At 42.9% G+C, this 72089-nt stretch overlaps 1 protein-coding gene across 1 annotated transcript; it reads left to right on the forward strand.

The window, feature by feature from the left end:
- The first annotated feature begins 19302 nt into the window (after positions 1–19302).
- TRIB2 (tribbles pseudokinase 2) lies at positions 19303–48855 on the forward strand. The gene is made up of 3 exons (XM_004609352.2): positions 19303–20984; positions 26051–26343; positions 46401–48855. The coding sequence occupies exons 1-3, from the start codon at positions 20715–20717 to the stop codon at positions 46867–46869; spliced, it is 1032 nt and encodes a 343-aa protein (XP_004609409.1). The 5' UTR covers positions 19303–20714; the 3' UTR covers positions 46870–48855.
- The last annotated feature ends 23234 nt before the right edge of the window (positions 48856–72089 follow it).

The following is a 72089-nucleotide window of genomic DNA, read 5'->3' on the forward strand; positions in this document are numbered from 1 at the left end:
CCATCAATGGCTAAGATCCAAGAGACTAAGATCCAAAGCTTTCAGAAGCACAAGACCTCTTATAGCCTAGTTCTCCCTCTCGGAGTACCTGGCAAGGTACTGAGAGCATCCTGCCTACACGGCAGAGCCTGGAAAGCTCTCCGTGGCATATTTGATATGCCAAATACAGTAACAATTATGGGTTTCATTAACCTGACCCTGAAAGAGCCTCCAATGTGGCACCTATGGGAAGAACGAGTAAAGAGATGCTGCTAAAATTTCAGAGCTAGGATAAATGGAGATGTTATTGTCACCTGCTCGAGCAAATCGATGATCAATGGAATGACAGTGATACGGTGATAGTTATTCAATGAAGAAAATATACAGGAACTCAACTACCCTTCACAAAGGGATCTGAAGTACCAGGTATCCTGCATATGCCAAGTCGGTGGCCACCCTAAACAGAAATATATATCTTCCAGCACCCATCTGAATTGTTTATAAGCATCTTCCAACATCCTTTGTAACACAGTAATCTAGTAAGTAAGGTTTCCTGAGTTCTGTGAGTCAGTCTAGCAAATTAATAGAATCTTAGAGGGGGTCTTGGGAGGCTGATTTTGAGTCATTCAGTCAGAAGCACAGGTGATAACTTGTGTTTTTCCATCAGATTTTTTTTGGCTGCACATAATAGAATGCACAACTGAAAAAAGTAGCATAAGCAATTAAGTATTTGTAAATGAATCTCTAAGCACATGAATTCTCAGATAGGAGTTTGGCTATTTTCACAGCTCAATTACACTAGGCCTTTGGGCAAGTTCTCTCAATACTCTTGTGTAATGGAAAACACCCTTCTGGTGTGTGCTTCCCTTACTTTCACACAACTCTTCCACACACTGTTTCTCTCTGTCTCCAGGTGTTACAGAGATTTTCCACACATGAAGTAATTATGTGACACCTCAGGGTGTTCTACTATTTTGTTAAGTTTTGTCATTACCTCAAGAAAACATCAGAATCTACAGGGTAAGTCCTTAGTACCCGGAAACTGGTCCTCTTTCCGATGCTCATCACAAATCTCATATTCACTGTGCCTCTGACTGAATGATTGTTAAGTCAGAGTTCCAAGACCCAACGCAAGTTCCAACCCAAGTTCCTTGGGTTCAGTGGATCTGTTAGATGAACTCTCAGAATTTGGTAAATCTACTTACTAGATTGCTGTTCTACTAGAAGGGTATTAAATGATTCCAGAAGGATACTGAGCAGAGTGTCCTTCCAGAGTTTCAGATGGCCACCTTCCTGGGGTGTGGATATTTTCCTGTTCACCAACTGGAAGCTCTTTAAACCCAAATTTACAATTTTTATGGTTTTTATGAATATTTTATTACACATTCATGACTGACCATCATTAACCATTGGTGATTGAACTCAATTTCCAGCCCCTTACCCCCTTAGGACAAGTGAAGATTTTGAAAGCTTTAATCCTCTATTCAAAGTTGATTCTCCTCCCAAACAACCCCATTTCTTTGAGGACTTTCTAAAACTCACCTCAGCATAAGCTCAGGTATAACTGAAAGAGAATTTTTTGGATAACAAACTACATCCATTCTACCTTCACAAATTTAGAGCTATTTCAGGAACTAAAAGTCTAACTAACACAGGATTTTCTCATAATAAAAACAACTTTTAAAAGACATGTACTGTTTATATAATGTGAGAAATGTTTTCCCTTGGTATTACAACCCATGATTCTACCAGAAAGATAGAACAGAGAAGAGGTGAATGTCTAAGTTTCTCCAGATTTTTCCGTAGGGAACTTGATGCTCAATTTCTCATTTAGTGGGTGTTCCGGTCTGTGACCAGACATTAAAAGGAAACTGAGGCTACTGGGTCAAATATTTGTGTCAAGAAGGAGATTTGATAGATGGTATAATTGGGCATACTTCCTTGACCTGTTTGATTCTACGAATCATCTCCTATTAGAATGTCTACATGTCAAGAGGTTATTCCACGCATTTTTGTATATGCCAAACATTCTACATTTATTGGTCATCTTTATGGTAAAACTTTACTCTCACAGTATAATATATCCCATTTAAGAAATCCTTTGCTTCGTAATATATTACATCACTGGTCTCACACTGGAAAGCCCATTTTCATAGTCATGGAAGTCTGAACAGATAGTACAATGACAACCATAAATCATAATCAAAACAACTCAGAACAAAAATACCAAAAGCTGCCTAAGGTTTGCAGAACCTTTCATCTGAAAGATTATGTAATTTGTTTCGAACTTACACATTCATTATTCATTCAACAGATTTTAACAGAGCAGCCACTATTCATCATGGTTGGTACACTTGTAAATGCTTATAAATGTAAAAATTGTGATGAGCCTTTATTTTTTTTTAAATCTTGATTATATTCTATGTGCCAGACATTGTGGTAGATTCTGTCCTGTTAAAGAAAGAAGTAAAACCTGGTCTCAGCCCTCAGGGGCTCTGTCACCTGAGAATTGTTCTACAGTTCCTCAATTAAAAAAAAATCTCTCCCTTTTGTCTAGTGTATATGTATAATAAAATATATGAAGTTTTAGGGAGGAAATAAAAAAATATTCCCCTACACACTAGGCTCTTCTTAGTCTGGGCCAATTAGTCCAATTAACTTTAAGAAGTTTCATAGAGAAATAATAATACATACATAAGGGAAATAGACAACAGATAAATATATTCCAGTGCCAATGGGACAAAATAAGAGTGCATATACAGAGCTAAGGAATAGGGTAGTGGCTGGTGGTTTCAAGAACTGAGTAGGGGGCACATGATAAGAAGGGAGTGACTCCTGTGACAAAGGCCAGTGGCTCTGCAATGAGATATGTTCCCTGCTTGATAGACAGGTCTTCCCAATGTCAGTATTATTTCTAGTAAAAACCCTAATTCTGGATTGCATCTCGATTTTCATTCTTCCCACTAAAGGAATGGTCTATTAGTTCCTTAGGAAATTGCAAGGTCTGAAATGATCTCCGCTCAAAATAATCAACCTGTAAAAGTAGAAGTTTCTGTAAAAGTAGAAGTGTTCCTTCTAAACACCTGTGAGAGGGCTGTCCTTCAAAGTCATCAGCTACTTGCTTTGATGCCTGATTTTACCCACTCTGTGGCCATCCAAAATTCTGTGCACTGCTCTGTGCCTGGAGAGGATATTCCCTTTGTCCTGCAAAATCTGTGTTTTCTTGCATCAAGGTTTCCAGTAAGGTTTGGTCAATGAGAAATAGTATTCAAAAAGTAAAAGGAAAGAAAGTTTTGGTTATGTTGTCCCAGTTTCAACACTGGCTAGGTCTAGGTGGGGCTGCATCCTCCTAAAACTATGACTCCACCCATGTGGCATCGCTGGCCTTCTGGGTGGCTCTTGAGTTTCAGCAACATTGCTCTCCTTCTCTAATATTGCACTGCTGGTGTTAATGTCTCCCTAACTTAACTCGCGGTGGGATCTTGGCTTCCCCCCTTATTTGTTATCTTAACTTGGCACACAAACCTACAAGGAGTCCCTTCAGTGAAATGGTTTTCATTTACAAACAACATTTCTATTTTTAAAAATACCCTTCAGCCAGAATAATACTACAAGGGTAAAGGTGCTTGATTTGTGTTAGCAACCTCTATCTGATTTGCGTGTGGTCCTTCAAGCACCACCGAGAATGATCCCTGGGCACAGAACGAGTAAGCCCTTAGACTACCCAGGCATTGTCCAAACCACTTCTGCCACTCAAAGTAAAGGAAATATTATATGAACGATCTGCATCACAACCTATTTTTTTGGGGGGGTGTTTACTGCTTACTCTTGGCTCCGTGCTCAAGGATGATCCATGAGCACAGAGCCAAGGGGCCTTATGGGGTGCCAAGATCAAACTGGTGTTGGCTACACCCTACTCACTATACAATGTATCTGGTCCCTGACAATGTCCAACTTTCAGTGGGCCATTATACAATCAAAACATTAAAAATCTGGTGAAAACTTATAAATCACCTGATCTCTTAATCACACAGGGACAGAGCACAAGTGCTACATTGCTTCCCCTTCCTGTAGTGCCCTCATTGTGTGGAAACACAGAATCTTCCGGACATCTCCCTTTCTAGTTCAGACTCTTGTGATATGTACCCCAGGCCACTTTCCATTGTGAGGACCCTCGCAGTGGGGTCTGATCTTTCAAATTTTGAACAATGTTCCTTTTTTGCAAGCCTTTATAGCTGCAAAAGTCTGCAAACTAAGAACATGAATGAACTGAGTCATCCCCACAGAGTTTCATTAATTTTAAGGCAATTTAAGACTTCTGAGTCATAGATTTCAGTCATTTAGACTCTCCCAGCTGGTACAGTGCTTGCCTGCACACATTTTTCTGAAAGATTGCATCTCTGTTTAGGTGTGTGACTCTGCCCACTCTTCGTTTCTAAGAGAAATCAACCTTGCAGAGTGATAGCTGCAGATTTATGCTATTCCCATTCTCCGTGTGCATGACAGTTTTTGCATGAAAACCTGACAGAACTGGTGGTCCAGAAATATGTACAATTCCAAGTTCTATATCCAACACAATATTTTGCCCAGTCTTCAAGGAGAAATTCAAGCTAAACCATATGGTAACCACTCACTGAATAATATTTAGCAACTTGATGAACAAGGACTGAATCACATCTCAACCATCTTGGCCAAATATTGTTTTATATAGAAACAGTATTAGTAATATATATGTTTTATTTTTTCACCCAAGTACTTCCTGTTACGCCTACTGAAAATTAAGAGCTAGACCTCACTGGAAGTAGACGGCTCAATAAAAGTGTTCTCGCTCATTAGTAATCTTCAATTCAAGATTGCATTGTATGTATGATATATTCAGAATGTCTGCTTTTTCTTTTCCTCCAGCACAGCTGCTGGGATTGAGCAATAGTCTCCCAGGGTAACGCAGCAGGGAATCCTGGGGCATTTCCCAGACATTGAAAACAAAGGGTATATATCCATCAGGAGGGTAGGGTTTGAGCACTCTCCCTCCCACTCGGGAGAAGTCCCATATTCTTACATCCTGAGGGAGAATATTAGCAAGCCTCTGTGTGGGGGGCCCTGTGGTTGGGTGATCATAAGAAAATCACTTTCCTCTCTAAACCACAATTCAATTGTTCAACAAGGATAAAAATGAGCACCCTTTATAAATGATAATACAATATCTAAGTGCTAGTTCCATCATTTATAATGTGCAGGCGCTGTTTAAATTTTATGCATGCAACCACAAGTAAAATGAAATCTACACTTTCAATGAGCTAACAAATTGAAAATACAGCTATGTATAGACCCTTTCAATAAAATGTGGCTTGACTATGATTGAGCTACGTGCAATGGAGAGACTCTTAGCTCAACCCAAGAGTTCCTAAAAGAGCTGATGTTCAAAATGAATCTCAGCAGGATTTCTGGAGATGAGAAAGTCATTCCAGACAGTTAAAAGCATGAATATCAGTTACTGGAGATTATAATGTATTATAGAGAACAAAATGAAGGAAAACGATAGTTAGATCAATTAAAGAAATTTCAGGTATGATTACTAGAGCATCATCATTTTCTGAAAATCAAAAAAAAAAAAAGAATCCTTATGTTATGGCAGCAACAAATTACCTCTCACCAACTCTGTGGCAACTATTGTGCTCGCTTCCATAGAAATTGCTTAGTGTAAAATGCTGACCATATGAGAAGTAGAGAAAGGGCTCATCGTACTTTATATAAATGTTCCTTAGCATATACACTGAAAGAAGGAACATGTGATCCTTATTCCCAGATTCCCTTGCGTTATCTTCTATAATCTAGTGAAGCTTTCTATGATAGTTGGGCTACCAAGGTTTGAAAAAGAAATGAACAATCATGCTTCTCACTGAAATACTGAATATTTGAAATGGAAGAACTCGAATTTACTTTAACATACTTGTTTACAGAAGTGGGGTATGGTTTCCACCAGTAGGTCAACCTGTACCTGAGGGGTGAGTGCATCAACAACCTGATGGTGCCTTCAGACTCCCAGGTACCTCCAAATTGCTGCTGTGCCTTTGGCTAGGCCCCAAACAACGTGGGGCAAAGTTTACCAAGAAATTAAATGGCCCAAAGTTAGGTATTTGTGATACACACCCACAATCTACCTCTGGCTCATATATATAAGCTCAAACCCTCCACCCCTCTCAGAGAGCCTGGCAAGCTACCAAGGATATCTTGCCCATACAGCAGAGCCTGGCAAGCTACCTGAGACACATTCAACATGCCAAAAACAGTAACAACAATGTGCTCTTCATGTTCCTGGAGCGAGCAGAAGCTATTGGGCTACACTAGCACATGACAGGGACAAATGGAGACGTTACTGGCAACCTCTTGAGCAACCGATGAGCAACAGGATGACAGTGATACAGTGATACAGTGTTTACAGAAAAGACTATTGAATTGTAGTGAGAGAAATTAGCTTGATCATAGACATCTGATAAAAATTGTGGGAAACAGAAGAAGACAATGATAGTTAAGGTTATTCTAAGGTTTGGATAAATTCTAAAGCTTCTAGGCCAAATTGTTATTGTCATAATGGAGCTGCATTCTCTCAGCATGTGTATGTACTCAATATTGTGACAAATGCAATGTCAGATAAAGGAGAAGATGCAATTCTGGTCCTCAGGGAATTTATGATCCACTGAGAAAGTAATTTTCAGAATATAGTAATGACAAAGTGATAAAATTTATTGTAAAATTTTTGTCAACTGATGCTGTGCATATCAGGAATGAAGATATCTCTCAGATATACATTAAAAGAAAAAGAGGGTTTGAGAGTCATAGACCCCATCCTCACTAACTATACTATTATAAAACTTTTACTTTTGTGGTTAAGATTTCTTAGGGGAGCAATCTTGAAGACCAAATAAGATGACAAAATGTTGTCCCAGTTTTCTTGAGCTTTAATGTGTTTAACGATACAATTTTATTATGACAGGAATTGGGGTCTATGGCTAAAATGAAATCATTCACAGTATTCTCTTGACTGCTGATGAGAAATGAAGATTACTTTATTCACATGTGTGAAGTTCTCTCAAGTTATGGTTGGAGGACTCCATCCATCCATTCTTCACCATCTCCATATAGGCTAAGGCCCTTCTCTATGTTTTTCTTAGAAGAGTAGTGATTAGTTTAATTAAATGACAAGCTCATTTCTCCAAGAGACTTAGGCAGAAACTTCCAGTCCTATCAATGGCAAGGCCTAGAGCTCACAAGGGCCATATTAGTGATTGTATTTGGTCCAACAAATATCAAACCAGTCCAGATTTAAGAGAAAATATATAAATTTAGCCTGTGAATGAAGACAAGTGACAAAACTCTGTGATAATCTCTACCCTGGCACATTTATTTCTTTACTTCTGCCTCTTAATATGTCTAAGAAAATATTGGTCATTTATAGCCTTAGTGAGAATGGAAAGAAAGAGAGAGAGTGGGTGTGGGAGGAAAGAAGGAAGAGAGAGACAGAGAAAGAGGGGGGGAAGAAAGAAAAGAGAATCTCATGTGAGAAAGCAGAAGAGTATATGAGATCTTCGCTAGTATCTCATGAGTTACTATATAATCTACCATGCTTTGCCCAGGATCTAACAAGGTAATTGGCACATAGAAAATGATCCATCAAAGGAACTGAACTAATTGACAGGCGTTTGTTACTATATTTGTTATTATGTAAGTGAATTTCTCATAAGAAACCTCCCTGGAAAGGTGCCAAGGGAATCATATTGCAAAACTAGCAGTTTATTGGGTTGACAAAGAGAACATTCAATTAAGGAGATTTTCAGAACACAATGGAACCATTTAGTTGTGAAATGTGGGTTTAAAAAGTAATCCCATAGAAATATCCAAGCATTTAAAGACTGGATGACAAAATGTAGCCCTGTTCTCTCAAGCACATTCTGAGGGTCTACACAGAGCAGAGTTGGGTTAACTCTAGACCTTGCTGCATAACTCTGAAGTACAGACTCCTACAACGTTAGTCCTGTGGAAGAATACCATGCAGCTCCTACAGTGATGTATGCAGAAAGCAATGATGATGACCACCATGTGTCCATGAGCCCTTAGACAGTGAAGAAATTAGCATGAACACGGAGTTGAGTCCTACAGGATATCCATGTTTCCAGAGTAAAGACATTCTATACACTAGTTCTTATAATTGAGAAACTTCTTGGGTGTTTAGAGTTAACTCGGAATGGTGGTAGTGAGCAGGCTAGAAAGGTTGAATAATCATTGCAGTGCCATGGAACTGCTATACCAGAGTGACAAATCCTCAAAGAATTGAGATGGGTAAAAACTCTCTTGATGGAAATCAATAGATTATAGCAGATGCCCCTTCCTGTTAAACATAATCTCCCCTCCAAGATTCTAGATGCCACCCAATTGAATGTAAGTTTAGGCATTTTTTAAAATGCCTCCAAAGATCCCTGTTTCCTTTTATTTATTCCACACCTGTGTGTGATCTTCTCATTATGTTTGGGGTGGCTTGTATCTAATTAGCAGAATACGGTAAAGTGACATCATGTTTCACTACCAAGATTCAGTTCTGAGATCTGACTTGTATATGTCTTGTACTTTCTCTGGCACTTTCTGTTGTTTACTGTAAGGAAGCAAGTTAAGTAGATCACTCTGCTAAACAGAGTGATCCATGTTCCTGGAAACTGACAGTGACCTTCTGTCTGCATCCAGGGAGGAAACGAAATCCTCAGGCAATATATTCAAAGATCTGAATTCTGCCAATAACTGATGTTGGCAATAGAAGCTATAAAGGGAATTGTAATTAAATATGCAGCAATATATAACTAATACAAGTGTATCAAAGAAGAAAATGCTAGGGCCGGAGCGATAGCACAACGGGTAGGGCGTTTGCCTTGCACGCGGCCAACCCGGGTTCGATCCTCGGCATCCCATATGGTCCCCCAAGCACCGCCAGGAGTAATTCCTGAGTGCAAAGCCAGGAGTAACCCCTGAGCATCGCTGGGTGTGACCCAAAAAGCAAAAAAAAAAAAAAAAGAAGAAGAAAATGCTAGCCATTCAGTTCTTGATGCCGTGCACTTTCACTATATATGCTATATGATTTGGGGCCAATAAGAATTTTTCACTCAGAGGCCAGGCAACATCTGGTCAAGAGAATGATGTCGTAGCCTTTTAGTTTGGCATTCAGCTTTCCACATGGTCTCAAAGCAGTCTTGTCTTCCCCTCCCTGCAGTAGCTGCCTCTGACCCAGGGAAGACTTATTAGTCCTTATCTCAGAATCTCTGTGGACCCCTAGCTCAAAAAAATTGGTAAGGCATCCTTTCTTAGAAACACCCTTGGATCTTAACTTACTATTAGTTTGTTAGACTTCAAAACCAACTCACATGCTTTTTTCACTTTAGCTCCTGACTGGAAATATTCTTTTTCTTAATTTTTATTCTACATAGCTTTCAAACATATTTTTGGCTTATAAATGATGTACTATTGATATATAATAATATATCTATTTATATACTCTAAAGAATTACTCTAAAGAATATAGTCACAGGGGCTGGAGCGATAGCACAGCAGGTAGGGCGTTTGCCTTGGGTTCGAATCCCAGCATACCATATGGTCCCCTGAACACTGCCAGGAGTAATTCCTGAGTGCAGAGCCAGGAGTAACTCTTGTGCATGGCCGGGTGTGACCCAAAAAAGAAATATATATATATAGTGACAAACAAAATTCCCCTGCTTTTATTAATTTTATATTTTCTAACTGTGGTCTTTGTGGTTGATTTTATGGTCATATTACTTTCTATAAAGCTTGTGTGCCTCAATTCAATTATAAATTATGAGAGCAGAGATGTGATTTTGTAATTTGTGTGATGTGTGTAATCACAAAACCCCAAAGCACAGTAACTGTGTTATGGATTGAACTGTGTTCCCACTAATTTATGTCTCTAAGTCCTGACCCCTGCCCCCCATGTGAACTTATTTAAGGATAGGATCTTGGAGAAGGTAACTATGTTAAAAAAAAAAAAGGTCATGAGATTAGGGGCTTCAGTCTGCTATGACGACTGCCTTTTTTTTTTTTTTTTTTGCTTTTTGGGTCACATCCGGCAATGCACAGGGGTCATTTCTGGCTCACGCACTCAGGAATTATCCCTGGCGGTGCTCAGGGGACCATATGGGATGCTGGGATTCGAACCCGGGTTGGCCGCGTGCAAGGCAAACGCCCTACCCGCTGTGCTATCACTCCAGAACGACTGCCTTTTTAAGTGTTCAGTCACTAAAAAACATTTACATGATGGCAATGAGAAACTGGAGACCTGCTAGGCAAGGAGAGAGGCCTTGGGAGAGAGCAAGCCTTAGACCTCTTCACCTCCAATTTCTAAAAAAAAATGGAAAAGTGAATTGATGTTTAAGTCAATCAGTCAGTGGCATTTTGATTGGATCATCTTCCCAAGCTTCTTCACACTATCATCTGCCAAGGCCTCAGCCAAGTAGCATGGCAGACTGGGTAAATTCAGACTGATGTAAAGGAGGCAAAGGCAGTTGGGTTCAGACTTCTGAGTCTAAATTCCCTTTAACTCCTTGTACAAGTCATCCAGAGTAACTCTCTGCTACTCCACTTTGGTTTGTCTTCCTAGAAAATCAGGCTAATTGTGCTTTTATCTCATGGTGGTCATAGAGAAAATGTAAAGCAATGTTGACTAAGTGCTTTTCATGAGCAAAATGCAGAAGAACAATATATAATTTATTTTATTTTATCTCCTCTTTCCTCTCCTAGGCAAGAACAGATCAGAAACAGGTAGGCCAACTCTTTGCAGTCTGAGGCAAAAAGGAAAAAACAGTGATATTTTCACCAGGTAAAATCTATATTTTTGTTTTAATTTTTTCATTTACATTAAATATTTAGTTCTTTATTATTGGGTTTTTTGGTACTTTTGTTATTTTTTGGGACTGAGGGAAGGAAATGGTTCTCATTACCCTAATTTGGGCCCTCACTAACTCGTTGGTCTGAATTGAAAGAAAATCAAGATTCTTATTTGTCTTTTTATTTTTTAAATTTCAGCTTAGGTAACATGTTTGCCATAGTATTAGCACTGTGGTTTTTATGTACATTCAGTTGCATCTCACCGCCAGCAAAGTATCCAAAATGAACACATACTTCCATGAAGAGGCCATGTGGACAGCCAGTAGACATATAAAAATGTGTTCATCATTACCTATTTTTTAAAAAAATTTATTGAATCACCGTGGAGATAGTTACAAGCATTCATGTATGGTTACAATCTCACAATCATCAAACACCCATCTCTCCACCAGTGCACATTCCCCACCACCAATATCCCGGGTATACCCCCTTTCCCACCCTCCCCCTGCCTCCATGGCAGACAATATTCCCCATACTCTCTCTAATTTGGGCAGAACGCTCCATGACATTGAAGCTAAAGTCATCGTTACCTATTAAAGGGAAATAGAAATCAAAAAAAGCAATAGGATATCATTTTTCACAGGTGAGAACAGCATATCACAAAAAGCCTAAAATACCTGAGCTAGTGGAGATGCACTGAAAGAGGGACCCTCTTCCACTGTAGGTGGACGATTCTTTTTAAGTATCTGAATCTCTGAAATGTCCCTTCATGCCAGACTCAGGCAAAGCTGTGGTATGTAATATGGGGTGATTCCTCAAGAGTTGGGGACTTTGGGGCTGGAGCGATAGCACAGCGGGTAGGGCATTTGCCTTGCACGAGGCTGACCCAGGTTTGATTCCCAGCATCCCATATGGTCCCCTGAGAACTGCCAGGAGTGATTCCTGAGTGCAAAGCCAGGAGTAACCCCTGTGCATTGCCGGGTGTGACCCAAAAGAGAAAAAAAAAGTTGGGGACTTAGGGATTATTTTTATTGGTTTCAGAGTAATGCATTTTCCCCCTGAGTTTGCCAAGACCAAGCCCCATTGTGGTCACTAAGAAACCTTGCGATGGACAGTCACTCACTTGGCTCTTCACACTAAAACCTCATATCTGTCAGCAGATTTCCTTTTTATGCAAGTAAAGAGCACACATCTGGGGCTCTGCGGTAGTCTTCATATTTAGAAGAGGGCTTTTATTTCATCAACCAATTGACACCTACTAGGATCACATACTATTTTTCATCTCTGAACCATTTTTCTAAATATCTGGGTTAATTGCAAGGAACAATATCTATAGACTGGAAATAAGACTCAGTTTTTCTGAATATTGGTACCAGAGATAAATGCTGCAAAATTTATATTATATATAGAAATAATGGAGGTACTTAAGTGTATATTCAATTGCTTAACTAGGAAGAGAATAAAATAATATCAGTTCCTTGCATTCTTATAATTTATCATTCATAAAAGCATGAATGCATAATTGAACGTGAATTTATTTGCTATGAGTGGGATTATTTGCCTTATGCAAAGCTGAGTTATCTTGCTCATCACACACTGTGTTATACAAACCTGGGGATCCAAAGCTTGCAAGTTGGAAGCTATTACAGATACAACCTTCTTGGCCAGACAAACTTTCCTGGTTCACAACCATTACTTTTTTCCAAATGAAATTCCCTGCAAAGAGCCCCAAATCACTACCCAAAATTATTTTCAATTTGTAATATTTGAACACAGAAGGCAATAGAGAGAAGGTGGTGACAGCAGTGAGGACAATGGGCTGGTAGGCAGCTCATCCCTGGCTTTATACTCGATTATCAAATGGGCACAGGATTGCTAACATAAGTACTGAGCCTATGAACTAATAATTTAGCTTCCTTGAGACTCAGTTTTTCTACGGAAAGAAATGATAAAACTTGCTTTATGGAGTTAATAGGAGAGTTAAAGGGGACAAAGTACACATATTAATTCTTATACACATATTAATTCTTATAAATCTTAATCTGAACACTCAGCCCTGAAGTAGCTGAGGTTGCTAATTGGCTGTGTTGGGGACCTAAATGGAGTGAAAACTCAGTGCATTATTGTTCAGATATTGGTCTACTTGTGACAAACCTGCATTCCTCACATTGAAGGCTCAAGTTTAAAAGCCAGAGAGGGGTTTAAATTATCATTTTATTTAACTATATTCTATTTATAAGAAAGCTATTGTCTCCTGTCCATGAAGGGCAGGGAAGCTAAGTACCATTTGGACACTAAATCTCTTGTAAGAGATGGGCGGGAGACACGAGCTCTGATCTGTCTTCTGTCTCCAGGTCTGCCTGAGTACCAAATACAGAAAAACACACTAGGTTTACCAGAAAAACCCTTCAAATTGAGTCACTTTTACAGTAACCTAGCACTTTAGATAATATGCAAATTTGCAGCACTTCCTGAACTAGCTGCTTCATTATACCTGTTTTCACTTTTTTCTTTTAGCTGTTCAGCAATACTTAACAGCATAGTTGACAATTTGCAATACCCAGAATATTCCCATAAGCTGTTTTCCCAACATCCTCTAATATAAGTCAACAACAAAAATCCCCCCTGTATTCGTTTACTTGTGAACATTCAACAACTACAGAGACACAAAGCCAAGGTGTGAGGGGAAAGAAATCGTTGCAGAGTGATAATTTCTTCTGTATTTAAACATTGAACTTTCTCGGTGGATCAGTTTTGCAAGAAAAATGTGTACCCTAACTACCCATGGTAAAACAAACACACAGAAGTTCATCTTTTAATGATACTATTAGAAATCTTAACTGGTATCTGAATGCACCTTTTTAAAACAAACAAAAAATCAGCAGGAAGGGAGGATTTTAAGTGAGTCATAAAAGCCAAAGACTTAAACCTCTTTCAGAAGATAAAGCCATATGATGTAGTAAATATCACATGGCTTCAGAATACTTTCTTCCCCTTGCTTCTGCACACACGGACACACTCACACACAGACACATTGCACATGGTAATCACTGATTAGTGAAGCTATCGTGGAATAATGAGATAGTCACTGAGTTTTGGCTCCTTCATCTGTAAAGTAAGGGGGGATTAAAATATTTTTCAGTTTCTATAAAAATATCAGAGAGATATGACAGAGACTTAAACTTGAAAGCTTTGTAACTGTTCTCACGGTAATTCAATAAAATGATAAAAAAAATATCAAAGAGATATCTGATCTACCACTCAAAGAAATAGTTAATGTGCAAATATTAAACATTTATCAATGGAATAGATCCTCAGGTAACAGAACAATCTGTTATGCAGCTTAGGCACATTAAGATCTCAGTGACACTGGAAATGCATCTCCCCATCTTTCTTACTGATATGTCAATCATGTGAGCTTGAGCAAAAACATCACTGATGGTTGGAATAATAGTGGTCACCCTTTTTCATAAATGTATTTGTTCCTTCTTTAACATTATGATGGCACAAACCCTTTCTGTAGTTAGCAGAACATTCATGAAAGGTAATAAGGAGATGAAAAAGTTGAAGGAAAGTAATGTCATATAAATGCTGGAATCCAAGACCACAATAAAAGTCTCAGTTTAAGAGAAGAGATCTCCTAGAACTACTATAAAGCAGGAACTTGGAATGATACCCTAATTTAGGTTAGTATACATTATCTAGTTATTTCTCCAATGGAGGAGGAGTTAAGTCCCCTCTCCCACTTCTTGGATATTTTTATTGATTTTGATGCTAAGCAACATATGGATTCTGTCATCAGACAAATCTAGAGGGCAAACATGAATTTAACACTACAAATCTCTCCATATTTGCTAACAGCACCCAGTCTTCCTGGGTTTGGGATAAGCTTTCTAAATTTTCAACATACTGTTTAAAATTGAAAACATTATCAAAAAAATTGAAAACATTAACACTGACCAATCATCCAGCAAGGTAGAGGGGAAAACCTATTAAGGGATAACTGGAAAAGCATGAAGGCATCATCCGTAGAAGAGAATGCACAGAAGTGGGAATCTAGCATGGTAAGTCAATAGTGGGAATGTATTTGAGAAGAATGAGGGGGTGAGTGGGTGGGATTTTCTTGAACACAAACCAAACATGTACTTGGTTAAAATTCCATGCATGACTCATAAGATGTTTTGTACAACTCCATGGATGCCATTCTCAGAGACCTCAATAAGAATGAACTAGTCTAGAGTTATGCAGATTTAGCTTGCACATCAGCACATAAGGATGCATTCTCTACAACTTGTATTTTTATTTTTATTTGGGACTAGGGTATGCTCTTTTTTATTTTTGGGTCACACCGGGTGATGCACAGGGGTCATTCCTGGCTCTGCACCCAAGAATTACCCATGGCGGTGCTCAGGGGACCATATGGGATGCTGGGAATCGAACCCGGATTGGCCTCGTGCAAGGCAAATGCCCTACCCGCTGTGCTATTGCTCCAGCCCACCATAGGGTATGCTCTTGTAGGGGGCATTTGCATCAGAGCCTGTGGACCATGTGTTGCTGAGATTAAACCCAGGGCTTCTGCATTCAAATCATGTGCTCCAGCCATTGTAGCCATCTCCCCAACCCTGCCTCGGAAGTGTGTCACAATTTTTGAGCCCACATATGACTAACTGTAAGAAAGAAAAATATCATCACCAATTGTAGATTGTAGGTAACAGTCTTAAACTGATTAGAAGCCATTCTCAAAAATGATTTATTTGATTAGCAAACACAGCACTTAGCTAGGGTTTCATACATAGCAACTACTCACTGTATATTTGCTATGTGATTGAACTAATGAGCAAGAAAGTAAATGGAAGAGAAGTTAACTATATATTTCAGGATAGAGAATGTTCTGGAAAGCATGCACAGTAGTTTATGACCTAATTCAACTAGTCTGACTGGCCTACAATTGTAGCAGTGCCTCCCCATAATTATCTAACCCTTATTTTAATTGCTAATATTTTATCATTGCTATGTATTTAACAATTACTATAAATTATTATCCAATATATCAACACATATTAAATAATATAAGCTTTTAATCTATTATTTTATTTTTACTCTTATATATTATAGTTCTTCCTGTGGATACATTACCATTATAAAAATAAAAGTGAAAATATATAGTAAATTAAAGACATCACACTAATTGCTTTACACAAAACTTCCATAATTTTAACATGTCGGGAAAATTCTAAATAATAATTCTACCTTATAATTAAGATATTCAAAATTCATCTAATGTCATATGGCTAAGCAATGAATGAGTGAAACTTAATTACCATTTAAATCTTTCTAGTACATTTAAAAACATTTATAGTCTAAATAGAATTACTCTCAATAAATATAGAACTATTTAAGGTGCTTGGATCTATTACCTAATTTGTCCTGCAATTCAATGCCATTAATTTGGTCATCGAGAATGGGCAGGATAGTGGACACTGTCTAATTTCATTGGAAGTGATACAGTATCAATCACACATAGCATCCATTATGTCATTATAAATTTGAATTTTTTAATCTCTCCTGACTATAGTTTCTCTTCCTTTTACCCCATATGATAATCAGTATAATATTTCCAAAACCTCATGTTAGCTGTCACTTGCTCCTTTGACACACTACCCTCCAATGCTGACTCTATATCTTCTTGACAAGGTTTCTCATTGATCGGTTAGTTCCCATTCTAATTCCTATAAACGTTGTTTGTACATACCTGGTCACTGCCCTCAAACTGCCAACACAGGAGCCCTGATGAGTTACCAAACATTTCAGATTATTCTACCTATTTGCATCTTCACATTCCTTCTTTCTAAATGAGAATGCTAATAAAATGCTGTCACTGTCACTGTCATCCCATTGATCAACGATTTGCTCCTGCGGGCCCAGTAATGTCTCCATTCATCCTAGCCCTGAGATTTTAGCAGACTCTTTTTACTCATCCTTCCCAACAGGTTCCGCAGTAGAGGCTCTTCAAGGTCAGGGGAAATGAGACCCATCATTCTTACTCTATCTGGCATATGAATACGCCACAGGGAGCTTGCCAGGCTCCCCCGGGTGGGCAGTAAACTCTGGGTAGCTTGCCAGGTTCTCCAAGAGGGAGAACTAGGCTATCAGATGTATAACTATAAGCTATAAGTTTCTGGGAACTTGGTTTTATAGTCTCTGGATGTTGGCCATTGGTGGAATTACATGGCGCTGGGGACAGTTTCTGTGTGTGACCGCCTAGCTACTGGAAAATGGGGAATCTGGCTGGAAGAGGTGGAGTCCCGATCCGAGCAGCCTTGGAGCTCTCAGCCCCGGGTTCCACACACCTGGGTTCCTCTGCCGGTTCCTTCATGCGTGAGGCTCCTTCGAACATGTGGAGAGTGGCCTTGAGCACTAAATAAATGTTTGTTTATAATAAAATGTTAGAAGTTTAAAATAATAATACTTATTTGTGTCTGCATGACAGAGCCTGGCAAGCTACCCGTGCTGATTTGATATGCCAAAAACAGTAACAACAAGTCTCACAGTGTAGATGTTACTGGTGCCTGCTGGAACAAATTGATGAACAATGGGACTATAGTGTTACAGTGCTATTTGTGTTATTTTTATGACGCAAAGACATTTTAAAGGTTCAAGAAAGCAGGAAACACTTATTTTAAATCACAGGTATGAATCTCCACCTCGTGTCTGACACATAGTAGGTTTCAATAAATATCTGGATTAATTCAAAGGAAAAATGGTCACATTTTCTGGGAAAACTCCCTGAAGTCCAGGAATAGTTGTTTCCTTTTCTATGCTCCTCTGCTGTCTGGATATTATAATTGCCACATTGTTACACAATGAAATTGTTTCCATGTCTTTCTCTGGGGGCCAGACTTTGAGATCCTGGTTGACAGAGATTAAATCCGTGGGTCTTTAATATCCAGCACAGGACCCATCTTATAGTAAGCTTCCATAATTTTCCTGGAATGAAAATACAATTCTAAAGGGGGTATTACACATTTTACAGTTGAAAAACTGGGGTCTGGCAAGGAAAATTAAAAACAAACAAAAACACAACCTTGGCTCAATTTTCATTTGAACTCAGAAGCTCAGCCACCGTTGCAACAAGCACCCTTCCCCCATGTCTAGCTATCATTACTTCTTGGTATTCATTAAAGGGAGGACAGCGAACTTTATTTCTCACTCAGGTCTGTCCTTAAGATAGAGCACAGCTGCTCAAGAGCTAAAGTGATAGCCTGGGAACCACATAGCCTAGGCCAGTGCAGAGAGGTACCAATAGGTGGGCGCCACCTCTGTGGATCATTCCTGGTAAAGCTCAGAAGATCAGACAGGTGCCAGCCATGTGCAAGGAAACATGTGAACAACCTCACGTGATTTTCCTGAGCTAACCGCATCTCATCTGATTTTCAACAGCAAATGCATGTGAGACCCCTGTGGAATGGAGAAGTTAGGTGCGTGAAGAGCCGATTACAGCACACCAGGGCACAAAGGAAGGGTGGGTGGAAAGGTTTGTTTCACTGGGCTTTCAAGGCTTTGCCCTGGCACAGGAAAAATGTGATTACGTTCTACTGAGTCAAGGGGTGCTTTCAACCGGTCCGCTGAAAAATACTCAAAATTAAGTGGGGGGGTAGGGGATGGAGGAGAGAAAAGTCGGTAGTAGAGAACTGGGGGCGGGGCGGGTGGACTGGGGACGCCTACTAAAAATAAGCAATTGGTTTCCTTTTAAATGGGGAGGACGCTGTTGGAGAGAGCGAAACGAATATTTTGAAACTTCGTGCAGCAAGGGGGTTCAAGCAAGAGTGTTCTTTGGAACTGGAGGAGAGCTCCTAGCTCAGTGGAGTAGGAGTCCCGGTGACTGATGCTCAGCGGATGCCAGACTTCCGGGGGGGGCGGGGATAATGTAGGGAAGATGAACTGGATACAAAGTAGTACATGAGTCGCTGCTGAAGCCGCTGGGGAGGATCACTAATCAGTTGCTGCTACCTGACTCCTGTCGGAGCAAGCAGCTTGCAGCCGTGCTCGCCGTCCGAAGAGATCCCGCGGCGGCTCTCAGACTCCCTCCCGGTGGTCCCCTGTGCTCTCCTCGCTCTCCCCGGGGCGCGGAAGCTTATAATACTATCTTTACCTCTCGCCAAGGCTAAGCCAGGCAGCGGCCCGGGTAGCCCTCGCGCCCCGAACCCGGAGCTGCAACTGCTGAGGCAGCCGCCCGCTCAGCCGCCCGGCTCTGGGAGCCGCCCGCCGACTGGCAACAGCGAGAATGATTGATGGGTGACCGGCTCAATGAGGGGGGCCTGGGCAGGGGGGTGGGGCGGGCCGGCTCGGGGCTGAGCCAGTCGCGGGCGCCGCGGGGGGCCGGGGGGCGGAGACTCCGTGGAATTGTGTCGGTGACATTGAATGGGGAGACCAAGCGCGAGCGAGGCGCGCGCGCGCACACACGCGCACACATCAGCCCGGCGCGCTCCGAGATCCCCGGCCACGTAAGTAACTATTAATACCGCCTCGCCGGGAGATGCGGGCTTGCTGAGCACTGGGATTGGCCTCGGACACTGTCGGCCACCCCCCCCCCCCCCTTGCAACCCCCACCTTCCATTCTAAATACTCAGTCCTCTTACCTCTGTGTAGAGGAAGGAAAAAAAAGAAAAGAAAAAGAAAAAGAAGGAAAGCCGCCAGTTTCCTCCAAAACAAACCCTAGCAGGCAATTTGGGTTTAGGGCAGGGGGAATCGGAGTGGTTGCAAATTATTCCAAGCAAGATCCCCGCCTACCGCGGGGAAGGAACGCTGCAGGTTGGTAGAGGCGCTTCCCGTGCCTGGAGGACCCCCCGGAAGCTCGTGCCTAGGAAATCGGAGACCATTGATCTGTCCTTGTCCCTGCCCGCACTTCTCTCAGTATTTGGAGGACGTTCTGGAGCGCCAGGGAGCAGCGACAGCATGAGCCTGTGCTGACCCCTGCCTGGCGGGCCAAGTCCTGGCTTTGTCCCGGTACCTGTGCCCGGGCCACGCTGCAACTCCCGTGCCCAGCTTTTGCAATCTTTTGTTGGCATCGCTGACCGCTCTAAGTTAAATGCTCTCTCTTTTTTTTTTTTTTTTGGTCTGTTTGTTTAATTTTTGGAGAGCTCTGGCAATCTTGGAAAAGCCTCAGACGCCACCTACAGTTAGAACGTAGGTAACTACCCTCTCCAGAACCCCCCCCCCTCCTTCCACGCCCCCCACCCTTTCCACCAAAAAAGGGGGTGCCGCGCGGATTCTGTCTGCCTGGCGGCGCGAGCCGGTAGACCCGTGCTTATTTCCTTTCTCTTTTTTTTGGCTGGGTCTCTAACGCTGGGAGACCTAGCCGCCGCGGCTCGCCCGCGAAGATTGCACGACCCGTCTGCGATTCGGAAGCCTGCGTGGGGATCGCTTCGGGAGTTCGGGCGCTGCAGCTCCCCACCTTAGCCAGCCGGTGACGCGTCTAGATCCACGTTGGAAAGAGGGACAGAGGAAAGAAAGAGGAGAGCGAGCGAGCGAGCGGGCGAGCGAAACAAACAAAAAAGTGCTGGAGATTTCTGCACACCGCGGGCTGCTTTGGGGTAACAAAAGGACCCGAGTTGCCGACTGAGCGCCCCCCGGGAGCCGGGCTCGGAGCGGACTAGGTGCCGGTCGGCGCCCATTCTGGGGCTTCTAACTCTTTCTCCACGTAGTCCCCTTCCCGTCCCCTCCCCTCTCGTTCCCTTTTAAGATCCGTGGCACGGAGGCGCCTGCAGCAGCTCTCGCCCGCGACTCATCTCTCCAGCGGGGTTTTTTTGTTTGTTTGTTTGTTGGTTGGTCGGTCGTGTGCGATCCCCACACTCATGAACATACACAGGTCCACCCCTATCACAATAGCAAGATATGGGCGATCGCGGAACAAAACCCAGGATTTCGAAGAGTTGTCGTCTATAAGGTCCGCCGAACCCAGCCAGAGTTTCAGCCCGAACCTTGGCTCCCCGAGCCCGCCCGAGACTCCGAACTTGTCGCATTGCGTTTCTTGCATCGGGAAATACTTATTGTTGGAACCTCTGGAGGGAGACCACGTTTTTCGTGCCGTGCATCTGCACAGTGGAGAGGAGCTGGTGTGCAAGGTAAAAAAAAAAAAAAAAAAAAAATTAAAAAAAAGAAAGCCTGGGATTTCTTTGCTTTTTTTTTTTTTTTTTGTCTGTTATAAAGATTCTCCGACCCAGTGGAGGGGGGCGGGAGGTCACCCAAACCCTAAGTCCAGGGGAAGGAGATTCAGGAGATAATTATCCGTGGCCTCGTGAAACGGGTTTATTTCTATGTTCACGTTCGACTAGTTGAGAAGTTTTTAGACCGTTGCAGACAATCAGACAATGGGGCGGGCTGCGGCGGGGGCGTTTAGGGGAGAGTCCGGGGCGGGAAGGGCGGCGGGACTGCGCGGGGGCCACGCACCCCGGTGCTTCCCCGAGCTCGTGGTGCGCCTCTGCGCGGGGCAGGGTCCCCACTGCCCGGGGGATTTCTCCTTGGGTCTAGCCCCCTCCCCTTCCCACTGGGAGTAGGGAATCCCGGGCTAATTTTAAGGCACTGACGACTTGGTTCTTTTCGCAGCCATTGTTCTTAGCAGCGTGCAGGTGTTAAACCTTTGTTCCGAAGGTGCCCTTTAAAAGAGACACACAAAGGTGTCCCTTCTGACGGAGCCCCGCGCGGGGAAGCAGTTTACAAAGAGCTTTCTCTTGCCTGGAGCCCTGAAAAGCAGAACTGGGGGTTATGGGGGGGCAGGGGGAAATGTGGATGTGGATGGAAATCTAAGGCACCAGGCACCTTTGAGTGTAGGAACTAGTGAGTCCTTGGCGGGGGGCGGGGTTGGGGTGGGGGGTCTTTCTTATCTTCCTTTCTTCTCATCTGCAGACTTACCTCACTGTACTCTTCCTGCGCTCCCCCGCCCCCTCCCCCCCACCCTGCAAGGTTTTGGATTCCCCGGGATTCATAGGGCTAATACACAGATGGGCACTTCAGTTTCCTTTTTGTCTTTGACCCTGATGAGTGACTGTTTTGTGTATGTGTGAGTGTGTGTGTATGTGTGTGTTTCTTTGTGCACCCACGGGGCTCCAGAGAAGGGATGAGCAGGGAAATTGCTATGAAAAGAGAAAAAAAGGAAAAAACAGCACAAGACAGGATAAGTCTCCCCAGGAACTGGTTGTGGGTATCAAAAATTCATTACCACATAAATTTAAAATTGTTCCCTCTTCTTGGGGGGGGTGCAGAAGTGGGGACCCCCCACTGTCTTTGCAATGGGCACTGTACACAGCTGTGTTGCACATAATGCCTCACACTTTTTCCATTAACCACAGACTGCTTTGTGGACTTGCTGTATTTCACAGGGGACCTAAGTATTTCAAGAAAAAAAAACTGGGGTTTTTGGAGGTCTTGGGTTCAGTTTTGCAGTTGTTCGATTCCAATCTCAGGGGGCTAAAACCAGAGTCTCATTAAATATTTTTCTCTGCAAGTACTGAGCATTTGGTATTTTGCATCTTCTCCAAGTGACTGAGACCCAGAGCAACTGTGCCCTGTTAACCAAAATTCAGTAGGCTATTCAGAGCTGGGTTGAATTCTCAGAAGACCTACAATGTTGCACAATAGGGTAGTCATCCTTTGAAATGAATGAGTTCCACTGAGCTGCAGCTCTCCTATGAAATATGCACAATCATCCAGCAGTGTGTGTTTTCACTCCTTTTGCTCAACTTCAGTATGATATTTTAATATTTTTCAAAGACTGGAGATGCTTTTAAGTAAAGGGACTCCACTGCCAAATTCTGCAGAAGCATCTGGCTGTTATTTCTTTGTTTAAAAGCAGAGGTGACTCCAGCCCCTGCTCTTTCTTTCTCCCTTCAGATACATCAAGACATATTTCACTTAGGGCTGACCTTACCATGTCATTCGGAGACTTGCTCTCTGCCCCGAAACTCTACTTAATCTGCCGGTTTAGTTATTGCAAAGATTGAATCAACCCCTCACCAATTACTGTGTGGCTGCAAGTGGATTTAAGTGCAGTATCATTGTTCTGCTTGACAGAGGTCATCCCTTTAAGACACAGCAGCTTCTGTTTTCCTGCCTTTTTACCAGAGGTGATGTGGGTGACTTATGCAAGCATAGTTGAATATATCTTAGGAGACTCCAAGTGGTTTTATATGGTTGCTTCTGTGAACTACTCTCATATACCGTGGATTCTTTTTTACTCCAGTGCTCAGTAAAATCTACACATTAAGTCAAGTTCCTTTTGCTGTTTTAATATACAGAGTTCACGTTTCTTAGCTTCAGTGTAGATCTGAAATGGGAGAGGGGAAATCTTTGCAAAAATTGATCAAATCTAGAGATGCCTCTTAATATAGAGGATGTATAGAGAATTTTAGTGGATATGGCAGAGAGATTTGAGGGTCATGTGTCCAAAACAATTAAGCATGTTTATTGTCTCCTGTGTCTACTTTACGCTCATCAAAGGAAGGGAGCTTTGAGGCTGGAGAGGGGCTTTAGTTTATTTAGTTCAAGGAAATGTTGGTAGCTAATTCTCATAGTGACATAATTACTATCTTTGCAGGAGAGACACTTTTTTTTTTTTTGCACATGCTATTTATTAATGATGGCCTAATCTTACTGCCTTAGCTAAATCATGTTATATAACTAAGGCTCCAAATTAAACATTTTAAAGAAGCTGGCAACCAGGCTTATGACTTGATTTTGCACTTGAAGGTGATGGTTTAAATACCAATGCAAACCCATAAATGCCTGTTATAGCTACTAATAAAACTTTGGCTCCTACTCATTTGGGAAAACCTAAGTACTTGCTTTATTTTTTCATACTCTGTCCACCATCTTGGAATTTGGTCTTTTCTACAAAGGGGATGGCCTACATTTTGAAGCTGCCATAATTTGTTTCATTTTTTTTTTAAATTTTATTTTTCATTTCATTCTGTGTACATTTAGTTTTTCAGCAGGGGTGCCGTGTAATCAGCTAGATTACACTGGTCTGAGCAAAAAGTACCTTTCATTTATTTTCTAAATGTAACTCAAAGCAGGAAGTACATTATAATCCTAACCCCATAAGCACTGGTGAGAGAGCCTGCAGCCTGCGGCTTCCAAACATATCCTCATTATACAACGCAGTGTGTTTACATTAGCCTCTGTGAAGTATTTATTGCTCTCTGAAATTTTTGAGGCTTTCCTGGGTTTCTGCTGCCTACAGTCTGGGTGTGAAAGTTGACTCAAGCATTTCAGATTCCTAATTGAACGGATCTCTGAGGTCACCACTCGTAGGTCATCATTTGACAGTTTCAGGGTGTGATTTGTGGTCTCTGGAGATGTTGAAGTATTCATTCTTAAATTCTAGGTTAGGGTGGCAGCAGCTGTGCCGTTTTCCTGAGATGCCTCATTATAGTTCATTCACAATGTTACTTTGCTTCCTTGCCCAAGGAAGAGCTTCTTAGCAGCGCTGTTGGAGGCACAGATTTCTTTTTTTTTTTCTCCACCTTTGAATCTAAGAGAGTGACTTAACTCATGATTCTTAAATGATAGCCTGTATCCCTGAATAGATTTCAGGAAGCATGAATCCCATTAGAATGAATCTAGCATTGTGCATGCATTTGCAAATGGGCTGGCCTCCTTTGCTAAGAGAGATGAAGCTTTTTGTTGGTGGTCCTTGTTGTGGTGGCGATTGTTTTTATAAGATTATCATGAGAGACCTGTACCCATGAAAGGTTAACAGTGCTCACTGTGTCTTCAAGTTGAGAAGAAAGGGGGAGATCCTGGGCTTTGTCCAACACGGCGCCCAGTATCAGTGACCTCATCCAAAGAATTGGTGGCTAATTAGAGCCTCAGGTTTGGTGATTTCTGTGCCAACCTTTCTCTCACCACATTGCAAACTGATACTTAAGGGGAATATATTCTAACTACTGAGAAAAACATGTAAGAAGCTAAAGGATGGTGCATTGATGACATTAGTGCATTGGCCTTAGGTGCTTCCCAGAGAAGCACTTTCACGCCGGCCCCGCCACTCACACAGACTGGAACAGTACCCACATTCCCGGCGGATAGTAAAACCACATTCCAAACCCCGGGGTCAGTATCCCCAGTTTAACAGAGACCTTCTTGAAATGAATGAAAGCTTTTTCTTCTAACTTCAAATATTCTCTGTAGTGTTCATTCCTGTTAAGTCTGCTTCAAAAAAAAAAAAAAAGAAAGAAAGAAAAGGTATTGAGGGTGGATCTTCTTTTGAAAGAACCCCACAGTGAGATGGCATTTCGCAGGCTAATTTTGATTCATAGAAAATCGTTGCATAACAGATTCATTGAACTAGATCTCTGTGGAGGGAGCAGAGAAAGAAGCTTCTGCTTCCCTTCCCTCTTGAAGACTGTGCCCTCTTCCTAGCTCTGCCACTGGGGGCTTGATGTGGCATTTTCACAACTGAGCCCCTAGGTCTACATCTGTAAGATGAAGGTGTTGAATTAGATCACAAATAGCAAAGCCTAGCTACTTAATGTATATACATTTCTAATATGTTGCATAGTTGTACAATGCAAATTTATAGAATTTGCTAGAGCCTGGCAAGCTACCCTTGCGTATTGGATATGCCAAAAACAGTAACAATAAGTCTCTCAATGAGAGACATTACTGGTGCCCGCTTGAACAAATCGATGAGCAATGGGGATGACAGTGACAGTGACAGATTCTTTAGAATCTAGTATGCCCTATAATGTTGCTACAGTTATATAGTGCTAATGTGTATCTTTCAAAGGCAAATAAGGTGTTTCTGTGTAACTTGAGATAGTCCACATTTTTTTTTTAGATTTTGCTTTAGTTCTATAAGCAAGGGTGATTAGAAATGAGGAAAAGTAGTAACATTGGAGTACTATGTTTGTCTTGCAGAGCTCATTTACCTTCCCTTTTTCATTTAAATCTTCCCAACATGGGAGAGTCAAGTATCATTTGTTCATTTTGCACATGAAGATTTTGAAGCTCAGGGAGGCCAAGCTACTAATTTAATGCCACACAGCTGGTAGGAGGCTCAGGGTGGTCTGGGTCCAAGTTCCACATGCTTTCTGCCATCTCAAAAATCTCAGGTCTATGACAGGTATCCAGACTCTGTGATGTGATTGCATGAAAGATGCTTCTGACTTTGGTCTTGTTACTTCTGCCCTAGGTATTTGATATCAGCTGCTACCAGGAGTCCCTGGCCCCGTGCTTTTGCCTGTCTGCCCATAGCAACATCAACCAAATCACCGAAATTATCCTGGGGGAGACCAAAGCCTATGTGTTCTTTGAGCGCAGCTATGGGGACATGCATTCCTTTGTCCGCACCTGCAAGAAGCTGAGGGAGGAGGAGGCAGCCAGACTGTTCTACCAGATCGCCTCAGCAGTGGCCCACTGCCACGACGGGGGTCTGGTGCTGCGGGATCTCAAGCTGCGGAAATTCATCTTTAAGGATGAAGAAAGGTAAGTCTTGTTCCTGCCCAGATCCAAGAACTTGTAGCGGCTCAGTGCGGCTGGCTTGAAAGATGGGAATGGACCATTTTTGCTGCCTGTTGTCCGGGTCTGGATACAGAGGACAAAGAGAGGTGTCTGTTTGCAGTGTGTTCAGTGTCCTTGGAAAACAAATTGCCAGTCACTCTTGACAGTGCTATCAAATGCTCAAAACGTAGATGCCAGGATGATCAGTGACCTGGTAATTTCCTTTGTTTCAGTGCCGTGAAGGCTGGAGGGGACAATGTAAGGCAAAGGTATCAAAACCCTATTTTCAGAATGTTGAGAGCCCAGCAATCGTCGTTGTAAGTCATTCATTCATTCAGGGAACGTTTTCTAACTACAGGCCTCAGTCACTGTTACTAACAATGTGTATATCAAGAGTAATTAGCTAGTTAGCTGACCCCAAAAGGAAGCATTACATGCCTGAAATGAAGGCATGCAACAGATCAGATTGGAAGGAGGGACATGGATGTTAGTTCCAACCAGGACCCGGAGAGTCAAGAAAGTTGTTTCAAGAGAGGTGGGTTTTGGAGCCAAGATTTGGAAGATGCAAGACTTGCAGTGGTGGTATTGTGAGAAGGACCAGTGTGTCAGGTGAGGGGACTGCCAGTGCAAAGCCCAGGAATGGGAGGCCTCGGTTCTATCAGTAGACAGCTGGACAGGATACCAGGCATCTGGGTCCTATTCATGGTTCTTCCATAACTCATTACAGTCTAATTAACAGACTTCACTGAGGCACTGCTTCCTTCTCCTGCTGACTTTGGTTGCAAAAACTCTCTCATGGTACTTTTTTGTTTTTTAAAGAATATGCTTTTGAAAGTAAAACATGAAATGGAGGAAGCTGGTTTATATTTGTTGCTGACTATAATTCTTTACTGTCATCACTGTCATCCCATTGCTCATCGATTTGCTCGAGCAGGCACCAGTAACGTCTCCATTGTGAAACTTGTTACTGTGTTTGGCATATAGAATATGCCATGGATAGCTTGCCAGGGTCTGTCGTGCGGGCAGGATAATCTCAGTAGCTTGCCGGGCTCTCCGAGAGAGGCAGAAGAACTGAACCCAGCTCGGCCTCATGCAAGGCAAATGCCCTACCCGCTGTGCTATTGCTCCAGCCCGACTATACTCTAAGAATTGTTTATGCATTTATGATATCATGAACCTCTTATGGTGGCATTGGGCATACTCATGTTTACTAGACCTGTGGTTAACAAAGTGGAGGGTCCATTGTCAAAACTGTTCAGGACCATCTGATTATAAGAATACTGGTGAAATTCATTCATTCCCTCACTCAGCAGACATTTCTGGAGTACCCTTATGTATCAACAAAGACAATACTTGCTAGCAGGATTTTCTGCCTTCCAGTTAGTTTACCATTTATCCTGTGATATTTTTAGATTATTGCTTAGAGAAGTCTGATGACCTCCAAATGAAAATGATCTAGCGGTGCTCTCTGGTTTGTGCATCTAATGGGGAAATAAATGCTTGGGAAGTAGTTAGGGATTAGTGAAGGTAAAGGGCTTATTGTCATTTAAACCAATGGTACAATTTTATGTATTCATAAGCCAGCCAAGTATACAAAGTGCAGGTAGCATTTGGGTTTCCTAAGCCTTCAGAGGTTGGTTATTGTTTCATATTTTTACCAATAAAGGGGCATCACATGTACTGATAGTAGCTAATATCCTGCTCCCTCATAATGAATGGCTTGGATCTTTATGAACACAGTGAAGAGAGGTGATGGCACTTTTCTAGGACTAAGAGTGTGGGGCATTGTCAGCCTTTTATCATCATTACTTCAGATGCTTCATCCTGGGTGCCTTGCAATCCAAGTTCTTTTTTAATTTTATTTATTTATTTTTGGCTTTTTGGGTCACAAACGGCAATGCACAGGGGTTACTCCTGATTTTGCACTCAGGAATTACTCCTGGCGCTGCTCAGGGATATGGGATGCTGGGAATCGAACCCAGTCAGAAGCGTGCAAGGCAAATGCCCTACCCGCTGTGCTATTGCTCCAAACCCACAATCCAGCTTGTTATCTTGATTTTTTTTTCTTTTTGGGTCACACTCAGCAATGCACAGGGATTACTCCTGGCTCATGCACTCAGGAATCACTCCTGGTGGTGCTCAGGGAACCACATGGGATGCTGGGAATCGAACCCGGGTCAGCCTCGTGCAAGGCAAACACCCTACTCACTGCGCTATCGCTCCAGCCCCTCATGATTTGCTTCTAATTCATTTGTGACCTTATGCTTCCAACATCTCCTGTCCCCCACCCCCAACCATCTGTCTTCCTTCTTCATCCCTCAGCCTCAATTTTTTACATCTTTTTATTGCCCTGAGTTTGTTACATTGACAGTCAGATCCTTCAGAGCCTTTCAGTTCTGCAGTTTTGAATAGTAGCATTTGGATATATCCCAACTCCCCAAAGAACGTTGACAAAGATACCCTCTATGCCCTTCTCTGTTCCAGTTTTCTGAGAGTTCTAATAACTATAGTACAAAAATAAGAGGTAATAGCTGGTGACCTCTGCGAGGATATTGTTCAGCGTTCTTAATTCTCTCTACTAATTGGGGAGGTATTGTGTGCATTTTATTGAGGAGAGCTGTAAAAGTGATGCACGGTAAATTCTCACTGTCTCAGGCAGGAAAGAGTCGAAGAGCATATTCTGCTTAAGTCAGTGCACAAGAAATTAATTTGCTTGCCTGAGGGAGTGAGGCCAGTGAATGCCTGTCACAAGGTCTGAAAGATTATAAGTGTTATCTTTGATGATTTCTCTTTAGGAATTTCAGGCATCAGCAGGGTGGCAGGGCCAGCAAAAGCACCTCTAGCAGATCATGTTTGTGAAATGAATCAGTGTGGGGTGGATTTGTCCCCAGGGTGTAGAACGTGGGAGCAAGGACAGGGCTTCCAAGGTTCCTGAGAGTACAAGAGGCTTCAGGCCTTTGAGTTTCTTGCCAAGAAGCAGATTTCCAAGGTGAGGGTGCCTCAGTGCCCACAGATTGCTAGAAACACAGAAGAGGCTGAGTCAGAGCATACTCTGGGGCTGGCTTCCCCCCACAGCCACCCCCAGACCTAGCGGTGTCCTTTAGGAGATGATTTGTAAAAATTTTAAAGAGCACATTGTAGCAGAAGCCTGAATCCTAGATGGCCTAGGACCCAGGGAAGAAATACCAAGATGAAGAAGTTTCTGGTACAAGGTCGGTGGGTCTCCGAGGAGCAGTCTGGAGTTTTGTTTGACTTTTGTGAAAGGGCATAACCATTTCTAAAACAAAGGGGTCAGAAAGAAGTATGCTACGTGAACCGGAAACTAGAGAGCACTTGACTGGAGCCAGTCTCAGACTTTAGTCCCTTTTCATGTCATGGAGCAGTTTCCTTCTGCAGAAGAAACTATCCCGTGATTGGGAGGAGCTTACTGGTTTGTTTACGATGGAGCCACCAGCAGCTCCGAAAGACCAGAAAGGAGAAGGGTCACTCTCAGTCTGATGCAGGGGGTGACCGGGCCACACAGGGATAATGTGACTGTTTTCAAGGTCACACCACAGCCAGGCAGTCATGTCATTTCACCCCAAAACGCTTTCTCTGCTGCACACACTGAAGAAGCAAGTCCCAGTGAATTTTCCATTCAGAAACACGACGAGTATTTCTGCAGATCTGAGCAGGGCTTTCTGTTTTCCAAGACATTGTAGATGTTCTTCTCATTTGTTGGCAAAATACATTCTTTTCCCCCTGCCCTGTTATCAATTCTCTGTGGGAAGAGAAAATTGCCTTGTAAACTTTCTTCCTCCCATGTTATTTTATTTATTATTGCTGTTATTTTGGTTTAGGAGCTGTCCCTGGGGAGGGCGGGTGGGTGGTCTACTCCCAGCCCAGTGTTGAGGGGGTCACTCCTGGCGATGCTGGGGTTATGCTGCAGTGTTGGGGGATCAAACCCAGTCCTTCCATTTGCAGAGCGTGTGCTCTAGCATACTGAGTCACCTTGCCCTGGCCTGCATGTTCTTCTTTTGGATTTGACCCCTGGATTTTAAAGTCAAAGACGCTGGAGAGTGTCACTCAGTGATTGCTGCCTCTGTGTTTCCCAGTGGTTGGTGAGTTTCACCGCAAAGGCCCTCTTTGGCCTGCTGGGCAGCCTGCCTGGACCACCTCACTACTGGGCAACTGGAGCCAGGGACTCCCCTACCCCCAGCCCTCACTACACACACACACACACATACACACACAGACACACACACACACACACACACATTTTGCTGGCTGTCCTCACCTTATTCATAACAATAGAACCCAATCAATAGATTTTGTCTGTTAGTCTAAAGCTTCCTCTTGAGATAGCGTTCACCACGGGAGGGAATGGCAGGTTGACTAGGAGAGGCTTTGGGAAGTGTAGCTATGGAGGTCGCACCTATTTCCTGCACTGCCCTGGGAGAAGAACACATCTTTGCAGACTTTTGGAAGTGTTGCTTTGCTGAGCTTCCCAAGTCCAGACGCCTTGTTTTGCAGCCTTCTCTCCATCAAGGATCTGCTCCTTGCTCTTCGATGATCTTGAAAGTGACTGAGGGCAGAGGCAGTAGGCAGAGAAGCTAGTGAGTTGCACGTGGTATAGAATGAGCCCTGGATCTGACTTCCCATGTATAGATTTTTCATTCTGGACCTCCGGCTTCTCATGAAAATATCCCCAGTGGGGGTGTCTGTGTCATAAGCCCAGTTTCCCAAGAGCAGCTTTGCAGACATGGTAAGCACTTGATTTCCAGTGTTGGGTCCAGGCCCATGTCTGTGGGTCTTCTCTGATGCCATGGTGAATGAGCAACAGGTCAGGTTTTTCTGCTTTATTTTCTTTGGATTTGAGTTCTAGATCCAAATTCTGCCTCTCCCCTGTGTCTGCCAGTTGATTTCAATTAATCACTTACTGTTCGGGATCTGCAATTTTCCCAATGCAGAAATAATGATAGAATCCTGATAGGGTGAATGTGAGGGTTTAGTGAGATACTTCTGTGAATGCAAGGGCAAGCACTGGACAATGGAAGGAGCTGGTCTTAGCATCGTCAGTCAAACAGAGCCATCTTGGGGGAGCAGTTCCCAGGCTCTGTATGGTCACAGGGATTGTGGGCCAGCGCTTTGGTGGCCTTTGCCATGAAGAGAGGAAGGTTCTAGATTTAAACCTCCTGTTCCTCTCTGTGGTTGAATCCTAATCAGATCCTCCGTGGTACTGGGAGAGCTCAATTCACATACATGTGCTGTGAAATCTGTATCTTAACTAGACTGGGGAGTCAACAGGATGTGTGCAGGGAGTGGCCACTGTCTTCCCATCCCTGTGTCGCCACTTCTTCCTGGGATGTTTCTGCAGCTCGAACCGTCAGTCCTTTGGCTTGTAAGGATTAAAGGGGGGGCTGAGGGGTCACTAGGGCCCACAGTCCTTGAATAGCTTCTTGGAGGATGTTAATCCCTACTTTGATTGAATTTGCCATGGATATACCTTCATGTCTAGAGTTCCTAGAGTTAAATCTGAAACTTGGAACACAACAGCTGACCCAGGTTCGATCCCCCCACCCCAAGTGCCACCAGGAGTGACCCCTGGAGCACAGACCCAGGAGTAAACCCTCAGCACCACTGGGTGTGGCTCCCAAAACAAAGCACTGTAAGACAAAAATCCTGAAATGATCAGTGTAAGTAGGAGAAACCCACAGAGGTGGGAGCCCTGAGCCTGAGAGAGACAGTTCAGTGCTGAGTCCCAGGGCGTGTGCCCCTGTCCCCCATCCCTACTGTAGCCTTCCAGTGGTCTGCCTGGGCAGCCATCCCTGGAGGCCGTCTATTAGAGTCGGAGGCTCTGAGGGTGTCTTGCTCTCCGAGGAAGGCCAGGCGTCACTCCTGTGTCATGACAGAGTCTCTGTCTGGATTCGTGTCTCTGCTCTTGACTTATTAGTAAACTTCTCCTTGACAGGTGACCCAACCTGTTCTTGGATTCAGATTGCCTCACCTGCAAAGTAGCAATAACAGGAAGATTTTCTTTCTGGAATGAAATGAATTTATGCTAGCGGGCCTGACTCGTGGCATATAATCACCTGCCAGCGAGAGGTTAGCTCTGGCTGCCCTTAACCTCCCCTGCATTCCGTGTGGCCCCTCGGGGAGCCCCCTTTAAGGCGGCCTGTGCTTAGGCTACAGTCCAGAGGCTAAACAGAGGACAGGATAGTTGTTGCTAATAGCAGACCTTGTTTGGCTCAACTTGTCTTTTTTCTCCACGGGATAAGGGTACTTGTAACCCCCTGCCTTCCCCCACCCCCTCCACCCCCGTCATGCCCTGCACCCAATTGCAGTTCAGTGTTGACATTTGATGGCACCAAAATACCCCATGTGAACAGAGAAACATGCCTCTGTACATGTTTCTTCTTTGCCTCGAGAGATCTTTATCGGCTGACGTCACAGGTTTCATTTCCTCTGCTTTGTGGAAGCTGCTCGGTGCTTGTTTCTGCAGGAGGGAAGCTGGTACCCTCTGCAGGAGCCCACGGGCCCTGGGGATTGCGGCGTAATAAACACCATCTGCGGAGACGCAGACCTGGGCTGCCCTGCGTATGTGGAGCCGGTGGGGAGGGGCCTGCTGCTTTCTCCTTCTCTCATCAGCCGCGGCCAGGGTGCTCTTCGTGGATGTGACTGTCTGCAGAGCCTTAGCTCTTCCGGCTGCCCCTGCCTCTGCTGAAGCTTCAGTACCTAACCAAGTCCACAGGACAGCCAGGGCAGCTCTCGAGACCACATTCTGCTTCTGTCATGAACAGTGGCTGTTGTACATGCTTTCAGTTGTACACTCGCCATCATTTAGCAGAGTCCCTTTTTTTTTCTTTGAAGAAGCCTTGAATACCTGGAATTTCCTTATTTAGGTAGAATACCTAAAGGGACTGGAGTGATAGCACAGCAGGTAGGGCGTTTCCTTTACACAAGGCCGACCTGGGTTCGATTCTTCCGTCCCTCTTGGAGAGCCTGGCAAGCTACTGAGAGTATCCCGCCCACACGGCAGAGCCTGGCAAGCTACCCGTGGCGTATTCGATATGCCAAAAATAGTAACAAGTCTCACAATGGAGACGTTACTGGTGCCCGCCTGAGCAAATAGATGAGCAAGGGGAGGACAGTGCTGCAGTGCTCTCTTAAGGGACAGCTCACCTCACTGTTTCTTCCCAGGAGTAAGAATGATCCCACCCCATTGCCTCCCATTGTCTCTGACATCTCTGATGTATCTCCCTTCTGACAGCCTGCAACTGTCCGGGTGGTCCTCCTCTGTTACTGGGAAGGATCTGCTTCTTGGGGACAGGAACTGTTCTGGTCACTGCTTTTGGAAAAAACTGGGCGGTTAGCGAGTGAACATCGACTTTATTGAGTAAGAGCAACCCAGTGGATTCTAAGGACAGAATGAGACAAAGAGACAGGGGCGGTGAAATGCAGCTCATTACACCTATGTCTTGGCAAAATAGGAGCTCTTAAGGATTAAATTTTATGACTATCCATGTAGACATCTACTTTGGCTTATTTGGGGATTGGATTTCAAGCCCAGAACCTTATGGACGGGCAGCAAATGCTCTGCCATTAAGTTTCCTTCATAATCCAGTCACCCTTGTCCATGAGAGCTATTTTTAGAGTACCACACCAAGTGAGAAATTAACTGAATGTTCCCCTTTTGACTTAATGATGCAACCAGCAACACTGATGGTTATTTCAGGGACTTGTCGGTGTCCGTGATGAAGTATAATTTTATTTATGAAGAATAGCTCTAATCAACATAAGAGGGAAGAACTTCTTTAGGGTTCTGTGCTTAGAAAAAGGACTAGTGGGTATTCTTCAGAAGTATCTCTGACTTAATTGTTTGCTGTTTCTTCTTAGTAAATGAGCTTATGGACCCCACAGAAAGCAGAGCAGAAAGACGTTTGATTACTTTACTTTGTGGTTTGACCTTGGTGTAGCCTCTCTGGGTTTGGATGGAGATAATGACCTTAAAGTATGCAGCTTAGCGCCTAGATCCCGTAGCAATTTCAAATAAAAATTGGTAAATTTTCACATTAAAACCATAAAAGTTAGCTCTATTGTAACCATGTTATCTAAAGTACAGTATAAGTATAAATAATTTTTTTAAATAATACATTGTCTTGATTGTTCTTGGTAGTTCTTGATAGTTCTGTGACACATACCTTAACAGCCCAAGCATTTTATTTTGTATTTTTATTCTTTTAGTTTGTTTTTGATTGATTTGTGAGCCACGCTCTGTGGTGCTCAGGGGATCGTTTATGGTGCTGGGAATTGAACCCTGCTCAGCCACCTACAAGACAAGTGCCTTACGGCTGCACTGTCTCTCTGTCCCTGAATTTGCTTCTTTGTTCAACAAATACTTATTGAATATCTATCATATGCCCGTCGCAAGTCTAGGAGCTGGAGCTACTGCAGTGTCAAATCACTCAGAAACCAGCCCTTGTGGGACTTCTGTCACAATATATAGAATCCCTTTCTAACAAAATGAGCTCATTTCATCCTAATAACTGGATTCATTTAATTTTGGAGGGGAGGGGCCACACTCAGAGGTACTTGGGGCTATTTCTGACTCTCTACTGGGTGGGGACAGAAGTTGCTTTCCTTGGTGCTTGGGTAGCCATGCATTACGGTGGACAACTGTATGTAAATAAATCAATTTAAACCCAAGAAGTAAGGTTTCTCTTGGGGTTCATAGTTAATAATCATCAAGGTACCACACTCCTGATCAAGGCTTTAAAATATCTGTGGTTGACTCCTGAAAGCAGATGGCAGGTACAATATCATACTTTCTGTACCACCTTGAGAAAGAAATTTGGGGCACAATTAGGCATCAGGCCTATACCAGAGGATTGACCCACTGGCGTCTACATTTGCTCAGTATTCTCTGAGTAGCCGTGCTTGTGTAGACAGGCCCGCAGTTGACCCACCGTGCCATTTCCCTCTGTTCTGCCATCCTATGTTATAGTGTGGGCTCTGTACTTTTTTTTACAAAATTGCAAGATGACTTCCATTCATTTTCCTGTATCTGGGCCTGGCACGTGATTTAGCATTGTAAGTACTTAGTAAATGTGTGACATTTAACCAAATGGATATATGGATCTCTATGTGCCCTGGAGGTATCAACAGAATCAGAAAAAAAGAACCCTAGGCATATTGATGGGAGAAAGCGGTTCATGGAAAGTGATTTGAATGTGTCTATCTGTCCTGAAATGTTGGAGTGGGGATGAGGTGTGGGTGGATCGTGGACATGGGAGTTGAGCAATCGTGCAAACATTTATTAAGCACCTATTATCTACTCATTATTGTGCTAGGTAAGAAAGATGTAAGAATCATCGCCAGAGAGACCTTGACTAATGGAAGGAATAATGTAATAGTTGCTGTGAAGACCGTATTGTGAGGAAGTGTGCATTAGAGAGCACTCTGAGCCCAGGAGGGAACCCGTGGGCAGGGCACCTACAAAGAGTGCATTAGGGACGCGGTCCTTCAGGGGGGCTGGTCTGAATGATGCAGTAGAGAACGGGGCGGGGGTATAGACAGTGAGCAAAGGGAAGAGATCCAAAGCAGCTGTATTTCAGAAGGACTTGCCGATCTAGTGGAAAGACAGACAGAGAATAGAGAGGAAAGTAGAGCTCCCTGTCCTTGAATACATGCCTTTGACTGCAAACTTGACTTGCAATTTCAGGCAAAGTCATTGATTGGTTTCTCAAGGCAGCCCAGGGATGGGTCAGCTTGTGGTGAGGCAGGACAGGAAGGAGCATCAGCTTCGGGATGCTGAGGCTCAATCCAAAACAAGGCCGTGGGATTAAGGTGAAAGCACTCAGAAGTGGAGTTCTACCTTGTATCTTTATTTTTAGAGATCAAACAAATGTTGGTGGGAAGGGGCTTCCTGTGATGAGTTTGTAGCATAACCCAGAGCCAAGCCTAGTTTCCGGGAACTGTGTGTGTTTATGATGTGCCTGGGTCTCTCTAGGGAGCCCAATTTAGGGCGTCCTGCCAGTGGACCATCTCTGACTGTGGGTGTGGAGAGATGCTCACATGCTCACAACATCCCTATGATGGAGGGTGTGGGTGGGGGGGGACAATGGGTCAGAGGGACAGACCTGCGCCCTGCTCCCACCCACCAATGGTGTATAGGTCAGAATGGAATGTTCTGGCCCCTGAATCAGCCTGAGTGCTAAGTGGCGAGGTAGAAGCCTTGTTCTGGGTGTGCCTGAGTCTCCCTGGAGAAACCAGGACTGGGTGGGCCCTCGGGGCACTGCTGTCCAGCACCGAGAGAGAAATAAGTTGCCTGCAGAAGCTTTTCCGAGAGGCTGCATTGATCGGTGTGGGGCGGGGATCCTTGGGGAGGCAGGTCTAAATGCAGGGGAGGAGAGCATCAATGAGGAGTCAGGCTGCCTGGCCTTTCTCGGGTTTCCCCGTCTGTTCCTATGGAGACAGCTCAGGCTGCTCTCCCCGTGACTCTTCCTGCAGTGGGGAGGCGTCTGCAGCGGAATGGCTTCCCCGTTCTCCCACTGGCCTGGAGGAGCTGGCACGTGGGGGCGGCACCTGTTTGCTGCCGAGACAGCCTGCACCTTTCCATGCTGTCGGGGCAGCCAGTGCTAGGGACACACCTGGGCAGGGGACACACCTGGGCACTTGCGTTGGATTGCACTTGTCAGCTGGGCTAGTTCCCAGCATGGGGCTCCTTTCTGATCTGTTATCTCCTTTATCAAACCAGGTATCAGGCAGGGGGGTGGTACTGGAAGGTAATGAGAGGTTATGTCACCTCTCGGAAATCACCAGCCACACCTCTGGGACCTTCCCCCCCACACCGCAGGCAACCTCTCATCACCCTGTGGTGAACAGTTTCTCTTGCGGCCTCACTTGCCGTTCTGCCTGCCGGGCTCCTCTGTAAACCTCTTTTGCTAGGAGTTGCGCTGTTCACATTCTCCACTACCCTTGCATCACGGTCTCTCAGAGGTGACTGGAAAGAACCCAGGCGCACAGGAAGCAGAATGAAAGGAGTGATGCTTCTCTGGCAGAGACTGCCAGGTCAACGGGATGCAGCCCCGGGTATTAGGGACTGTGTTTCTGCCGCCCCCGCCCCCCTCCCCCACCGGAGCAACTCCAGAAGGTTGCCCCCTGCTTGCATGACTGGCCTGGCCAACAGGAGAGCTTTACTGAAGAGGCTGGGCAGGGCCAAACCTGGCTGCCGTTGATCTTTCTCATTTGACCCTTTGTCTGCTTGGACCCACCCCACAGAATGGCCTTCAGTGACTTCTCAGATTCCACTGACCTCAGGCCACCGGACTTCCCGTCCCCGCCAAGCCCACTCTGTCTGGCAGAACTCCCAGCTGGGCCCAGCCCTGGCCCACCCTGTCCTGATCTCTTCCTGCTGAGAGTCCAGGGCGGTGTTTAAAGGTTCCAAAGCAAGGCAGGGTTTGCTTGTGTAGGCTGCTTGCGGTATTTCGGGTAGAGCTACCAAGTGTGAATGTGGCGACCCTGAGTGTGAATTCTGGCCCTGGCCCTTGTTCTCGGTGGCCCCGTTTCTTTACCTCATAAATGAGCACCTCCCTCTATGGCATGAACGATCACAGGCCTGTCGCTGATGGTTTTGTGTGTGATCTAATGCTGGATAAACCTGGCCATCCTGTCTCCAGAATCCCAGGGTCTCTCTTGATAATTGTCTCCGTGAGGCTAAGGAAATGGGTGGTGTTGCATCCACCTACATGCATTTTGGAGGGGCCACTGACATGAGAATCCCCATGCGGGGGTCAAGAAAATTGTTTAAATTATCCTCTGCATGACCTATGATACTTCATTCACTTGATTCTCTTGTGTGTTGAGAAGTATGCACGTAGCAGTGTAGGGGAGAGAGAGTTTGGTGGTCAGGAGCACATGCCCCCCAGAACACTACCTTGGGTGAGTAGGCCAGTAGTGGCATCTAAATCACCTGACACTGTCTGCAATGACTCCCCACCCCCCCAGATAAAAACAAGTGTGCTCATATCATAATATGTGCCTTTTAATGGTAAAACTAGAGATTTTAAACTTTAAAAGTCTTAACATTTAGTAGATGCTCAATTCACGATTGCTCCGTGACCCCTATAATTGCTAGCATTCCATTAAGAGGTCACATACTGAAATGTTGTCATCCCAGTAGAACTTAAGAATTTCAGGCAACTTGGAAGTAGGCATCCTGGAATTAGATGGACTTAGCATCAGCACAGTGAGTACAGACGTTTGTTTTCATTGTGCTGGAGAGAAACTGAGCCAAAGAGCACCTCTGGTCACATCGCTTCTTTTGATTCTGAGACCTCCAAGGGAGCCAGGCAAGCTCCCACTGAGAGCGGGCAGGGATCCGGGCTTCCCAGTCCAATGGCTGCTGCCACCCGGGGGGAGGTGGCAGGGAAACTGTGTCCTGTTGCTTCTGGCTTCCTCTCTTGGCTCAGGATCCAGTGACATGAGACTGGCACTGGGCTGGCCTGGCTGCACCTTGTGTCAGCCGTGTTCATTCAGAGGTCGACAGCAAAGCCAGCTGTTGCCTGTCTGTGCTGCCGGGGACGGGTTACAGGCTGCCGGCAGGGGTGCCTCTTGGCCCAGTCGTTCTTGCGTGGGACGTGGGGCTCCTTCCCCTGAGAAGCTGCTGAAAAGAATCACCCTCATTGACAGTCCTTTCATCACAAAAATCTATCTCGTCACCCTTTCAAAACCTGGCATCCTTCAGGGACCATGACAGGTACCACCACCTCCAGGGAGCCTGTCCTGATTGATGTTGTCGGGACTGATTAAAGCAGGTGGAGGTGAGCTGGCCACGTATTTGGAGGAAGACCTGGGAGAGGAAAAGGGCAGAGAAGTAGGAAAGAACGTGGCCACAGAATCCACCTCCCCTTGGATCTGCCTGAGGCTTGTGTTTCCTTTGTTCATGTGTGTCTTCTGCGCCAGGCTCTGGGGTTGAACAAGCAGGCTGATGAACTTTGATAAAAGATTAATTAAGAGTTGCCACCATTTGGGGCAGATTCTCTCTGCTTCCCTCTTCAAAAGATCATGCCCTTGCATTGTTTCATGTAAGAACCCCTCAGAACTCTCACACGGACCCCCCCCCCCGAAAAATTGGTGCTGGTATCTTTGTCTATACCCCACACACCATCTTCCTCTCCTTGCACCCAAAGAATGAGTGGTGAGTGGAATATCGGAATCTGTTGGTTTTAATAAAAATCAGTTCTGTGACCAAGAAAATTTGTAATGCCCAGACTGTTCGGGAAACATTGGAAGTTGAAAGGCTATTCCTTCATGCCCTCCTGTCCTGCCCTCCCCCTCCCGCCACCCCCCCCCCCCCGCCCCCGCCACGTCAGCTCCCCACTGACCTCTGCCCTGCAGTCCGCACACACACTCTTGAGAGGATAGCGTGGTAACCCCTTTTCCCAGAGGAGGGAGTCAAGCACAGGGACCATCTACAGCTGCAGAACAAGCCCATGGGGACAGGAGCTGGAACACCGACCGGCCAGTGTGACGTCTCTGGGGTCCCGACACAAAGTGCACCCTGGAAGTTGTTGTTTAAAGACAGAATCCAGGCCGCTTGCCTTGTCTCTGCTAGCCGCCCTGTAAACAAGTCCCGGATGTTCTGAGAATGCCTGCAGCATTTCCTCCTCATCGTTTTCTGCTTTCCCTTCCCTCACCCCCTCCTCTGCAAGAGATCTGTGGGATTCTGCACAGGAACAGGGGGCAGGCTCTAAGTCCCGAAGGCTGCTCTGTCTGACTCCCGGGGCCTCACACGCACCCCTCTTTGACGGAGATGCCCCGGGTGTGGGTTCCTCTACAAGGTGCTCAAGTGTGGGGCCAGGATGAGAGCCAGGATGAGAGCTGCTGACCGGGTCTCCCGGCCTTCTGAGATGCCTTATCTTCTGAGCTTCATGCTCTGCATCCACACAAAGGCCTGGCTAGTCCCACGATGGACGTTGATCTTCTCAACGAGAATCAGAAAGTACACGTGAAAGCCTTGCACATGCTCAAGTCCAGCGGTGAGGTCTGGGAGTTGGTATCGGAGTCAGAATAGGCACCAGCTCTCTCTGACTTCAGTACCCTGGACTGGCCCGGTGCCCATGGCATGGCCTGACACTGCGCTCGTGGAGCCAGATGTGAGAAGCCTCTGGCGGGAAGGAGGACCAGGTGGTCGCAGGCGGGTCAGTTCAGAGGCAGCCGGACTTGCGCAGCAACTGGTTCCTTATTTCACACACAGACTCGAACCGTGAAGGCATTGCTCTAGGGTCCTGAGGGGTGGAGGAGAGAAGGGGACAGGGATGAAGGGTGTTCGTGGCATGATAGACTAGTCTTTCTCAGAGTGGGCAACACCTCCCCAGGGGGTGCTGGAGCCTGGGGGGTGTGGGGCACCATTGGAGCCTCAGATGTATTGGGGGAGCCATGCTTTCTGTTGGGCTGAAAGCAGAACTCTCCAGGGGGATGCTGTAGTGATTTTCTCTTTTTCTGCAAGAGGGATGGTAGACCAAGTAAGTTTGGGACCTCAACCATTTTAATCCCCTCTTAGAAGAATTTTGGGAGAGTGTTGGTGAAGAAAGTGGGGTCACTGCTGCCTCAAGGTAAGGAGGCCCAAAGCTATGAGTATAAAGAAGAGACTGGGGGGGTGGGGGTAACAACAACAAAAAGACGGGCAGTGGGTGAGGATTTGTCTAACAAGCTTAGGTGATGTAGCCTGCAGACCGCAAGGGCTGAGCCAGTTTGAGTTAATCTCATAGAGATCCATCTCCCTGTCCTCAAGTGCCTGAAACACAGTCATTTACAAAGCCTCTGTCCTGGGGTCCTTCCCTGGAATCCATGGCCAGCTCAGAGGAGCCGGGGCCTGGCTTGGAAGCTGAGCCTGTTTCGGATTCGGGGTCACAGGGAAGCTCACAGTATGCCGCAGACACAGTAGCTTCGGGTCCTGAGGAGTTTCTGGAGCTGTGGAGTGAGGCCATCACCCGGATGAACCCACTGCAGTGACACAGGCATCGTGAAGGTGCTACTGCCTGCCGCCGAGTGCCCGGGTACTCTAGCTGGTCACAGGGTCAGCTGGATTGCTGGGAGGTGGGGGCTGCTTTGTAGCCATGGCCCTGGCAAGGCCTCTTGAGAAGAGTTCGTGGGAGTAGAGCCGTGAAAAACCAAGCGGGAGAGAGCTGATGGGAGCGAACAGGGAAGAAGGTAGCAGAGTGGGTGGTTGGAGCATGTGTCCAGGGCCTGGAAGGTCAGTCGGTGTGTTGGAGGAAGAGTGAAGAGGCTGCAGTCGGTTCAGGGAGTGTGACTGAAGATGCGGTTGAGAGAGAGGGTGCCACCAGGGAGCCATAGTAGAGACCCCAGCCTGCCACTTGGAGGAGCTGGGACACTCCTAAGGGTGTCTTGACACCTGGGGCAGGGGCATGCCAAGATCCCCTACCCTACGCTGAATCCTCAAAGTCCTTCTCACAGATCGGAAGGCTCTTCATTGTTGTTGTTGTTATTATTATTATTATTATTATTAATATTATTATTATTTGCACCGCTCTAATTACTTCTGTAGCTACTGTGCTACCAAGACATTGAACTCAGAGCCAAAGCGTCTGGCTCTTGGGATAGAGCTGCTGTCGGAAGGGGAAGGGGTGGGGAGGAAGCTACTGACAGCATTCTCTGGTGCCTGTGGTTTGCAGCTCCCCGCCCTCTGCCCCGTGGGTTTCGTGCACTCTCCTGCAATCTCGGGGCCATCTGTGAGGCTGGTGTGGATCAGCTCCGCCTGCCACCTTCAATTAGTTGAAGCCAAAGGAAGGAAAAAGCTTTGTTTTTAATCAGCTTAATTCCAGATTAATTGTAGATCCTTCCTATTTTTATAGAACGTTAGTTCTAGGGAGAGGAGAAGCACATGGAGACTGCAAATGTGCTTCAGACTGCATGAGCGAAGGAAAATGATATGTGACTAGAGGTAACAATTCAAAGAGCTCCGGGCTGCAGGCTCTTTTTTTTTTTTTTTTGGCTTTTTGGGTCACACCGGGAGATGCTCAGGAGTAATTCATGGCTCTGCACTCAGGAATTACTCCTGGTAGTACTCCTGGGGACCATATGGGATGCTGGGAATTGAACCTGGGTTGGCCTCTTGCAAGGCAAACGCCCTACCCGCTGTGCTATTACTCCAGTCCCCAGGCTGCAGTCTTGAAGACTCTTATCCAGATAGTTGAACCACAGTGTGAATGGGCTCAACTCTTGCCTGAAAGTCAGTCCACGGAAGAGTGGTGGAGATGCTAAATTGTATGTCATATATAGTTGGCCACAACAACACAAAATTAAAAATAGACTCCCTTGTCCAAACTTTCTCCTTTCAGCCTAAGTGACTCATTCACAAAGCTACACAGCAGGTAAGGGACCTAGTCTGGCCTTGACATCACTCTCCCAGTTCCAGCCCACATCTTTTTCAGTGACCACAAACACTTCTTATTCCCTGGTGGCAGTGAGTGCAGGGAAGTAGTTATTCCTTGCTCTTTGAAACTCTTGCCTCCAAAGAAAAGATCTTTTGCTAGGCTCTTTGGTCTTGGAGAACTCCCAGCACCTCTCCTTGGTTTAATTTGAACCTCTCTCACTTCTGGGTCTCTTTGAGAAGAGACCATGAAAGTCTAAGGCTGCAGTTGGAGGATGAGAAGGAGGAGCAATGGATGAACCGGTGTCACAAATTCCGATTTAGACCTAAGGGTTCAATTGTGGTCTTTCTAGCACTCTCTTGTCCTCCACTCATTTGCCCAATGGGACAAGGGAGTGATATTTTGATGTGCCCTTTTGAATGAAAAATTCAACATTGTGAATGATGCAACCCTTGTGAGAGCCATGAGATCCTAACCTTTAATGCTAGCCCCTACAGTTGCCCCATGACACCTTCATGACAAGCCTTCATTAGTAAGATGAAATGGGAATTGATGAGTTATTGAGTTCTGGGAACTACTGGAATGGTTCTGCCAGGAGAAGAGGAGGAGGACATGAGTTTAAAGCAGTAAAAGATAGCCATTGCTAACTTTCTACTCAAAGGATATCGGGGCAGCTATGGTGAACAATGCTGCAATAAACACTTGGGTAGGTATAGCCTTCTGTGTTAATCTTTTTTAGTTTTCTTCCATTAGATACCCAAAAGTGGGATTGCTGAATAGTAGGGGAACTCTATATTTAAATGTTCAAGGAGCCCCCCATTAGTGATTTCCAAAATGGTTGCACTAATTTGCATTTCCAACAGCAATGCAAAAGGAGTCTTTTCATTCCACATCTCCTATAACCTGTGTTCTTGCTGGTTAGAATGCAAGTGATGCTCAAAGGAAGCAACTTTAATGCCTGTTCATTGATGCCAATATACTTAAGATGTGAACATTTAAACAATGGAATACTATTTATCTATAATAAGATTAAAGCATTGCCATTTACAACAAAATAGAAGGAGCTTGAGGGAATTGTGTAAAGAAAATTTGTGGGAAGGAAAAAAAATGTCTTGAATGACCTTGATCTCTGAGTATATAAAATTGAGGAACAAGGAAGACAAAATTAGAAGCCAAACCAGTGAATGTTGATGAGAGAACTAAGATTGACTGAGAAGGGGGAAGAGGGAGATAAGATATGGTAGGAAAAAACTGGACTGAAAAAAAGGTGAAAAAAAAGGAATTGCAGGAAAGGGTGGGGAGGTTTGGAAAAAGGAAGACTCACTGGTTGGGAAACAGGAATTCCCTGCTGGGCTTTGGAGAAAGCTGAGCTGGGCATTTGGTGATGGACAACTCCCAGGCTTGTACCAATCACTTTGCCTCCTGTTCTCAGCTTTGTTCACTAGAAATCAGGTGTAATTATAAGAATCCTACTCATTTGCAAAAGTATATTGTGAGCCTCTACTTTATTTTTTATTTATTTTTATTTCTATGCATTTATTTTTAATTGAATCTCTGTACATAGAGCATTACAAAGCTGTTCATGATTGGGTTTCAGTCTTACAGTGTTCTAACACCCATCCCTCCACCAGTGTAATTTCCCAGAACCAGTGTCCCAACTTTCCAACTTTTCCTCTCACCCCTCCAAGCCACCCCCTACCCCTGCCTGCCCCTATGGCAGGAACCTCTCTCTCTCTCTCTCTCTCTCTCTCTCTCTCTCTCTCTCTCTCTCTCTCTCTCTCTCTCTCTCTCTCTTTCTCTCTCTCTCTCTCTCTCTCTCTCTCTCTCTCTCTCTCTTCCTCATTTTAGGCATTATGGTTTGCAATACAGATGCTGAAAGGTCATCATGATATTACTCTACCTACTTTCAACACTCAGTTCTTGTCCAGAGGAGTGATCGTTTCCAACTAATACTGTTATAACGGACCCTCCTCTGTCTTAACTACCCTCTACCCCACACCCTTATAATTTCCAACCATTGACCAGTCCTCCTGACCCATTTTCCCTGAGCCTCTAAATTCAATGATCCTATTACACCAGGCCTTGGAAATGAAGGTTCAAGGGGCTCAGTAAATGCCTCTTTTCTTCAGCGTACCCAGGAGAATCCTACATTTCCATCAGCTAGGACAGTGGTCCTTCAGTGGCAGGGGAAGATTAGGAACAGAGTGATGAGTTTAAGAAGGATGTTGCCCTACACAATAGAATACTACACAGTGTTAGGAAGAATGAAGTTATGAAATTCGCTTATAAGTAGATGGACATGGAGAAATGAGTGAAATGAGTCAGAGGACAGAGACAGACATAAAATGATTGCACTTTTTTTTGTGGGATATGAAAAAAGCATGAGACTAATACCCAAGGGAAATAGAAACAAGGGTCAGGAGGATTGCTCAACGGTTGGAAGCCTGTCTCAAGTACTGGGGAAGAAGGCAGAAGGGACCACTATCACAATGATAGTTGGAAATGATCACTCTGGATAAGAACTGTGTGTTGAAAGTAGATAAAGGAATTAACACGATAACCTCTCAGTGCTTCTACTGAAAGCCATCATGGGTGGGGTGGGAGGGAAATCGGGGGCATTGGTGGTGGGAAATGTACACTGGTGGAGGGATGGGTGTTGGAACATCGTATGACTGAAACCCCATCATGAACAGCTTTGTAAGTGTGCATCTAATGGTGATTCACTAAAATAAAAGTATGTTGGACTCCTTCCTGCTGAGATAGGACAACATACTTGGGCACACACACACATGAGCATATAGTTGAGAAATAAGAATCATGGCCATGGTGACACATAAACAGGAGCAGATTACCTAAATTAGGTAGGTCCTGACAGTGTGATGACAGGAGAAAACTTGAATGGGAAATTCCAGGAAGGAGATGGACTTGCTTAGACTGTGAGAGAGGAGGGGGAGGGGGATGAGGTGGCTCCCATCGCAACATTCCTTGTGCCCTAAAAAGTGGTGACTGGGTACAGTGACAGAGGCAACAGAGATGACATTAAGAAGGAGATCAAATCTCTATTTTCCAACAGAAAAAAAAATAAAACACCCAACAACTTGAGGCAAATTGGTCAAGCTCTCTGAATTATATGTACTATGGGATGGTATAATTCATCCATGTAAATTTTTACCTCTATCATACTAAAATCAAAAGGCACTACCATGAGTCCAAAATGCAATTGGAAATGCAAAAGATCCCTGGAAATTGGGTCATATTATTATGGGTGCCACAAGTGGCAGACACAACTTCTCTGAGCTTCTCCGTAGGATGGATCAGAATTTTAAGTTCCCTGGACCCCCTGACTAACTTCGATGTAGCTCTGAGGAAACTACTTGCTCTGTTGTTCCCTCTGCATTAACATGGGATGATAATGATAGAATTAGGACTTGCTTACTTGTTGTAGCTTTGAGTTCCCCAATAAATCCTAAGCTGCAGGCAGAGTTCTTGTCCACGCTCTGCATTCCTGTGTTCTCGTTCTTGGAAAGGTGTTTGGGCGCTGAGTCAGGGGTAGCTGAGTGATTGACTGCGTGAATGAAGACTTGTTGGAAATATTGTTCTTGCTGTGGGAGACTGAGATTGATGGGTCTCGGCACCCTTTGAAGCTATGTTTACTTCTGTCTCTTGCAGGACTCGGGTCAAGCTGGAAAGCTTGGAAGATGCATATATTCTGCGGGGAGACGATGATTCCCTTTCTGACAAGCACGGCTGCCCCGCGTACGTAAGTCCGGAGATCTTGAACACCAGTGGCAGCTACTCGGGCAAAGCCGCCGATGTGTGGAGCCTGGGAGTGATGCTCTACACCATGTTGGTAGGGCGGTACCCTTTCCATGACATTGAGCCCAGTTCCCTCTTCAGCAAGATCCGGCGTGGCCAGTTCAACATTCCAGAGACTCTGTCACCCAAGGCCAAGTGCCTCATCCGAAGCATCCTGCGGCGGGAGCCCTCCGAGAGGCTGACCTCCCAGGAAATTCTGGACCATCCTTGGTTTTCTACAGATTTTAGTGTGTCGAATTCAGGCTATGGTGCTAAGGAAGTGTCTGATCAGCTGGTGCCGGATGTCAATATGGAAGAGAACTTGGACCCATTCTTTAACTGAGCTCACGCCCCCATCCCCACACAGAGACTTAACAGGTACCAGGAGCGAGAGAGAGAGAGGGCAGGGAAAGGCATTCTTCCAGGAAACACACCACATCGCTTGGCTCGGTAGCAAGAAAGACACTGACACTCACACGTTTCTTTGTTCAAAGAAGAAAAACCTTCAAGGAGCTGACGTAAACATGTAGCACCGGGGCAAGAGAGGTGGGATGGGGGTCTAGCTCTGTGGACTGGTGAGCAGAGTGGAGGAGACCCCCACTGGAGTTTCTCTCCCTTGGTGTAAGCCCCGAAGATCATCCCTGTCAATTGGGCCACTTCCACCTAACCCACTTTTCATTTGGTTCAAAACTAGTCTCAGATCCTGACAGAATCGAAACTCTGCCTCAGACACACATCTTGGCATCGCACTGTTAGCATTTAACTTCTTGTCACGATTCAGGGAAGGTACAATTGGCCAAGGATTTTCTTACTTTCTTTCTTTCTTCTTCTTCTTTTTTTTTCTTTTAAACAAGCCAACCACCTATCCGATAGTTAACGGGGTACACTTAAAACAATTCGGTGCACACAGACTGACACGAAACCTGGGTGCTAAACTAAAAGAAAATTAAAAGTCCATTTTGTGTCTCTTAATCACTTTCTTCAACTCATTTCTTCTAAATAAACTATTTACTATCCTGGTCAGGAAATAGCATGGTAATGCTTTGTTCCCTGAAGGGAAAAAAAAAATATCTGTCCTTTAACAAGCTATTCTGTTTTGTGTCAATTGGTTTCTGGCAGGAAGCTATTAGAAGTCAAACTTCCAGATGCATTACTGCTATCATAGTTTAAAGAAAGGGGGAAGGGGGCCAGGGAAAGAGAAATGTAACTCCTTCATTTTTTCTCTTGAATGATGAGGCTGCATTACAGGCATTCCTGTTTGCTGAGATGACAGCAACAGCTTAAGAGAGCAGGAAGGCCTGGGAACCTGGAGCTTTTGCAACACTGATCTTTGATTGGAAACCGGTGAAGCAAAGCAGGTTGTCCCACCCGTATGAAATACAGGGCAGCTATTTCATTTTTTATACGAAGAATGATCCTTGTGACTTGGAAGGCTCTCTGGTTTGGACAGAAACCCTCAGTAGAGACAAGCAAGAAGGATAATAAGCTGAAAGCTAGGATGATATAAATAAAAGCAGCTCTCTATCCCAATACGCACCTTTGTATTTTCAAAAACTCTTCTATTTATTAAGGAAAATGTCACATTGTGATGTATTAAGCCAGTACTTCAATTACGGGTTGACTTGGGATAACATGTTACATGCTGTAGTTAACATTTATATCTATTTTTTTTTCTTGTTTGAGTATTTCTGTCCCTGAAATAACCCTTAATTTGGCTTCTCTAGATAGCTTTATTTGATTTCGAGTGGCAAATGTTTTGGGTTTTTTTTTTATTACGGCTTTTCTATTGCTGTATGATGCAGAACTCTTTTGGCATAAATATTTGTGTTCCCAGTACCTCAGTTGTTTGAATTTTACTGCCTGTATATGTTTTGTGAAATGGTCATGTTTTTGGGTAGGTAACACGTGGACTCTAGTGTGTAAATGTTACTTGAATCTGTGCTTCATTAGAGTATGTGGCATGTATGTGCAGATCTTGGATGCTTTATGCCTGCCCAGCAGGACCCCGACCCTCGTGTTCCTAGGAGGGCGGCCTCCACGTTCATAGTCACAAGACAAGGCGGCCATGGATTTGCCCTGGATTCTATTTTGATAATGGAAGATATGAAGGAGAGAGGTTTTTGACATTCTGAAGACGGTGCTGTGTCAAGAAGGACCTTTTCTTCTTCCCTCTCCCCTATTTTTTCAGTACCCCAAAGGAGAAAAGATTGGTGACATGCATGGCGGGAATCTATGGCCTCTGGTGCTTTGTCCTGTATTTGGTTTAATGTTTTTGTCCTAATCTCTTCAATCAATAAAATTGTGCGTATTTAATTAAGACGCTGTGGCAGATGATGGATTTCTTCCTCCCTGTATTTGGCACACCAATTGGGCACTCCTGTATTCTCTTTGATCTCCACACTCTCGTCCATTTCATGCTGGTCAATGTAGATACACAATCGCACTGAATTAATTGTCACCCTAACCAGTAAAGGGGAAAATCACATTCCTCTTAAAGATTGAGAAATAAGTGCAACAAGTGGGTAACTTGTCTGAGGTTAAGCAACCTGGAAACAATAGAATCAGAAATGACCCCCAGACTGTGTTGTTTCTGGCCAGATATTCTCAGTGAGAGCATAATGATAGCTCTGAAGTAACGATGCTAACCTTGGGTTCTCGGGACCTAGCACCTCACATGGATTCCCCAGACTAAGCAGCATCTATTCATAATCTGACTGAAAATGAGCAAGACACACATCCTTGAACTCTCAGAAACTTTCCACAGGAACTGATATCTTTGTTCTGAAATGCTCAGAATATCAGAACTAGATGGGTTTAAAAAAAAAAAAAGGAATCCTTCAAGTGCATTAAACAGGGTTTCCAGGTCTCTCTCTGATCATCAGGAGGAGTCCCAGAATCTGTGACACCCGAATCAGAAAGAAATAGTCTTAGGTGAAGAGATAAGAGAAACAGCATCCACAGTCTTCGCATAGAGAACCAGAGGTAAGATGTGTTTGCAGGTTGGGTAAGAGAATACTGTCAGTGTGGACGGATCCTTCAAAGCCCTTGCAAAGACAGGTCTACATGCGGTAATACGAGAGAGCTGGTTGACGCAGATTTAGAGAGCTAATTAGGCCGCCTTTTATTTTTTTATATTTTTTTAGGCCGCCTTTTAAATTCACAAAAAATCTTTTCCTCCAGAGATGTCACCTCAGTACTCCTGAAATTCCTGATCCACAACCTAGCACGTGGAAGCTGTTCTGCAGCTTTAAATTGTTGTATCATTTTTGCCAGAGGAATCACTGTATCACTGTCACTATTATCCCCTTGCTCATTGAATTGCTCGAGCAGGCACCAGTAACGTCTCCATTGTGAGACTAGTTGTTACTGTTTTTTGCATATCAAATATGCCACAGGTAGCTTGCCAGGCTCTGCCATGTGGGCGAGATACTCTCGATATCTTGCCTGGTTCTCTGAGAGAAACGGAGGAATCGAACCTGGGTTGGCCATGCACAAGGCAAACCCCCTACCTTCTGTGCTCACTCCAGCCTAATTGCTGCTAAATGTCCTTCCAACCCCAGGCTTCCAAAAGGTGCATCTGTAGAAAACAGTTTTACAAGTTTTAAGCCTACCTGTAGCGTTTTGCTAAGGCTCATACAGCCTGATCCAATTTCTTTGCTCTTTAGCTGCCTGTAATTAAGAAGAAACGGGCCTGCTGCCTAATGAATGCCTGCTCGAATAACATTCTGTCAAACCTCCGCATGTGTGCTTGCTGTGGGGAGAGAGCTGGCGCACACATTCCCATCCTCTATCTAATGAGCTTCCACCTTGGTGGGAGACCAGAATCCGCCAATTCCCCCTCCCAACCCTGAACATCTCTAAAATGCGCCAGGAAATATATTCAAGTTTATAATCTCTTTGGGAATAGCTATTTCCCTTTGCTGCTTATTCTAGACCTAGGTCAGGGCAAGAGGCCTGGGGACTTGGGACAGGGGTTATGGAGGGTAGGGGTTAGGGTGATGACTCTACCTTTCTCCTATAAACTGACGAGGTGCATCTTTTCAAGATTTTAAAAACCAAGAGTATTGTGAATATTCACTGAGACATGTCAAGGGTCTAGTTTTGTACTAGATTGGAGTGAGTGTCCCAAAGGCAGGGACAACTAGGACAAGAGCTCTTTAGAAGGCAAAGATAACTAAAGTTGAGAATTTATCAACTACCCTCAAAAATGGTGAGCAGGACCCTGAGACTTCTCCAGTCACAACAGAAGTTTCACTTCTACAGTTCTTCATGTGAGATCAAATGTAGATTTCCAGAGAGAATGAGAAAAAACTTCTGCTTCTGGGGTGAATTTGGAAACTACTGATCAGATTCATCCCTGGATTAGGAACTGACAAGGTCCAGAGAAGTGATGAGCACTACTTAAGTCACCCCCAAAGTAATAAAGGATTGAACAGGCTGAGCAAGGTATGTACAGGTTTGTAAGTCGGTGGCTCTATGTGAACTTCATGAGTTTCGCCCTTCACCTAGGTGCTCTCATTTTGATCTTGCATCCTTTTCATGGTGGTCTTCCCTGACCCAGTTCATTCTCTTTATCTAGTTCAGTCACTAATCTTTAGGAGGTATCCGATGCTGATCAGCAATAGCTGTGAATTTTAGATGTCAACACATCACATACCTAATCCAAAGTGTTTATATTCTGTATCTGTGCCTTTCATATGTTTCCATTTATAACAGTTGGATGATTGACTAGCGTGTCTTTCCAGTAGCAGAAATGGGGCCAACTAGGACAACCCTGTCAGACCTGGCATTTCTGGGCCTTGACCCTTCTGGGTTCACATTCTGTCACTGTAGAAAATCAAACTTTGAGAGAAAGTTCTGGAGTTCTAAGAGAAGAGGAGGAAATAGGGCTCACTATTTTCTTTCTCAATGTACGGCTCAGTCTTTCAAAGTATATAGCCAGACTTATAAATGAATGAAGTGAACTTCACAAAGACTGAGCTAATGGAAGGAGTCTGTCTAGCTTGTTAGCGTTCTGTTTTCATCCTGGTTGCACATCTTCAAAACTGTTCCCTGTTTCTAAAGAAAAATGCGAATGTATCTTCCTGTGGAGGCCTCAACACTGTGCCTTGGAGCATATGACCAGGTTGTCCTTTCCTCTTCACACTCACATTCTGAGAATATTTGCTGCTACTCATGAATAAGCTGGAGTGCTAGCACAGCGGGTAGGGCATTTGCCTTACATGCGGCCGACCCAGGTTCAATTCCTCTCAGAGAGCTCGTCAAGCTACCGAGCATATCCCACCTGCCCAGCAGAGCCTGACAAGCTACCTGTGGTGTATTCAATGTGCCAAAAACAGTAACAGGTCTCACAATGGAGATGTTAATGGTGCCCACTCGAGCAAATCTATGAACAATGGGATGACAGTGCTACAATGCTACCCATGAATGAGGGTCTAGAGAGAAGTGCAGAGTAGCTTTAGACTAATGAAGTTTTTACATTCCCTTGAACACAATCATGTTTCAACCAGCTTTGAACTAAACACTTTGGCCTCTGGACTCTCTATTTTTCCCCACAAAAGAAAAACTTCTTTAATCCAGCTTATTGGTGCTTTTAAAATATGGACATTTAATTTTAATTTTTAATTTTTTTCTTTCTGGGTCTCACCTGGCGATGCACAGGGGTTACTCCTGGCTCTTCACTCAGGAATTACTACTGGCGGTGCTCAGGGGACCATATGGGATGCTGGGATTCAAACTCGGGTTGGCCGCGTGTAAGGCAAACGCTCTACCCGCTGTGCTATCATTCCAGCCCCAAGTATGGGCATTTATATGTAAAGAAAGAAGGACAAGGTTAGACCTAAGATCAATGTCAGTTCTGCCACTATTTACCCTGTGATCACTCACACATCCCTGCACTGCTTGTCTCAGTTTTCTCACATATGAAACGGAAACAAAGGGTTATTGTGAGGATAACAAATTTCTTGTAAATCTTCATGCTATGTAAACTGTAAAGTAGTCTACAAATGTTTTTGCAAGGACAGATGGCCTGAGCAATACTATTGCTTTAAGGCAACGGAATTAAATTTTCTAAATTGGATTCAAGGGTAAAGGCAAAACTAGGGGTGATTTAGCAGCAGTGGTAAGAGGACTCTGAGGTTACACATCCTGAAATACAGTTGCTCCACCATTGTAGTTACATCTTCCAGATCACCCAGCAGCCCATACATCCCTTTGGCTCTACACCCAAGAGCATTATAACTCTGAAACCTTGGCTGACGTGCGAAGTAGGTAGAAATAGAGAGAGGACCCCAGATAAAGGAATTTGCATCACCAGGAAGCTTGTCCTTCTATATTGTTTCTAGTCTTTTTCTCACAAATCCTTGCCCCACATTATACTTGCATCACCTCCAAGACTCCCTGCCCTTCTTCACTGATACCGTGAAGAGTTCTCAGCACCTTATTTCTGCCAGAATGTCTAGTAGACATTGCATTTTTTCCCCTTGAAAGATGGAACATAAGACACAGCCATTGGGGCTGGAGCAGTAGCACAGCGGGTAGGGTGTTTGCCTTGCACACGGCCGACCTGGGTTCAATTCCCAGCATCGCATATGGTCCCCCGAGCACTACCAGGAGTAATTCCTGAGTGCATGAGCCAGGAGCAACCCCTGTGCATCGCCGGGTACGACCCCAAAACCGAAAATAAATAAATAAATAAATAAATAAACAATAAATAAATGACACAGTCATTTACATTGTCCTTGGAAGATAATGCCCCTAATCACTGGATTCTTTAAAATTTAGAAAAGTTTAAGGAGAAGCAACAGGGCTAGGGGCCAAGGGGACTCAGGTACATTGGTGGTATTAAAGACTGTCACTGTATCATGTTTCACTGTCATCTCATTGCTCATCGATTTGCTCGAGCAGACACCATTAATGTCTCCATTGTGAGATTTGTTACTGTTTTTGGCATATCAAATACACCACGGATCACTTGCCAGGCTCTGCTGTGCAGGTGAGATACTCTAGATAGCTTGCCGGGCTCTCCAAAAGGGACAGAGGAATTGAACCTGGGTTGGCCCAGTGAAAGGCAAATGCCCTATCCGCTGTGCTATCACTCCTGCCCATTAAGGACTTAGAGTTAACTATACAAATCACAGAGTCAACAACACTGAAATTGCTGGACCCAATTTTTAATACTGTCACTGTCACTGTCATCCCATTGCTCATCGATTTGCTCGAGCAGGCACCAGTAACGTCTCCATTGTGAGACTTGTTGTTACTGTCTTTAACATATCGAATATGTAACGGATCGCGGATCGCGTGCCAGGCACTGCCGTGTGGGCAAGATACTCTCGGTAACTTGCTGGGCTCTCCGAAAGGGACAGAGGAATCAAACCTGGGTCGGCCGAGTGAAAAGCAAATGCCCTACCCACTGTGCCATAGCTCCCGCCCACTAAGGACTGACAGAGCTAATTATACAAATCACAGAGTCAACAACACTGAAATTGCTGGACCTAATTTTTAATAAACAAAGTTAATAGGTGCCTGCTAGTGCTTGGGAAAGATGGGGTTTGTGGTGAGGTGGGGGGAAGGCTAGGAGAGAGATTCTGGGAACACTGGTGGAAGGACATGGGATTGATGATGAAGTAATATACATCAAAAAATCCATGAATTGCAAAGCTATTCATAGCTGGATTTTTGATGTATATTACACCAGGTGCTTTAATAAAATAAAATTTTGAAAAATAAACTGAGAAACACAGAGGGAGAGGAACAGACTCAGAATAACTCCTCTCATATGTGAGATATAGAGAAACCTGTCATGGGGGCAGGGTATCAAAAGTCCAGTGGCAATAGAAATGAAGAGCCAGAGAATTGGTCTTCAGTAGGAAGTGTGGCACTGGGGTAGGAGTGAGGGGAATAAGTTAGGGAAGGAAACACTAGGACAATGTGTGAGAGATAAAGTGCCTGCCACAGAGGCAGGCTAGGGGTGGGAGAGAAACTGAGGACATTGGCGGAAGGTACTGGCCACTGGTGAAGGGAGTGTTAGAACGACATATGCCTGCAATTCAATCATAAATATTTTTGCAAGTTCGCAATTTCTGGTGATCCAATAAAAAACGAAAAAGTTTGGAAAACAAAGATTTGCTATTCTTGAATTACAGAAATCTGAATAAGCCTAGGCAATCTTGCTCATCCTCTGATCAGCAAAATGTTATCAATGGAATGAATTAATGTAATGTTCTATGAGTGTCCAGATGGCCCAGCTCTCTTTATACTATATTATGAAAAATATAGTACTGTTAACACAGTTTTAGGGAAAATATATATGGATATGTATATATGTATATATAACGTCATCCATTTATATCAATGAAAACTTTATATTTCTCTATAATTAGTATTTAAAAAGTATAATCAAATTAATGTTCACATACTAGTTAAATGAAGCTACTTAATCTGTTTTAGCAATCACTGATATTACATTAGGCAGCAAGTGTAATTAATATATTGAGGCTAAACTTTGTTTGGATGAACTTTCAATAGTCTATCGCTAAGGAACAATCTGTTTTCCATCAGAAATACATTTCTTTGTTAAATAGAACTGTAAGCGGGTTTATCATTCCTTCATTCATTAGCTATTTGGGGATGACACTAATTTGCCGAAGGATGTGACATTATTTTTAATTTACTTCCCTTTATTGGGGATGAAATTACCAGTTGGGTAACCATTAGGTGGGTTACCAGTCTTAGAGACTCCTTTGGTATAAATCACTATGCTAAGCCCCATCTAGCAGCAGATCCTGATGGAGTGTGAGAGTGTTACAGGCGCTCAACATATCAAGCTCAGTTGTATATTTGAAAAAATAGAAAAATAATTGCAAGTCTTCAGAGTCAGAGGGCCTAATATAAGAAGGACAAGAGCCCCATTTATTTCTTGACCCCCATGTACTCACACTAATGTGGAGCCACAGTGACACTTTGGGTTTCTGGGTATTGTTGCAATCCTACATATGTTGAAAGGTCTTTAAAATGCTCATTTCTGTTTTCCGAGTCATAGTCACACATTTAAATGGCTATAATTGACTTTGACAGAGGCTTGGACTGAGCCTTAATGTGGTATACAGTGATCATCATGTTTTGGGTACTTTCCTTTGAGGATTCAGATACTGTTAACGTTAATGGGTCCAGATCTGAACATTGATTTAGCTTCCTTACTTTGTCTGAAAACTGGACAAAATATGCACTATTTATTAGTCATTGCTGTTTATTGTGCTTAATCCCCTGATCTTCATTCTCATTTTCTTATTAATACCTATAGACATCCTGGTAATTGTGGCCTTTAGATATTTTGATAGCTTTCGAAATCTGATAGCTTTCAACCTCTAACACTTGGAGTCCCATAAAACCAACTGCTCTCTGCAAACTGCCTCCATAATGGCATCTCTTCCTTAGATATAATCTCTGATGATCTTTTGAATTTCACTGGTTTCTGTTATGATGTCCCCCTTTTCATTTCTGATTCGATTTATTAGGGTTCTCTCTCTCTCTTTCTTTGTGAGTCTTGCTAGCGGTTTATCAATCTTATTTATTTTCTCGAAGAACCAGCTCTTTGTTTCATTGATCTTTCGGATTGTCTTTTTGGTTTCGATGTCATTAATTTCGGCTCTAATTTTTATTATTTCTTTCCTTCGGTCTGGTTTGGGTTCCTTTTTCTGGTCCTTTTCTAAGGTCTTGAGCTGTGATGTCAAATTCTCTATGTGGGCCCTTTCTTCCCTCCTGAGGAATGCTTGGAGAGCTATAAATTTTCCCCTTAACACGGCTTTAGCTGCGTCCCATAGGTTTTGATAACTCGTGTCCTCATTTTCATTTGTTTCTAAGTATTTCTTGATTTCTTCTTTGATTTCCTTTCTGACCCACTCATTGTTCAGCATTGAGTTGTTTAGTTTCCAGGTGTTTGATTTGGTTCTCTGTGTCGGTGTGTGGTTGGCTTCTATCTTCAGCGCTTCGTGGTTTGAAAAGATGGTTGATACAATTTCTATTTTTCTGATTCTATTGAGGTATGTTCTGGGGCCCAGTAGATATAATCTCTGTCACTGTCACTGTCATCCCATTGCTCATCGATTTGTTCAAGCAGGCACCAGTAACGTCTCTCGTTGAGAGACTTATTGTTACTGTTTTTAGCATATCCAATATGCATGGGTAGCTTGCCAAATATAATCTCTAGAAAAGAGAAACCACTGAACCTTTCAGTGCTGTCTATCACTTGTATTTTCCTGATGACCCTGCTGACCTCTCAGCCACCATAAGACATGATCCTCAGGCAGGTCTTCTGGCTTCACATAATACACCCATACTGGTTGGTACACTGTCTGCCCCAAGGTTTTAATCACATTTTAAACAGTATTTATTTATCAACATTTTAGCCTCCCATGCAGTATTAAGGAAAACCAGGGGCCAATCCTTGTAATATTTAACCAATGAGGCTGATGGTTTGGTGCTGGGCCTGAGGATGTGATGCTTCTTAAATAGTTTGCCATAGTATTTCAGGCATTAAAGCTTGGTTTAATGTTGGCCACAGCTTTGTTCAGGCTTTTAGGAAGCCTGAAACATTTTACAATTAAACATTTAAAACTTTAAAACATTTTTCATTTATAAGATCTTTGCTGGAATAACTAACTGCTTTCTATTGCTGCTGTAGCAAATTGTCATAAACTGAATAGACTAAGATAATGCAGATTTGTTATGTTGGAATTATAAAAGGTAGAAGCCAAATAAAGGTGTTACTGAGTTAAATAAAGGTGTCCGTTAGGCTGCTTTCTTTTACAGAAGAGCTGGAGCACAAATAACCACCTATTCCCATCAATACTTGCTAATCAACTACAGTCCTGTTTTGGAGTACAGTCTCTTTCCTTCATTATCAGATACTAGATGGAGCCATGGTGATACTTTACGGCTTCTGGATATCTGTGTCAAACCTATCTTGTAATTCAACGTTCTTGAAATTTCTAGAAAATCGTAATAATGCTTACTTACATGGGTGGTGTGGCTGGATTGTACAGCTACTTAGCATAAATTATCGATTTAAAATACTAAAAGGAGATTTACAAAGGACCTCTGGTATTTTATAGCACCTTCACACATCAGAGGACTGTTACCCCTTAATGAAAAATGAAGGCTGTTCTGTAGAGTTGGGGCCATCAAGATCCTGAGGATTTTGTATTTGTGGGAATCCCCAATACGGTGTCAGGGATTCCTCAAAACTTAACTTTGTGTAACAGATCTGACTTGAATGCATATTCAATTTCATTCAGAGTTTCTTATTAGTTTTATATCTTGAATCTTAGTGTCAGGATTTTGTGTTATCTTACTAAAGCTTCTTTCTAGACTCTTGTTTTTATGCTCAGTTTTTAAACTGTTCTTTAACTGTCTTCAACTTTTCATTGTACTTCCAAATTGCATTGCAATTTCATTATGCTAGGCATTGTGAAATCCATGCATCAGAATCCATGAAGTTTCCATGTTATGTTCTCACTAGCTTAGTCTTCTAAGGCTGCGACAAGTTAAAATTTAAGAAATTGGGCCATTATTTTGTACCAAAGACTATCTGTGTCCTGCATATTACCTGGTATAAAGTTTTTATTGTGGCTGAATGGTGAGAGATTTAACCCAAACCCAATCTTACCATCCCCTTTCTTGGACCACCCACTTCAGATATCACTATGCTAGCTGGGTCTGTTCCAAACAGAAGCTAAGTTAGAATCACAAATCCAAAAAAATTAAAAACAAACAAACAAAAACAAAAAAACCACAAATGCATTTGGTCTATTGAAGAATAATACTCTGTAAAGAAAACTGCAGGAATCAGGGGTTGGTCAGCACATTCACAGCAATTATCTTAGAAGAGACCAGACCTTTATAGTATCATCTTACTTAGTGATTGGTTGGGCCCCCTCAAAAGAACACAGCCTTGGTGCCAAAGCTGATATGGATCTGGAAGAGTTAACAGTTGCATCTTCCCAGCTAGCCACACTCAAGGAATCCTATGCTGTGACTCTCTGGAGGGTCACTGGGTTTGGTACACGTCAGTTTTGGGATAGATCAAGCACACAACTTTCAGGTTAATACAAATTCTACTTAAAATATTTTATTTTTCAATTGAAATGTGTCCTGATCCTTCTACCAGACTCTTATGAATTATAGTTTATCATCTGAAAGATCATATTAGCTTGTGGGAGAGATCACTAATCACGAATTACAAAATCCCCATTAATCGTTGATTTATCGAGCGGGCTCAGTAAACTCTCCATTCGTTCATTCCCTGAGATCTTAGAAGTCTCTCTTGACTTGGCCCTCCCAAGGATGTCCCACTACAGACTCTTTCAGGGTCAGGGGAATGAGATCCAGCTTGTTACTGGATTTAGCATATGAATACACCATGGGAAGCTTGCAAGGCTGTCCTATGTGGGCAGGAAACTCTCAGAAGCTTACCGGTTTCTCCCAGAGGGAGAAGTAGGCTACAAGATATTGCTTCTGGGTACTCGCTTTTAAGTGTCTGGATGTTGGCTGTTGATGGGATTACACACACATGGGTTCCTCTGCCGGTTCCTTCATGTGTGAGGCCTGTCCGAACATGTGGAGAGGGGCGTCGAGCATGGCTATGGCTAGGTTCCGGTGGTCTTCAGCCTCTGGGAGCTCTGTACAGGGTGGGGAGGGAATCTGGAGCCCATCCCCTCCGAGGGGCCCTGGGGAAGATAGCCAGGTGTGCAGACAAGAGACTCTCTTCTCTCTTCTGGGAGAGATACAAGGCATTATATGTCTGAATTAATGAGTTTCCAGGTTCCTGTATACTACCTCATTAAAAAAATAGAAATTCAAACTTCAACGGAAAATTACATCCTCGCTGAAACAAATCCAGCCTGTTAGAGGAAGAAACAATGGGGTAAAATCCTTCGGCCAACTTTTACTCTTTTGAAAAGGAAATGGAGATGTGGAATCTGGCAGTAATCTGAAATTCCAGATTCTACCCAGCCTGTGGAGGTTGAGGCTTAGGTCTTGAATGAAGATGGGAATTGACTTGCAAGATCATCCTGGAGAAGGCCCTGGGTATGGTACAGGAAGAGATCCACTCAGTTATGTCTATCAGAATTGCTGATATGTTTATCTGATGTTCCCAGTATCATTCTCACAGTGTGCATCGAAGCAGATATGGGAGAAATGAAGGGCACTGCCCAGTTAGGTCATCTCTCAGTCTTTGGCTAGTGTCCTAACTCAGAAGTGACATATCAAGATCAAGGCTCAGTTTTTTTGATTTCTAGCATAAAAATCATCTGTCATTCCATTGTTTATCAATTTGCTCAAGCGGGCACCAGTAACATCTCCATTGTGAGACTTGTTACTGTTTTTGGCATATCAAATATGCCACGGGTAGCTTGCTAGGCTCTGCTGTGTGGGTGGGATACTCTCTGTGGCTTGCTGGGCTCTCTAAATGGGATGGAGGAATTGGGTTGACCGAGTGCAAGGCAAACGCCCTACCTGCTGTGCTATCACTCCTGCCCAAAGATCATCTAACAGAAACATACATGGGGCATAAAACAAAATGCTAATTAATGTTTTCTTATTAATTATAAAAACTAACACCTACCTTACATATTCTAAGTGTCTTATACTGTAAATGCAAACTGTACCTTTGTTGAATCCATTCTGCATGGATGAATGCCAAAGAAAATACAAATCATCTAACTGGATTCCCATTTATATGGATAAGGGCACTGAGATCATGGAAGAAAAAAAAAAGGCAATAGCTGTTTTTATATTATCCTTAAAAACAGTTCTGGAGTCATCCAGAAAGCCTTGATTGAATTTCCACCCCGCCCATGGGTCTAGCTCCCCCCCTAAGCTGAGGTCTCCTGGAGAGAAGACTTTGATTTAATTCAGCTCTATACTCCTGGTGACTCACACACATCCCAGGCTCAGTAAGGATATTCATTAAACGTGTGTTGAATGAATGAAGACAGACAGGAGACACTTTCAGAGTCAAAATAGAGAAACAACCGCAACACACTTTTTCAGAACCCCAAAAATCTGATATGAACCTTACAGCTGAAGTATTTAGGCCGAGGGAAGGAGGGCAGTCAGGATAGAGGACAGAAAGGAACAAACGGTGAGTTGCATAAAAAATACTTTCTAAACTATGCTAAAAATTTTCATCATTATATAAGAAACTTTGTAGTTTTTAATATCTTGAGTTCAGCTGGCAGTTGGGGTGGTGGACAAAGTTGTAAGTTCAAAAGTACAGTCATGATCCAATTGAATGTCTAAACTACACACCATCTAAGGACCTGAAATCTAGAATATCAGGTCTTATTAAACAGGAAAGATGTGATATCTATTTTTGAACCTTTATAGAGGATCTGGCAGGTAATGAGCCTCAACCAATGTTTTTGGAAAGAATAGACTTTAGGGATGCAGGAAATTGTGTCTTCACAAAGCCCATATAGTTTACTATCTTTTTTTCCAGGCATGTTATTCTGGAGAGTAATTTAGAAGTTTTATCAAAGAAAGCCAGGGATTTTTTTAAATTACTTTTTTAAAGTTCAACAGAGGCAGTATAAAATCTGGAGACAGTCAACCCAGTGTAAATATGAGGTCACTGTATATTGATAATCTTCCCAAAGGAAAGCACTTCTTGAATAAACTTAATGTCTCTCCACTACAGTCACTGAGCTGAATTTTCTGATACTTTGAAAAATAAATTATTTCCAGATTATCGTGGTGTTGAAACTTTTGTTAATTTATTTTCTGTATTTTTGATCACCAGTATCTCATTTTCTAAATATAAACTTGCTGAGGCTGGAGAGATAGTATAATAGGTAAGGTACTTTCTTTGCATGTAGCTGACCTGGGTTCAATCTCTGGCACCCCGTATGGTCCCCTGAGCTTCTCCAGGATTGATCTCTGAGTGCAGAGCCAGAAGAAAGGACTGAGCACATCCAGGTATATCCTTCCAAACAAAAAGATTCTAAATACAAGCTTGGTATGTTATTAAGCATGCCTCATTAAGCCACACTCATATCACTTACCCTAAATGATACTCTGACATTTCCCTATAGAAAACAGCTCTATGATTCACCCCATCATATCAACAGAGTAGCCCATGAGACTTGACAATTTCTAAGTCCCATTGAGATTTCTGTGGCCCTTAGAATTAAAATGCATATTAATGAATGAGATATGAGAGAAACATGGCTCAAATTCCATATGATATATGTAATTGGTCAAATCAGCTAGTCTCAACAACATAATATTTACAAGTTTCGTGTTGATTTTCAGATACTCTGTGATAGAGTTCACCAGGTCGACTGGTGGGTAGATATTGCAGGCATCAAGGACAAATAAAAGGGCCAAGCTGACAAGGGGTATTGCTGTGGCCTCTGGTTTTAGCTTCATACTTACATATTATCCCAAGGGACAGTCTCAAAGATTTTCATATTCCCATCGTTGTACAAATGCATTCACAGGAAGAAAGTCCTGGAAGTTGCATCTTTGATGAGATAAAATTTGACAGTTTTTAACCATGAAGACCATTGATTGTACGTGGTCCTTGGATCTTCTTATAATACAGACAATTCACTTTTATGGAATTCTGCTATTGTAGTGAGTCCTGGGGTAGGAAAATTATCATTTATATTGGTATTAGTACAACGAAGTTATTCCACAAAGATATTACACATTTTTATAAATGTACTTATGACACATTTATTTATTCCTAGAACAACTGAATATGACTTTAGTATAAATAAGAGAGTAGAAAGATAATGAGGAAAGTCAAGAGCTTTAAAAATAAGCTCTTTTAAAATTGAACTTGAATCCATTCTGTCTCTTCTCAATCTTTATTCCTTCATCCCTCTTTTACTCTCCTTTTGTCCCTTTGTGTATTTATTAAGTTATATATTGAATCAGCAAATATTTTTGATAAGTATTTCTTATCACACATTGTTTAGAAAAGCACACATGAATAACTCATTATTCTTGCTCCTAGGAAACTCCAGTTTAATGGATGACAAGAAACTAGATGATTACAAGAGAATTGCTGTGATCCGTATCAGACAGAGGAATTATGGGCCATCCATCCAGTCTCTGCAGTGAAGTAAAGAAGACTCTCATAAAAATAAATTGGCTACACTGAGTCCTGAATGATGAGTAAGAATTTAATGACAAAAAAATCGTTAAGTTTTAGGAGGCCCATCAGTTTGAGACAACCATATTCCAGCAACCACTACTGACCAATGCTAAATGCAATTGTTATAAAATGTATGATTATAGAAAGTAAAATTTGTCGATCAGCAATAAAACTTCTCCTAACATCAAACTCTTGGAAAAACTTCTTTAGCACATTATTTTGAGGATCAAAATTTTCCACAGACATGGATGTAGATTTTGCTTGGTTGTGATTTTCCCAAGGTCATCTGAAGTGTGCTCAGCCTTCATGTGGGTACACAGAATGTTAGAAGACATATAAGCCCAATGGGGGAATGGTTAGTGGGAAACGGTGCCACTGAGAAAGATTCTAGAGAGAGGTGGCATTATATTTGAGTATTGGTTGGTTTTATAGAATTAGAGTTTCTTCACAGACGGTTTAGGAATGACCATTGTTATTGGGTTGTAGATGGTGTTTAGATTGAACAAAATCAGTGCAGGAGAGTTTAGATGGAATTCTATCCATCTTGTAAACTAAGGTAAATTTACCAGAAAAAAAATCTGCATAGGCTCTTTTTTCCTTCTGGATTTTAGGTCTAACATAATGACCTTATTTCATTCACAACAGGTACATTGCCAGTATTGTGCCTATTAGAGAAAATAATTCCTATTTCCTCTGCTTCCTATCTCCCCCTCACTAACCTATTATTCTCACTTATTAATATACAGACAGAGGTTGAAAACAGAATAACAGAGAAGAGATTCTTGATCTGAAATTATCACCCCTCTGAGGAAAGGTGATGTTGGACAAGGTGATTCATTTTCCTGAGTATCAGTTACTTTGTAATATGGGTATAATATCACCTTATTCATATGTCTGTTGTGATATTTATGCAGACAGTACATGCAAAATCTGAAATCATATGCTAGTATTAGTTGATGAATTTCAGTATATCTTAATTTGCTTCTATAGCCCTCAGAATACCTGAGCAGAACATTTGGCTAGAAGAGAGAGAGGCAGCCCAATTACCAAACAGCAGAGATCAATTCATGGTCTCCCTCAGAAAGCCTTTGGAAGAGAATCTGAATGATTTGTGTATCCAACACAATGCAAAGGGTGTGCTGGTTTGGGTGAGGTCAGGGCCAGAGCTGGAAATGACCTCAGGTGTCCCCATCGAAGTTCAATCATTCAGGAGAGATCCTATGGAAACAGGGATAGGAATGCCAAGAGGGTGTTGCAATATTATTTTAGAAGATTCATCTGCTTAGTATTATAGTTCTCCTCGTTTAACCCTCAGAGGTTTTGGACTCTGCTTGGTGTGAAAATTTTTTCTGTTTAGAAAGAGTTCCGCTCATTGCTCATTACTTTAGCAGACTGCACATTGAGAGAACTTGTTTATCCTGCTAAGTGAGTCATCAATATCCTGCTCTATACTAAGACATGGAATGGGAGACTTGGACAAGATTGCAGGGCTCATCTAGTTCAGATCCTTATTTTACCAACGGAGAAATGTAGGCCCAGGAAGATAGGGACTTGCATTAAACCACAATGAATCTGAGGCTAAAAGACAGGTCTTTCAATTTTAAGTCTTGTGTGTATTCTACCAGCATGAACAAAATATAACAGAGTACAGAGATTTGGAGGTTCAAGGAGGGGATAAAACCACCAGAATACCATACACATCATCCTCCAGTTAAACATGTAAACAGTTTTGTAAAAATTAATATTTAATAAGGGGAATGAGGCTTTCACTTAGAGGCCTACAAGTAGAAAATAATTAGCATTCATTCAACATAAATGCAGTTTGGGTACTTAGTAGATCCCAAGTCAAGCGTGTATTAAGATGTGGAAAACTTAGGTAGATATAGATATTGAACTTGAATATAGCTAAGATAACTAAGATAAGATAAACACAGTTAACTAAGATAGATATGGTTTCTACTCTCACTGAGTTTATAATCTAGAAATCTCAAAAATATTTACTTGACATGTAGTTTTAGAATTGAATGCTCGAACACTAGAATACCACAGAGATGCTTCACAGATCTACCAGAAGGCTATATAGGGTTGGATCAAGATGGGATCCACATCTTTCCTCTCAGTACTCCACATCAATTGCAGAGATGACATTTGCTACTTTTATTGTGTTATTTTATGAAGATTTCATTGAAGAAAGTGTTTCTTTGATTAATCCCTCTAGTTGATTCATGCTGCCTTATTACTCAGATATTCTTAGCTCTTAGTATAAAAAACTCAACTCAAATGATCTAACAAAAATGATAGAAGTTAGTGTAACTATTTGGGTACATAAAATTTTAGATTCAGAGAGATTAAGAGCTCTATTACATTGGCAGGCCTATTCTTATTGGACTTTAAATAGGTCTAGCTCTAAGTAATTTAAATAAAAGCATCAGAGTTTGGAGGTTTGGAGGTTCAAGGAGGGGATAAAATCACACAGAATACCATACATATTATCCTGTTTCTTCCTTGCTTTGTATTATTCATTCTGCTTCTACGTTCTTGGCTTAATTAGTTATCATTTACTTCCAGGTAATGACTTCAGGTAATATGACTGTTGAAAGCCCCACATTTGTAACTTTCCAGCAGTAAGAAGCATTTCCTTTCCTTATATTCCTGGGGAATAGCCATCCAGAAAAGAATATTAATGGTTTGATTTTATCTATTTCTTATCTCAGTTCCAGTCAGAATGAGGGGATATAGGATACTTTTACTAATAAATTGGTATTTGTGGGGCTAGAGCGATAGCACAGCAGGTAGGATGTTTGCCTTGCACGTGGTCAACCCGGGTTCAATTCCCAGCATCCCATATGGTCCCCTGAGCACTGGAGTAATTCCTGAGTGCATAAGATAGGAGTAACCTCTGTGCACTGTCAGGTGTGACCCAAAAAGCAAAAAAAAAAAAAATTGGTATTTGTATGACAGTCCTTAGGGATAGAAATGTATACAGGATTGACAGTTCTACTAGCATCATAGAGAATGGCAAAATTTGCAAAATTGCTGAATAAAAAGTATGAAAATATGCAATGGGAAGACAAAATCTATATCAGTCTCGTGTACCCTTTCCTTCATGTTAACCTGATAGAAAACTATTCTTTGTTATTACATTACTTTTATTTACTTATAGTGTTTTACTTTTACTTCTAATGTAGGGGCACTGCTATTTATTCAGCCATTAATTAAGCTGATTTAATTGGGCATGAACTCCTCATTACTTTTTAAAAAAAATTTAAATTTTATAAGTTAGTTCACAATATTTGATTACTTCCAATCTTCAAACACCATTTTGAATTGAATTGAATTGTGTAGGTTTGTGGATAGTGGAGAGATGGCAGATTCCCTTCCATATAGAACCAAAGCCCTCTTTGCCTTCAAGGAGATTGATGGAGTGGACTTGTGCTTCTTTGGGATGCATGCCCGGGAGTATGGCTCCGACCGCCCTCCTCCCAACCAGAGGTACGTCTTCCATTGGCAGCTTCTCAGTGGAATTTTGAAATGAAAATACCACTGTCTTATAGTAGTAAGGAAAGAGGTTATGAATAGCAGCCTAAAGTTATAAATGGAAACAAACTTACTACTTTCCGGAAAATGGTTTTGGGGTTTATATTATATTAAATACCTGTCCTTCTCTGAGAGCTCAGCAAGCTACCAAGAGTATCCTGCCAGCACGGCAGAGTCTGGCAAGCTACCCGTGGTGTACTCAATATGCCAAAAACAGTAACAACAAGTCTCATGACGGAGACGTTACTGGTGTCCGCTTGAGCAAATCGATGAGCAACGGGATGACAGTGATACAGTGATACAGTGATTCAAACACCAATCCCACCACCATTACACCTTCTCACCACCAAATTTGGTATGTTTCCCTCCCAAGCCCCAAGCCCTGTCCCAAAACACAATCAAAATAGTAATTTTGTATTGTCTGTTATGAAGAACTACTGAACATGCTTACAAAAAAGTGTTCATATAGGAAACAGGAGCTATTAAGACATCCTATAGGATATATCTAACATGTTGTTAAAGTTTGGGTGATGTGAGTTTTGGTATATATATATATATATATAACTGAAAATATGTATATATGCATATATATATATTTCCCTCCATGATTTGTTGCCTACCATCTGAACCCCATCAAATGTGGTGTGGTAATTATGACGAATAGGTAAGGAGAGTTTTATTATGTGTTGTGTGGCTGCAAAAGCAGCTGCGTGGTCCAGGAAAATGTTTACTTATGTGTGAGGCTCAATTTGAGTGCATGGGGAGTGGCCTTGAGTGTGGCAGTGGTTGGGGCAAGGAGAACTCTCAACCCCCTCCCGTCTGGAGTGGCCCATGTGAAACAGTCTGGCGTGGAGTCCGGTGGGTGGCCTGGTTATAGTGGCCTCATGTTATGCTCCCTTTCAGGAGAAGCAGCCGTGGGATCTGGACGGTGGGCGATGAGGATAACTGATGCCAGCAAGGGGTGGCTTATGGGAGTGATCCCTGGTTCACTGGAGATTGGGGGAAGTGGGCAGAAGATCTCTGCTCCTGGTCTCATTGAGCCCAGAGTCCAAAATTCCGCCTTACCTGGGTTTTGTAGGACTTCACTCATGCATGACGCTTGGCCTGAGCGCATGGGGAGTGGCCTTGAATGTGACAGCAGTTGAGTTGTGGAGGTTTTTGGCTGCCGAAGCTGGTTCACTTGGGGTGGGGAGGGCTCTTACCCGTCTCCCTCTGGTGCGCCTCATGTGAAACAGCCTGGCATAGAGTCTACTGGAATGATTATAGGGGCCTCATGTTATGCTCCCTTTCAGGAGAAACAGCCTTGTGATCTGGATGGTGGCCGATCTCCACATTATTTTTTTTTAATTCTATTTTGAATGCTAATTTTATTTTATTATTTTGTTATTATTTCCCCCCTTTTTTTGATTCCTCATGAGATATAGTTACAAAGCTTTCATGTTTGGGCTTCAGTCAGACAATCATCAAACGCCCATTCCTTTACCAGTACATATTTTCCACCACCAAAACCCCCAGTATTTTCGCCCCCACCACCCCCATTCCAATCCTTCCCCTGCCTGTGTTGCGCTTACATAGCTGAGTCGGAGTTGGTTTGTGGGTGTGGCTCCCACATACCTAACTTTTGGCCGTTTAATTTCTTGGTCAACTTGGTCCCAAGTTGTTGGTGCTCGAAAAAGGCACAGTGGCAATTTTGGGGCATCAGGAAGACTGAAGGAACCATCAGGCTGCTGATGCACTCGCCCCACAGGTACAGGTTGACCTGATGGCGGCATCATAACCCCATGTTTTACTTTTAGTGTTGATTAATGACCAAGATGATTACAGACAGTTCAAAATAAAGCTTAGCGAAGATGGCCAATCAAATCCTTGACCTCAAAGACTAAAAGCAAAATGGAAGTGTCATCCCACTAAACTATTCCAAGAGCCCAACTAGAACAAACTTCTAGACCTTATTTCTAGCATTACAGCAATAAATATAGAGAAGAAAATATGCATTATTTTCATTGTTTAATATTAGAATCTCATTGTCAAGGGTAACACTTTTTTTTCTTTTTATTGTTTTTGGGCCAATAGAGATGCTCAGGGATTACTCCTGACTCTGCACACCAGAAATTACTCCTGGTGGTGCTCAGGGGACCATATGGGATGTTGGGGATCAAATTTGACTCTACCACATGGAAGGCAAATGCCATACCCATTGTACTATCAATTTGGCCTAAGGTTTTTCTTTTTAATGCACTGAGATATGAATTTAGTTATACATATAAATATAAATGTGTATGTATACATATATTAAAATGCATACATGTATACATGTTATACATATACATGTATATATATCTTCCCAAAATGTGATTTTTTTTCTATTTGTCTTTACATAAACACACATACATACATATTTATGTTCATGATTTTTAACACCAATAAATCAATTAATGGTCCTTCTATCAATCCTCTAAAATCATGGATAGTTTTTTAAAATTTATTTAATCACCCATGGGATACAGAGTTACAAGACTGTTTATGATTGGGTTTCAGTCCATACAGTGTTCCAACACTTATCCCTCTCATCAGTGTACATTTCCCACCACCAATCCTGGATAGAGCTTTTCTTAGCCTTCTTTGAAAAATGGACTAGAGCCAATATGTTTTAAAGATTCTATTCAAATGATAGTGTCATCTTCCAAATACAGTGACTTGGGATATATTGAGGAAGAATGACTATACTGAAGATCAAATGGCAAGTTAGTTGACTCAGAGACACAGGAAGGACCAGTTATATAGTCCTGTTTTATCTTCAGAATGGATGGTTTCTTTTCTTTCTCATAAGAATACAAGAACATAAGAATTTGTTATAAATATGGTCAGCTTTATTTCTTAAATTATGTTATCAATGGTAGCAATGCCAGGTGTATTGTAAATGCCTCATTATCTCATGTTCAGAACAACAATAAATAAGAAAAATATATTTTTCAGTTAGAATAACGAAAGAAATTCTACAAAATGCAAAAAGAACAATGATTCTAAGAGTCAGGCAATCTACATTCTCTACTGACTCTGTCCTTATTTGTTATATGACTCAAAATTTTTCATTTGGACATTATTTTCAAAATGCAAAAAGGTATAAGCCATAGTTTATGGATTGTTAAGCCTCTAAATATCCATGTCTAGGCCACATTTTTAATAATACAGATTCTATAAAACTATCATAATTTTATTATGAAGTGACAATATTTTCCTAGATGTGGCTTCTGGAAAATGATTTTGTTAACTGACACTAAACTTCCCCAATACTATTCCCCAAATACTTTTTTTCCTATTTTTTCTTTACAAAAACTTTCATTTTGCTGAGAAAAAAATTGAATATATTTTGCTTTTAATGCATTTTAAGGTAAATGTTATTCCTCAATATATCAGAAAAAGAAAGATAGAAAGAAAAAAGATAGAAAGAAAAAAGAAAGAAAGAAAGAAAGAAAAGAAAAGAAAGAAAGAAAGAAAGAAAGAAAGAAAAGAAAAGAAAGAAAGAAAGGAAGGAAGAAAGAAAGGAAAGGAAGAAAGAAAGAAAGAAAGAAAGAAAGAAAGAAAAGAAAGAAAGAAAGAAAGAAGAAAGAAGAAAGAAAGGGAGAAGAAGAAGAAAGAAAGACAAGAAAGAAGAAAGAAAGAAAGAAAGGAAAGAAAGAGAAAGAAAGAAAGAAAGAAAGGAAAGAAAGAAAGGAAAGAGAGGAAGAAAGAAAGAAAGAAAGAAGAAAGAAAGAAAGGAAGAAAGAAAGAAAGAAAGAAAGAAAGAAAGAAAAGAAAGAAAGAAAGAAAGAAAAGAAAGAAAGAAAGAAAAGAAAACGAAAGAAGAAAGAAAGAAAAGGAAAGAAAGAAAAGAAAGACAGAAGGAAAGAAAGAAAGAAAAGAAAGAAGAAAGAAAGAAAGAAAGAAAAAAGAAAAGAAAGAAAGAAAAGGAAGAAAGAAAGAAAGGAAGGAAGAAAGAAAGGAGAGAGGAGAAAGGAAGAAAGGAGAGAAAGAAAAGTAGGTTGATTCAAAGTTTTCTTGGAAATCTAATATGTATGTAGCCTATATATAGAGGGACTTCAGAGGTTACCAGGAATCTGGGGAGCCAGTCCCAGCAATTTTTAGCCAACTGGTATAGTGGTTCAGTATAAGGGTCTGGGCAGCAACACACCAGGGCTCCCTAGTGACGTTCAGATGCCACCGGGCCCACACCTAGTAGTTCTTGAAGTGAGTCAGGGATTGTATCTCTGATGCTTTGGGGGAAATACGTTGCTGAGGATCAAACCAGCATGCACTGTTTCTCCAGATCTTTGTAGCTTCTGTTTAATCTGTCGTTCACCAAAGAGACTGTTTTCAGCACACAGCACACAGTGCCTGTAAGTCCACTTTAGCGTCCTTTGCATCTAGAATAAAGCACAGAAAGATTAACGTATATCAAATTAAACAATATGAGGAAGCTGCTCTTGTACCTACATTAAGACACCAATGTAGAAAATGGGAAATAAGGGGTTAATATTTAAAGATTAGGACTCTTCTCCCAGTTTTTTTTAAAGAGTAGATACATAAGAATGTTAGTGCTAATAGATTGTATTATAGCGTAATTCCCTCCAATACATATAATTTCATATGATCTTCACAAATATCCCTCTCCATAAATAGTCATCATGTTTTCCTAGATGTGGCAATGAAGTCCCCAGATGGTTTCAGGGAAGTGCCAAGATAGATGGTAAGGAAGGAGGCATAACCAGGGCTGGAGACCAGTTCTCACTAATTCATTGTGGGAGTGTGGGTTGGCAATTCATAGCATCAGGACTCAGTTTTCCCCTCTGGTGAGTCTGGAACCAGAACCCCAGTCTACCTATTTCACAGGTAGAGAGTAAACAAATGCCCATTCACTTCTTATTGATTGAAGTCCATGTCTATTTCAATAGGTTAAAAATGTGGCCAAATATCAAAGACCTGGACTTAGCTACTTCTAAGTCAAAACAAATCAAGCACCACACAGACGCTGCCTTCTACCAGGAACAAGGTAGTATTAAGTCCAGAGCCACCTGGGATTTTTTCCCAGTAGGTAACTGAGACAAGAGAAACAAATTTTACTTTTGCAAACCTGGTGTGATTTGAGACTTCATTAGCAGGGAAAAAAAAAAAGTTACCTTATGAAGAAGGAAAGACATTTTTGTGGATACTGAAAGTGGAGGAAAAAAACAGGGAAAAAATCATGGATTTGAAAATCTTACAAGCATAACAAAGTGAATAATTTACAACGTTTCCTTCATTTATTGAAAAACATGGGATCATGTTCTTGCTCAATACAGCTCTTGAGTTCTCTTCCTACAGCTATTACTCACTTAGTCATCTTCCTTTTTTTTTTTTTTAAAGGGCATTTTTTGGAGTCTGTTGCTCTTGACTTTTCATCAGACACCATCTGAGAGCCACCTGCCTTCTGTGCGTGCCACGGCCCCTGGCCTTCCGCCTCAGTCTCTGCTTGCCTCTGCCCTGCTCAGAAACCCAACGCCCCTCCCCCCTCCAACACATACACTGCTTCTCTGACACTCCCAGTCCACACTGTCTCTCAGATACCCGCCCCCCCTCACACACAGCGTTTCAGACACCTCACAATGCTGTGTCTCTCGGATCTCCCCCACCACACAAAGTCTTTCAGACTCCCTCAGTACGTACATATCCTTTTAGGCAGCCTCCAGCTGTCTCTTAGACTCCCCCACTGTTCTTCACACCCACTCACACACTCCTCTAAGAGTTTCTCTCACTCTCAGACAATCACAATCTCTGAGATCCGGCACTGTCTGAAAACCCCCTCCCTGCCCACATTGTCTCTCAGACTATACCCCACATGGTCT

Source organism: Sorex araneus, chromosome X (assembly GCF_027595985.1).
Source record: "Sorex araneus isolate mSorAra2 chromosome X, mSorAra2.pri, whole genome shotgun sequence".
NCBI lineage: Eukaryota > Metazoa > Chordata > Mammalia > Eulipotyphla > Soricidae > Sorex > Sorex araneus.

What these genes read in the sequence shown, in the direction of transcription:
- TRIB2 (XM_004609352.2), top strand. Translation starts at nt 20,715, where the DNA reads ATGAACATACACAGGTCCACCCCTATCACAATAGCAAGATATGGGCGA. An exon ending in GAGAGGAGCTGGTGTGCAAG is followed by an intron (nt 20,985 to 26,050) that starts GTAAAAAAAAAA and finishes CTTCTGCCCTAG; the next exon opens with GTATTTGATATCAGCTGCTA. An exon ending in ATCTTTAAGGATGAAGAAAG is followed by an intron (nt 26,344 to 46,400) that starts GTAAGTCTTGTT and finishes TGTCTCTTGCAG; the next exon opens with GACTCGGGTCAAGCTGGAAA.